The sequence below is a fragment of the Sminthopsis crassicaudata genome, chromosome 4 (assembly GCF_048593235.1).
Source record: "Sminthopsis crassicaudata isolate SCR6 chromosome 4, ASM4859323v1, whole genome shotgun sequence".
Classification (NCBI taxonomy): domain Eukaryota; kingdom Metazoa; phylum Chordata; class Mammalia; order Dasyuromorphia; family Dasyuridae; genus Sminthopsis; species Sminthopsis crassicaudata.
In genome coordinates, this window is record NC_133620.1 from 441,164,122 (window position 1) to 441,230,922 (window position 66,801).

Genomic DNA, 66,801 nt, shown 5'->3' on the forward strand with positions numbered 1-66,801 from the left:
GTCAGTGTGTGAAGACTGAAAGATTTGTGGGAAACATAAGCATTTGTACTTTTGTCACTCCTACTTCTGTGTGGAAGGAAAACAGTCTTAGTCAGTCACCAATGGCTTAAGAAAAGATCTTGGGCCTCATATAGAAAAGTCTGGCATTTCCTAGCAAACCCAAATATAGGAAAAGAAATAGGAGGCATTCTAAGGATGTTATTAAATCTGCAAATCATGGAGCTAAGTATTAAGAATGTCACCCAATCAGAGAATGCCATATTATGTGAGTAAAAGCATGGATTTTTATGAAAATTATTAGTATAATTGCTCTCTTGTTGCTTATTTCTGGGACAATGCAGACCAGAACATGAATGAAAAAAAAAAAAAAAAAAAAAAAAAACTTGATTTATTCTTCCCCTACTGCCAGCAGTACTACTAGAGAGATTTAGTATGAACATCCAAGATATGGGTATGTGAAGCAGCAGTCCTGGATCCAATTACATTAGAATGGTAGTTGTCATGGATTCCTGAAGCCCCTTGGGATAAGGTAGTCACACTTTTCATGCCTTAAATTTGCTTTTCTGCTTAAACTATCATTTCTTATTAACCAACTTCCCTGAGATAAATAAAGCAAGGCACTTGGGTTATACCACAATCTCTTTCACTGTTGTGCCACAGTTCCCTTTTATTGTCCTGCCTCAGTTTCCCAAATTGTTCTACCTCAGTTTCCCTGATTGTTCTGCCTCAATCCCCTTAGTTGTACCCCACCCCCTCCAGTTCATTAAGACTGATATAACTGATATAACTCAGGGCTACTTATAAATTGTCAATGTGTAAATTCAAGATAAGGAGGAGTTCAGACTTTCTGATTCCTAACTCCTCTTAATTCATTAAGAATTTATGTCCTACTTCCCATTCAGTCATTGTTCTTTATCCCAATTTATCAGAATGTCCCCAGCCTCCCCTTACCCTGTCAGAATCTGATTGATAGTCCATTCCTGTTCTCAGTGCTCTGACAATGCCCCTGCCTTGGGCTACTCTTGTAGTTGAGCCACCTACAGTCAGTTAGAACTCACATTGCTGGGTGGATGCTTTGGACATCAGCGCTGGGGGCAGCATGCCTCCAGCACAATCTCTCATTTTCAAATTAAATTATTAAAAATTCTCTAATCTCTATCTTGCCTTAGTTTCTCCAGCATTACACCACCTCTCCCACCCTTCCTCCCCAAAACAAAAAACTGCAGTTTACAAGGCTTCCCCAGTTGATATCAATATCTAAAATAGTGATAAGAAATCCTAGCCAGGGCAAAGGATTTGGCTACATTTTTTCTATTCTTGGGAACATATGATGCAGACCTGTAGTATTTTTCTATCTAGACCGTCTGTAACATGTTCTGACTTTGGTTCCTTGTCTGAAGCGTAGGTCTGTTACATTTTACCCTATTCCAGGGTTTTCCAATACCTTAAGAAGCTTGGAGGAGTCTCTCTTCTCTCCCAAAGACTTGAACCCCTGCCAATTGTTTTCTCATTTTTTAGAGGCCCATGATCTAACATCCTAGTTTATTTAACCATATAACATTGGATTAGATTTTACAAAGGGCAATTTATTTCAAAGATATAGCAAGAACAGATCTAAAAAACAACACCCCATGAGACAGGGGCAGGGTGGTGAAGTGGAAGAGAGCACTGGGCCAATCTGACTTTTTACTAGCTTTGTGATTCTGGGCAAGTCACTTAACTCATGCCTGCATAAAGCTGGAGAAGGAAATGGCAAATCATTCCAGTAGCCTTGCCAAGAAAACCCCACGGACAGTTTGTCCCAGGGGGTCATACAAAGTCAGATGTTACTGAACAACAAGTAGTCCCAAAACATAACTAATATTCTGGTTGGTTTTCTGAAGGTCTTTGAACCAGTCTTAATTTCAGCAGAGTAATCACCATGAGAATACCCAGGTGTTAAGTCCAAAAGTCTTTATAGTCTCCTTCACAATGTGTTCCTTGCCTGGGGTCCTGGCTAGCTTTCTGAAGGCCCTTCTGATGGGCCTTGGTCTCAGTAGAGGAAGGAAGGAGGACAGACCAGACACCAAGTCCAGTTCTTGTTGGTTCTTAGATATTCTATTATAATTACATCATTGTAGGTGTGAATCCGGTGGAACTATATTAAGTACTAATTACATGTACTGCACTAGAGAACTCACATGCTAAACTAGATAACCATTGTCTTACCAATTCCACTGAGTTAACATCTTGTTTAAGACTTTCTCTCATTTTCCTTTGTAATTGGAAGTCTCTCCTGCTCACATTCAGGAGAAATAAAATCTAGAGAACTAATTAGTGCATCAAGGAGCCATACTTACAAGGGATTGGTGAAATTCAGTGCCATGGTAGAGAGAAACAAGCCTGTAAACACTGCTCTTTTTAGTGAGATTGGAGCAAAAGGAAAAAAAAAATGTCTACTGAATGGCAAGCCAGTTACTGTTACTGTGGGGTCATGTAACTACATAAACTATATAAAACTCAAGAGAAGGTGGACCCACCAAAGAGAAAGGTCACTTGGTATTCAATGAAAAGGAGAGATCTTCCATAACAGTTTTGGAATTTAAATAGTTGTCCTGCATTTTTGTCTGGTGGAAATATCTTATTATATTACCCCAATCTAAATAAAGGCAATGCCATAGATGTTCAAATTACTGAACAACTGTGCAAATTTCACATCAGCAATATTATGCTCCAGATTCTACAAACTAGTCATGCTCTTCACAGATAGACCTCCCTTCTCATTGTCCTCCTCCAAAGTGACTCTGGTCACCCCCTAATCCTTCCTACAATTATCTGTATACACCTAAAGCCAGCACAGAATAGTGGGAAGGGCCATTTTCCAAGCATATGCTAATAGAGTATTGTCCAATAGATAATTTTCCTTAAGTGCTCTGTTGTCTGATTCCAGTGCACCTATTCAGAGTTTCAGCCCTTTACAAAGGTCTTCTATCCATTGAACCACATGTGTCCTCTTGAGGAGTTAGAACAATTCTGGAATTACGCTTTTGGAAAATGGGAAGCCAGGCCTTTAAAATGTCTTGCATTCTACTTATCTGATACATTATTTAGCTTGAGGTTTCATGAAAATGATTGAATATTTTATTAGATTTATATATATTGAGATCTAACAGTAGAATGGCCATTATGTAAAGGTTTATAAACTGTGAGACAAAACAGTATCCTGAATCTAGGAATAAAATACAAAAGATGTTGATATATAAATTACAATGTCATCATAATAGTGTTTTTACTTATGTTGCTTATGTAAATGAAAAATACAAAAGGTCCCATAGAGATGAACCAGTTGGGAGAAGACAACCAATCAAAACAAATGTATGCTATCACCTTTGGCTTCTCTGTTAGTTACATTTTAACAAAATTTTTGTTAGATGCACTTGATTTTTGATTAAGCAAATATCATTCTTATATATTGCATTTATTCTCAGGCACTATTTTATTTATTTATTTATTTTTAATTATAACTTTTTATTGACAGAACAAATGCCTGGGTAATTTTTTGCAACATTATCCCTTGCACTCACTTCTGTTCCGACTTTTCCCTTCCCTCCCTCTACCTCCTCCCTAGATGGCAGGCAGTCGTATACATGTTAAATATGTTATAGTATATCATAGATACAATATATGTGTGCAGAACCGTATAGTTCTCTTGTTGCACAAGAAGACTTGGATTCTGAAGGTAAAAATAACCTGGGAAGAAAAAAAATGCAAGCAGTCTACATTTATTTCCTAGTGTTCCTTCTCTGGGTGTAGCTGATTCTGTCCATCATTGATCAATTGGAACTGAATAGATCTTTTCTTTGTCGAAGATATCCACTTCCATCCGAATACATCCTCATACAGTATTGTTGTTGAAGTATATCTCCTGGTTCTGCTCATTTCACTCCGCATCAGTTCATGTAAGTGTCTCCAAGCCTCTCTGTATTCGTCCTGCTGCTCATTCTTACACAGCAATACTATTCCATAACATTCATATACCATAATTTACCCAACAATTCTCCAGTTGATGGGCATCCATTCATTTTCCAGTTTCTAGCCACTACAAAAAGGGCTGCCACAAACATTTTGCCATATAGAGGTCCTTTTCCCTTCTTTACTATTGCCTTGGGATATAAGCCCTGTAAGTAGCACTGCTGGATCAATGGGTATGCACAGTTTGATAAATTTTAGGGCATAATTTCAAATTGTTCTCCAGAATGGTTGGATTCATTCATAAGTCCACCAACAATGCATCAGTGTCCCAGTTTTCCCACATCCCCTCCGACTTTCAACTTTATCTTTTCCTGTCATCTTAGCCAATCTCTTAGGCACTATTTTAACAGGTTATTCTTCTTCCAGGTTTGCCTCCCCCCCCCTTTTTTTTCTTTTCCCTCCAAATTTATTTTATCAGAAGAAACAATAAGCAAAAAAGAAAAATAGAAAATCAATACAAAACAAAATGAAATGAAACAAAAGAGAACATTATCATGTGCCCAGCAGAAAATCCAGGAGGATTCAAAATATATGACAACAAATATCAATTTAAGAAAGTGTGTGTGTGTGTGTATAAAAATAGAAGTTATATTCATGATTTTACATCTTTTCTTTACTTCCTTGTAAATGTTATAAAAAAAATTACTCATGCATATATACTGTCAAAAAAAATGTATAATTATAAAATTAATAAAATGACCCAACCAATTAAAACAAAGTTTGACAAACTTCACATACATAAGGATTTCACTTAACATCTTTGATCCCTTTTCTTTATAGTAAAAATTTATCAACAACAGTCTTAGTGGAGGGCCTGGGCTTGATGTTCCTACATGTTCACCCCAATTATCCTTAGAATTTTTCTGTGAGATATGCTCTTTGATATGCCTTCCTTTCCTACCAAAATAATATTGCTTTAGCGCAAAGTCCATTTTTACAAGTTATAGATTATCCTTAATAGTCTATTTTTGAGTCTATCTCTTCTCAGCCTCTGGACCATGGTCTCTGTCATCAATAACATCTGATAAGGTCCTTTTCACTCTGAGCTGTCCAGGATTTAAAAGGCACGCAGTCTCCTGGAATTACAAACTCCAAAGGTGTTGTCTGGGCCAGCAGTTGTTTCCCAAGGGCTAACAAGGATAAGGACACTGCCACTATATAATTCTTAAAACCTTATTCTTTGTTTCAAAGGAGGATATGTCCCCTTTCCCTCCATCTCATATGGGGGAAACTCCAGATTGTTCTGGGGACAGTTCTAATTATTTAATAAAACAAAACAAACCATTTAGTCCAAAGCAATTTAGTAATCTGTTTCTTAAAAACCTGTTTCATTCGTTTCACTTTCCCTGGCAGATGCTTTCAATTTGCAGTCCCCCTTTCTTCTCTTCCCCCCCCCCCCCCCCCGCTTGTTTTTTTAGAAAACCAACTTAGAAGTAATGTCCCCTTATTAGAATTCAATAGCCTCTAGCAATCCATACTCAGGGAAAATATACTACCAATGTTATTCTACTAAATTCTTAAAGTAGCAGAGCTCAGGGGAAAGCATCTACCCGTCCACTAAAAACAATGTGACCAACACAGATAAGACAATTTTAAGATTCCGTGGCCTGGCTGCGTGGCTGGTAAGAGCTAATAACTTTCTCAGAATAACAAAACTGTAGTAAAGAGTTCGAGGGCTAATCTGTAGTCACAGTCCGGAAAAAAAAAATCCACTAAAAGATAAAAATGCATCTTGGAGACAAAGAGCCCTAAGAAACGGCTTACGCCTTAACTCAACCAGAGGAGTACAAAATGAAGGCCTGGGGAATAACTGGTGTGCAACTGTTGCAAGTTATGGCTACAGCTAGTTTCAGGAGGCCTCCACCCTTTGCATGGCTCCTAATTCGAATTGTGAAAAATCAATCCCATTAGCTAGGCTATGGTATTAACCTCTTTACCCTAATTGCCTATAAACTACACAGACCAAATTATGTTGAGAGCCTGCAAGTTTTTCTAAGTGCCTACTATTTGTAACACTTGTATAATTGTAGCACAGTATATATAATGTAAGCAATATATACTAAGCACTATGTGGATACAAAAAGACAACTATGTTCAAGGTGGAGGGAATGAGGGAAACAAAATAGCCAAAGGCAAACAAGCTATGGAAACAAGATACTTTCAAAGATCTGTACTTGCTCCTCATTCTGCAATGCTTCTCATTTAGCAAGCCCTCCCCTTTGTACGTCTTTCTATTAAGAGAAAAATTGTCGAGCTAGGAAGGAACAGCAAAATTTAGAGCAACTTTTGGTAGCTTAGGACGTATTCAGATTCATGCAGTTCCTTTCTGATTGGGCCATTGGTTCATACATTCTAACTGCCTCTTCCAATCGTTAGCAGCTCCTCAAACCCGCCTGCACAACCTTAAATGGCTCAGACTTCACAGTGCAGAATTGCATTTTTCCCCTTTGTCTGGGAGCCAACAAGAGAAACTACTCACAAACCCGGAAGAAGAAAAGACACCCAATCGAATAACTAAACCCGCAGTAACTACATAAACTTACCCAGACGCTTAGCTTCAAGTAGTTTTTAACACAAGCCAGTTACAGCTCTTTAAGTGAGAAAATGAAGGGCCCTGAAAAGGGCCTTTTGATTTTTGAGAAGTCTAAATAGATAAAGTTTAGCCGCCGAAGCCGTAGAGGGTGCGGCCCTGGCGCTTCAGGGCGTAGACCACGTCCATGGCGGTGACCGTCTTCCTCTTGGCGTGCTCGGTGTAGGTGACGGCGTCCCGGATCACGTTCTCCAGGAACACCTTCAGCACGCCGCGGGTCTCCTCGTAGATGAGCCCCGAGATGCGCTTGACGCCCCCACGGCGGGCCAGACGGCGGATGGCAGGCTTGGTGATGCCCTGGATGTTATCCCGGAGCACCTTCCTGTGCCGCTTGGCACCTCCTTTACCAAGACCCTTGCCTCCCTTTCCACGACCAGACATGTTTGACTTAGTAAGAGCAAATAGGAGTCTAAAAACCCCAAATGCAGAATGAGCGGCATTGAGAAACAGCCTCTTATAAGACCGACAAGCCGACCTGGTTGAAGACCACACGCAGGGGGCGGGAACAAAAATCTATTTTCCCCGCCTCTTTTATTAAGTTAAAAAAAAAAAAAAAAACAACTCACTATCTAAGCTCCTTCCCCTCCCCTCCCAATTGGTGATTTTTTCCCCCCTAGATTTTACTGTTTTCGTCTCTAGAAAGACTTTTCATACACATTTTTGGGAAAAGTCTGGAAGGAGAGTCTATAAATAAACTAATGGACAAACGTGTTCAAAGCAGTCTCACTTTTTTGTGCTTGTAGATTCTGAATGACACAAGGTCATCGAGGGTTGATTCTTTTAATTATTAGATCCCAATGCTTTACTATAATATAGTTTCCCTAAAGGCTTCTTGTGCATGTTTCCCTCTGTATCAGCTTCGATCTGGGGCTTTGCCAAAATGATAGAAATGGCGAGAATATTTTTAGGGTTGAACGTATACCAGAGATATTTAATCCAAACACTAAATGAGGAAACAGGCCTAGAGAATGCAGAAAGACTTGGTCAATTGGTGAGTTCTATAGGAACCCAAATCTGAATCCACTATAGTACCTTTTACTTCTGTTAATTAGCGGTAAATAGAAATAGTAAACCTCTGAATCTGGATATAGGTCTTGAATCCAAACCATATCTGTGCATTTTACTTCGTGTAGAATCGTGAGTGATTCACTTACATTTTTAGGACCTCAGCTTCCTCATCTGTAAAATGAGATTGGAGTAAATCATTAGCTTCTTAAGGGCAAGAACTGACATTTGCCTCTTTTTGTATCCCCAATGTTTATCACAGTAAATGGCATATAGTAGGAACATAATAAATGTTTTTTTGTTTTGTTTTGTTTTGTTTTTGATTGATAGTCTCCAAGGTTTCTTCCCGTTCTAATCTGTGATCCTGGAATCCTATTCTTTCAGAGATATTAGTGGGAGACATGTCTTGTGAAGTTTGGTAGAGATGTATAAGCTGTTTCAATGGTAGATGTCTTCCAGGTTCCTGGCTAACCTAGTATTTGTTGCACGAACATTCACTTAAAAATCTCGTTTTTATTAAAACATACACACGCGCGCACGCACACACACACACACACACACAATCTGTCCCCCAAACAGCACAGAGGAAATGGGTTAAGTTTCTGTGACTCTCGTGCACTATGTCCTTTTTTGTTTTCTCAGCTTTTTTCGTAGAGATGGCTTTATATTTATTTTTAATACATTTTTGTTTTTTCTAAGATGTGTGTTTTTTCCTCCGACTGCAATACGATCTATTACTTGAGAGTAGGGACTGTTAGCTCTTATCTCTGTATACTTCAATCACTGTCCTGGTAGGTAGTAGGCTCGTGAATTCTTAAAGAATTGAACCGAAGATCTTTCCAACTTCCAAAATGTGGCTTCTTTTCCACTTGTGCTTCATTTCTGCTTCCCAGGAAATTTCAAAGTAGTTTAGGGAAAGATCTCAGCTACACAACATTCACTGAGCCCTTTCTTTTGGCCCTAAGGCGTAAGAACAGACCCTCCAAAACACTCAACCCTAGGGCAGTCCACCTGATCTCTCCTTCCTCTTCCCAGAATCTCTCCCCGACTATGCTAGCACACACACTCCTTTAAACCCGAGCTCGCTCTCAAGGTACCCTATATATTAAACCTCACACTTTGTGGAAGACTGGCTTGCCGCAGAGTTAATTTTAAAGCGAATGCGGGCTTCAGGAATGGTGTTTGGGAAGAATTTGTTTTGTAAGAGAATTGAAACACAAATCAATTTTGATTTTCAAAAGGATTTACCAGCTCGACGCTAAACCTATTAGGAGCTAATTAAGACTTCCTCCATTGTAGCAGAGTGGCGCAGCGGAAGCGTGCTGGGCCCATAACCCAGAGGTCGATGGATCGAAACCATCCTCTGCTAAAACGTTTGTTTAAATTTCATGCCCTGACTTTTACTAGCGTCAGGATAAAAAGAAGCATCTGTGACAAAGAGAATCATGTCATGTCACTCATGATTTGGGGAGTGTATATTTGTGATTATATTTTCTGGACTAAGTATTTTTCTGTAAAAGCTTTAAAAAAGCGTAGGTTTCAAAAGTGTAAAAAGTTTAATTTGTATCTACACTCCATGTTAATTCTTTGAAACTACTGTCTCCTCACTCTCCCTGGGCACTTAGCGCTTAATAAAGACTTATTGATTGAAATAAACCTACTTCATGTTTGTGCAGTTTTGTTTTGTTCCTTTTGTAAGGTTTTCATTTTGATTTGTAGCTGAAACTATAATAAATATGTTTAGTTGAAATATTTTCTCTTTCCCAATAGTAAGTTAACTTCACCAGTATTCAGTTGCACCAGTTTTCTAGGGTTTTGCTTATTTTGTCTCTTTTCTCAGGAGATTTTAATGATGATTTTTGTGTAGAGGCCCCCAAATTAGTATTTCTAATCTCCTTTCTGAATTACAAACATATGTCTTGAGCTTCCTGTTGAATGTATTATCTTGAAATCAATAGACTGAAATCAGAACTCATGATCTGTTCGGGTAAAGCAACAGTTCTTCCAATGAAATTCCGATGCTTCCAAATATCCAGCTTCACAACCTCAAACTTGTATTGGCTTGCCAGCTCCTCGCTAAACCTATTAGGAGCTGATTAAGCATTTACTTCCTATAGCAGAGTGGCGCAGCGGAAGCATGCTGGGCCCATAACCCAGAGGTCGATGGATCGAAACCATCCTCTGCTAAGGTATTTGTTTAAATTTCCTATCCCGCCATTTACTAGCGTCAGAGTAAAAAGAAGCTTTAAAATAAGCATCTGTGATAAGGAAAATAATGTCTTGTATATTTGTAATTGTACTCTCCCAATTGAGTATTTTTCTGTAAAAGCTTTAAAAAAGCATGAGATTCAAAAGTGCAAAAAGTTTGATTAATAAAAAAGTTTAATTTGTAACTGCACTCCATGTTAATTCATTGAAAGTTTCACAACCTCAAAGTTGTACTTCACTCTTTTCTCAGCTCTTTACCCACAGCTCTTTTTCCCCATCCCCACATCCATTCTATCATTTACCAAGCCTTGTTGATTTTATTTCCAGTATCTCTGCATCCATCCCCTTCTCTATCTACTCAAGCACCATAGTCTCTCACTTGGACTAGATTAAAAGCCTTTTTAATTGGCCTCCCAGATTCTAGTTTCCCCTTCCTGAATTCATCCTTCAGACAGCTGCCAAATGATTTTCCTATGTTTCTTATAATTTTTACTTCACTTTTTTTCCCCATATGTATCCCTCCATCTTCTGATTACACTAAGAATCAAGTCCTGAAACAAAGAATTAAAAAGAGTGGGGGAAACCTATTCAGAAAAAATAGCTTTCTATAAGGACCAGATTGCCCCAGGGATCCAAGACACATGGGATGAAATATAGAAGCTTGAGCTTGTCCTGTAAGATTTCCCTCTCTCTTCCCCCCACCCCCCAAGCCCTACTTACTTTTGCCACGTTGTTTTTATTAATCCCCCTTTCAGGAGATTTATCAGTGTAAATGGGGACAAAATACCTAGGCCCAAAGAGAATAAGATATTACCTCCTCTAATAATTACAGAAATTAGATGCAGCTGGAATGGAGCATTAGTGGCATAAAGTGGCAGAGATTCTTGGATCAGACAAAGGAGTTTCCAAACCAAGGAAAGGAGAACCTACATAAAGGAGAGGAACTCTTAGATCAAGGGGGACTGAGAACAATGACTCAACAAGAATCTGAAATAGAATTTGGCGGAACAAAGAGAGACTTTATCTTTCATAAATATTGTAAGTTATCTGGACTAGGTAAATCTGGAAAAACAGAAGTCTGCTCTATCTACGTGGAGTGCTTTGCAGGGTATCCTAGAAGATACCAAGAAAATATTCTATGTTTAGAGAATTGTAATCTTCCCTGTAGAGATGAATTTACTAGAGGGGGAAGTGGTTTAAGTCTAGCAACTGAAGGAAGACCTTCCAGTTGGTGGTTTGAAGTAGGAAAGAGTTCATTGTAATTCCTCTAATTTTTCTTACCTTATTTTAGAAGCTTTTAACTTGGAGTCTGTGAAATTTTTAAAAAATCATTTAATAACTATTTTGATATAATCATTTTACTTTGCAATCATATATTATATTGTGCATTATAAAAAAAAAATTCTAAATAGAAGTTTCTTAAATTTTACCAGGCTGGATTATTTATTTTTGCTCCTATGTCTCAAAGCAAGATCATAAAGGTTAATAACCTGGCTTCCAACCTCATCAACCTCATTATGAAACTAGTCTCTAAAAAGTTACCAATGTTTTCTTAATTGAAAAGTCTAATGGCTTTTTTCACTTTTCATTCCTTTTGAAGCCTTTCATGCTGTTGGTCACCTTCTCTTAGGTATTCTCTTCCCTTCAGGTTTTCATGACAGTATTCTTCTGATTCTCCTCCTGTCTCATCATTTTTTCTCAGACTTTACTGGATCTTCATACTTATTTTTTTTGGCCCAGTTTTTTCTACCAATCTTCAGTACCATTTTGCCAATTGCTTTTGAATAAATCCATTTAGATATCCTCTAGGTATGTCTAATTCAAGATGTTCAAAATATATATATATATTTTTTTTTTTTTTTTTACGGCAAAATGGTATTCCGTTGCATTTATATAACACAATTTGTTCAGTGGCTGTCCTTAGGTTCTCTCTGTCTCGGTCTCTATCTGTCTGTCTGTCTGTCTGTCTGTCTCTTTCAGTCTGTCTCTATTTTTCTGTCTCTCTCTTTCTCTGTCTCTACTGTCTCTGTCTCTCTGTCTCTTTCTATCCGTCTGTTTCTCTCTCTCCCCTCTCAGCACAGAAAAGAACTCTTATAAATATTTTTGTACATAAATGTTCTTTTCCACTTTGATTTAATTTACTTATAGGTTTAGCAATACTATAGTTTGAAAGGTGTAAATTATTTTGAAACTTTTAAAAAGTAACTAATAGCTTCTTTTAAAAATAAAGTATTTAAAAATAATTTTTATTTTGCTTAATCTAAAATTTTCCACTGATTCCTCCCTTTTGTTTTCCAAAGAGCCATTTTTAAACAAATAATTTTTTTTAAGAAAAAGAGAAAAATTAGCGAAGCATTTTGAAAAAAAAAAAAAACAAACAAAAAACAACTGACGATTTAGGTGATGCTGCACTCCCATAGATTCCTGTCACTTCTCCGAGTCCACCTACACAGAGGAAGCCAAAGCTTAATTAATTGTTCTCCCTGACTCAGTTTTCTCCCCAAAGCAATCCATCCAGAGTAATTTTCCTAAGGGACAGTTTTGACCTTGTTACCCCACCGCAAATGTTCCAGGGACTCCCTAAAATTTTCAGGGTCAAAGATAAAATCCTCCTCAGCATTTAAAGCTCTTCACAATTAGGCTCTTTCCTATCTTTCCAGTTTTCTTACACTTCCTTTCCCACAACATTAGAGTAATTGCATCCTGGCTTCAATCAAAATACCTCAAATCCCACTTTCTTAAGAGGCCTTCTCTAGTCTTTCGTCCTCCATGCTAGTGCCTAGAGTTAAATCACCCCCAGTCTTTCTGTCTCTGTCTCTCATAGCTATTTTTCACTCCTCCACTAGAATGTGACGTCACAGGATGTTTTTGTCTCTGTCACATAGTAAGCCCAACGAATTCTTGCAGACTGTTTGGCCTCCCGGATGAGAGATAAGAACCTATGATAGAAAAGAAAGAAAGCTAAGCTGGAAGATGGCCCTTGAGAGATGGTCTACATGTGCAAAAAAAAAAAAAAAAAAAAAAAAAAAATCAGAAAAGATGGATCAATGATTATTTATGGGGGGGAACGGATAAGAAAAGGAAATTGTGCTTCAGGTTATGGAAACCTGGTGAAATTGAATGAAGGGATTTCTTTCACATTGAATGCATAATAGTTTCTGTCGATTATAAGATTGAAATGTCTTTTCTCTTTTTTTTTTTTCCCCATCAAATAGTTTTACAGAGATTTTTAAAATTGCACCTCGTAGTCGGCAGGATTCGAACCTGCGCGGGGAGACCCCAATGGATTTCAAGTCCATCGCCTTAACCACTCGGCCACGACTACTCATCACACGGAAGTTCCTTTAGAATTTTGAAATAATGAGTATTGCAACGTTGATTTAGCATCTCCAAAGTAAATCTATTTGTTAAAAACTATTTCGAAAAACAATGCCTTTTACTTTTTCAATTCTCTTTTCTCTTCAATTCACCTTTATTCTTCTGAGTAAAGATAAATTCTCTCATCCATAGGTTTCAAGTTAATTGAAGGCAGGGCACAAAACATTTTGAGATTTATGATTATTTATAAAGAATCTGCCTAAAAATGCTTAGAGAGTTGAACAATCGCCTGGAGGGCAGATCATCCTTTGAGTTTGGAGGACCAGTTCATTAAGTTATTAAGTTAACACTTTTGGGACAGGCAGTGTAGCTGGACAGGCCCAGAGTTGAATAGGACACAGTGAGCTGGGCCACATTTGTCCAATTATAGTCACACAATCATTACTCAAACCACACAATTGTTAAGCAAAATTTTGAATTTAACACAGTGATTAATGATGATGTCAAACTACTTCCTCATGTAAACATACACCTTTTCAATAAAAATCTGCTGCTGTTGAGGGTATGATTGTCCATCCTGAAACATCAAGTCTCTAAGAAATCAAAGTTGTAGCTATGATTCTTTTCCATTTTCTTTCATAGATCCTAAAAAAATAATTCAATGACAAAACTGGTGGGTTCGAGAAAGGGGTCTTTTTCAAAGCCTTTTTGGGAGAGATCGTTTATTTATTTATTGCCTGACTATACTTGTTACTAGAATATCTTTTCTTTCTCTCTTTTTTCCTCCTTCCTTCATTCCCTTCCACCATCACTTCTTCTCTCCCGCTTTCACAACTCTCTTACTTTTTCCCCTCCTCCCCTTTCCTACTTTTTTTTTAAGTTCAAAATTTTAAAAATTCTTCCCCCTCAGAAGACCTAAAAGAAGGCCTCCACATTCTTCTCCCCTCCACCCTCATTTACTGAAGAATATGGAAAAAAATTACATTGGATAAAAAGAAATGATTAAGTTGCCAGCTGCACCAATAAGTAATCCCACTATTAATGAGATGATAGATCCACAAAACATGAAGAATATTCACTGCAAAGTACAGCAGCTTTCACATAGTAGGTGCTTAATAAATATTTATTCAATTGAATAATAAGATGATATTTATATAGTACTTTAGAATTCACAAATAATTTGACATATTATTCAATCCTCCCAACAATTCTATGTGATAAAGGCTATAAGCATCATTATTTTGCATTATTATCCCATTGCATTTATTGCGAATGCACTAGAAGTAATTTTCACAGACTATAAAACATCTACAAATTACCGCATTTTGTCTCGGTCTCCACCAGGAAACCGTCAAATCCAGGATTAATATGAGAACAACTGCACATATATATTGTACCTAGGATAAACTATAACATATTTAATATGTATGGGAATGCCTGCCATCTAGGGGAGGGGGTGGAGGGAAGGAGGGGAAAAATTTGGAACAGAAGGGAGTACAAGGGATAATGTTGTAAAAAATGTTATAATTATAAAATTAATTTAAAAAAAAAGAATAAAAATATGAGAACAAAAGCAAAACAAAAGGAAACACACAAAAAACCCTTGTCTAATATAAAAATAATTCATCTGAGCCATGCTAATTGTTCATTCTTTTCATGGGTCGCCAATGAACACAGCCTTGCAACTCGGGTTTCCGTAGTGTAGTGGTTATCACGTTCGCCTAACACGCGAAAGGTCCCCGGTTCGAAACCGGGCGGAAACAGTTGTAGTTTTAATTCGATTAAAACCGGCTCCCTCCACTATCCACTATGTATACTACATACCCTGTACTGCTTTTTAAAAATATCCTACAGATATATACAGTTAAAGAAAAAGAAATGAAGTTCCACTTTTTCTATTAATTTTTTTTTTTTTACATTTAAAATATTCCCATGTTTTATCTCCTTAAGAGGAGTAATAGTTCCTTTTTATCTTTTTATACTCCCAGTCCCCAGCCCAGTGCCTGGCGCCAAGCAGGAGACAAATAAGGCAAAAATCTTTATTAAGGGTTTACTAGTAGGAGTTTAATCATTGTTTATTAATTGATCTTTTGATTTTCAAAAGGATTTACCAGCTCGTCGCTAAACCTATTTGGAGCTAATTAAGCCTCTCCTCCCCGCAGCAGAGTGGCGCAGCGGAAGCGTGCTGGGCCCATAACCCAGAGGTCGATGGATCGAAACCATCCTCTGCTAAAACGTTTGTTTAAATTTCATCCCCTGGCTTTTACTAGCGTCAGAACAAAAAGAAGCATTTGTGACGAGGAGTCATGTCACTCAGGGTTTGAAGAATGTATATTTGTGATTATACTCGGAGGGTCATATAACTCATGAGTTGGGGGATGTATATTTGTGATTATACTCTCCCAACCAAGTATTTTTTCTGTAAAATCTTTAAAAAACCATGGGATTCAAAGGTGTGAAAAGTTTGATTAGTAAAAAGTTTAATTTGTATCTACACTCCATGTTAATTCCTTGAGAGAAACTACTGTCTTCTCAATCTCCCTGGGCACTTAAGCGCTTAATAAAGACTTATTGATTGAAATAGACCTACTTCATGTTTGTGCAGATTTGTTTTGTTCCTTTGTAAAGTTTTCATTTTGATTTATAGCTGAAACTATAATAAACATGTTTACTTGTTAATTGATAATTAGCTAATCCAGAAAAACAGGTCCAGACGCCTGGTAATGAAACATACTGAAATCTCCAGAGAGGAAGGAGGAGCATGAGGGATTTAAGGAAGCATGTTTTTTCAGTGTTGGCCAATGTGAGGATTTGTTTTGCTTCATTAGGCATATTTGACACAAAGCTTTTCTTTTGCTTCTCCCCCCCCCCCTTTTCGTATTTTTTTCTTTCATTCATTCGTTTGTTTATTTATTTATTTTGGGTGGTGGTGGTGCGGTGGTAGTAAAGGGAGAAGTTGAGGGAGAAAGAGTGCCATTAGTGATAGTTACCAAAATAAAAGAAAAGAGAAAAGGAGAGAAAGAAAGAAGGAAAAAAAGAAAAAGGAGGAGGAAGAAGAAAGATATAGAAAGAAACAAAAAAGGAAGGAAGGAAGGAAGGAAGGAAGGAAGGAAGGAAGGAAGGAAGGAAGGAAGGAAGGAAGGAAGGAAGGAAGGAAGGAAGGAAGAACAAAGGAAAGAAGGAAGGAAAGGAAAATAAGAACAGAAGGGCAATGAATCACTTTGAAATATGCACGGAAGAGAAAAGGAGGTCAGAAAAGAAACAAATAAGAAGGATGGTTTTGATAATTATGCTAAATTTGGAAGAAGAAGTAAATGTATATGAAAATACTTATTTTGTTGGTGTTAACTTCAGAATGAAAAATAAAACTTAAAAAGATTTAAAGATTTTCAAAATTACATATTTTCTATTTCAAGAAACTAACAGTCTACTGGTGGATTCAGGTATGGGTACAAATATAAATATAAAAAAAAAAATATATATATATATATATATATATATATATATATATAAGATCAATCAATAGGATCCATGGGAGTAAAGGACACAAAAGCAATATGTAGACTCTTTATGACATTCAGAGAAGAACATGACAGGTTTTTTTGGCATAATAAGTGTTAGCAGCAGCATAATAATCCATCTTGGTTGAAATCTAGAGTGCCTGAAAAGCAGGGAAAAAATAAAACTGAAAGGTTGAGTAGAACCAGAACTTTTTAATTTTAAAATTTTGTAGAACGTTTTTTTTTTTCATGAGAGACATATTATTAACTGAGAAGTCATCTTAACTAATATATACATATATTTTCCTCCCACAGGTAACCTGCTTTATAGTAGGGAAATGAAGCTGTGACCCATTTTACTTCAAGTACAATATAACAAAATATTTACAAAGAAAATTCTAAAATAAGCAAAAGCAGAACTAAAAATACTGAATGAAATGCATTAGTTTTTGACAAATATCTACTTCAGTGGCTATCCAAATCACTTAAGAAAAAGATCTCAAAAATAAAACCTTAAAAAACAGCGTTTTAATAAAATTTTTTTTTCTATTTCACCTTAGAAATATTAGGGAGTCAATGAAGAGTTTTGAGTAAAGGATTTTTCAGACATAAACGTGATTTTGCCTATTGTGGCTATTGGAAAGATTCTAATATTGAGGACATAAATCGGTGGTCAAGAGGTAGAAAGGCTTATTCCAAAGATATCAAAAGAGTTTATGGTAGAGGTCATAAGAGACTGAATTAGGGTAGTGGTGGTGGCTGTGGTGACAGATGAGAAAATTATATGATTTGGCCTATGTCTCTAAGGGGAGTCACTTCCCTCACTTCCACAAATGATTATAATGTAAAGGTATGTTAAAGTACCTCAGAACCTGATTTTAGTATATTCATCTATTATACATATATAATAATACTTGTATTATAACCTTCACAGGATTTATTTCAGAATGATTTTGAAAAAATTGCTTATAAAGTACAATATAATGTGTTATTTTCTTGTTATTGTTCTCCTCCTCCTGATATATTCTTTTGATATATATGTTTAAATACCTAGTTTCCTTCAAACAGTCCTTATATGACAAAAGCGTGTACTCCTTCACCATCTAGCTGTTCTCATTTTCAAATTCTCTCTCATATTACTACTAAATACTTAATACAGTACTTAATATAGTACTCAAATGTGGTCTGAGCAAGGTACACCACAGAGGACCTATCCCCTCTTTATTCATAGAAACTATGTCCCTCTCAATACAGAACAAAATTGTAATAGCATTTGGAGTTGTTCACATTACACTGTTGGCTCATATTCTCAGATTCCATGAAATCCCCCAAATCTTCTTAAAATGAACTGTTATCTAATACTATAGCAATGTTTTTTTTATCCCAATTATAAGACTTAATAGTTATTTTTGTACTGAGTTTCATTTTAATTCAACCAATGTTGTAAATTTTTAGATCCTGATTCTATCATCCATCTTATTAGCTCTTAGCATCCAGCTATTAGCTTTGTGTCATCTTCAAACTTAATAAAAAAGCCATCTATATCCTTATTTAAAGCAATAATAAAAATTACAAATTATTAACAATTATTAATAATCAACAATAATTAATAATTATGAATAATACAGAGCAAGTACATTAGAGCTGTCTGTTGGAGCCTGCCATGGTAACTTCATTGTAAATCTTTACTATAATTTTTTTATTGTTGCCATCCATCCAGTTCTTAATAGATTAGATTGTACCATCATCTGACTGTTAAAAAGTAGCATCAAGTACATTGTCAAGAGCTTTACTAAATGGAATAATTTTTTTAAACATGAATTATTTTCTAAAGTCTATTTGCTTTTAATCAAAATTGCTCTTGAAGTCACTCATAAAAAAAGCAATATCTTTGAATAGTTGTAGCTAAAAAGGTATAAGGATTTTAAAACAAGGCAGTCTGTATCAGAGAAAAGGTGAATATGAAATGGTTGCTATAAAAAACTGAATGTGACAGATAAGAAAATTCCCCTAAAACAAGCAGGGGTTTAAGAAGTGAAAAATCCTGAAAATCTTGATCTACTTTCAACCAACTTCACCTCAGATTTGAACTCATAGCTATTATGGATGCAGGGAACATAGGTTGAGAAGTGTCATTCCAAACCATGCTACTTATGTACATTTAATTTTTCTTTATACAAATCAATACTTCCACTTGAGTAGAAGAAAACTAAAACAGATTCACTCTAGATCACTCCATCAAATTGCACTCAAACTTACAGCTTGAATCTCCATAAGGTTTCTACTACCTCAAGCTAAATAGTATCATTGTCAGTGTCTATTTTCACTTCTGCAGCTAATAAGTCCCCATTAATGTGCTTCTTTTCAATAATCAGCTATAGATAACAGATGACTCAGTGTAGGCATTTATTAGAATGGCACAGTAAGTACGATAGTTATGAAATGTTTGCCATATAAAATTGGAGAATACTAGCCTATAAATATCTACAACATCTAAGGGAAGAGTAGACTTTACACAATACAAAGGAGTGGGGTACATGTGTTAGATAAATTGTTTCTTATAGGATTTGGAAATCCTATTTTTTATAGAATTCTTATATAGTTCTTGGTTTTTACGTAGGTTACATGAGTTGGTTCACAAGGTTAAGTCCTTTCCACAGCTTTATTTTCAATTACACAATGTTCTGTTGAGTCCACAATTGGCACTTTTCTCTATTGTCAGGTATTCTGTTTTTTTCAAGCTGCTTCTTCCTTCAAGTGACTGCCTTTCTATAGCTGTATCTATCTGAAATATGTGTCTTACTCAATGGTGTCTCAACTTATTCAGTTGTGGCTCAAATTGAGTCAGTGAACTCTGAGTAACCAATTTGCTTCAAACTCTCTTAAACTAATGAATGAGGGTGTTTTCCTTTGGGCAAGGTGCTACTAGACACTATGGTTAATGAAGGCAATGAGAAAATTTTTATTCTTTTCCCCCAATCCTCCAAAAAGTGCTGTAGCACTTGTATTCATTATTGTTGTTTGTCCTTCTTTTTCTAAAGGCTACCAATGATATTAGGTGAGTGTTGTTTTGACTTGCAAGTGAATTGGATTTAAACGGGGCAAAGTTGTGCAATCATTAGATTCAGTCTTTTCTACACTCATTGAAGTTCAATGGCAAAACATAAATCAAGATGATTGGTGATGGCTCTGATGCAGTGGGAGACCTTAGCCTTTTTAAGCTGTTTTTTTTTTTTTTGTTTTTTTTTTTTTTTTTTCCCCTCCACACCTCAGTTCAACTCAGTAATCTCCATTTAGGTAAGAATTAGGACAAAAAAGTCATAATTTTTTGTTGACCTATATTGACTTCATAAATTAATCAATTTGGAGTAAGGTGGGGGTAGGGGGAGACTTTAGAATTTGCAGGCAGAAAGGACTCAGCAATTCAACCTTTAATGATCTTAGTGGATATAGCCAGTTTCAGCAAATTCACATAAAGTTGTGGTCATAATTATGTGTATATGTAATTATGCAATTCTAACCTATAACCGATAACAGAAGTGGACAGCAGGTTTCATCATCAGTCCTCTAGAATCGTTGCTTTGATCCACACATTGATCAGAAGTCTTAAATCTATCAGTTTATTGTTTTTAGAATGCCTAGTAACTTCATAAATTGTAGCCCTGATTCTACTCATTTTATTCTGCACACAAGTCTTCCCAGGATTCATACAATCTATTCCTTTCAGTCTTTTTTTTTTTTTTTAATTTGTTGAAATCCTGAATTTTACAAATACCAACACCAATATTTATATAAATATCAAAAACATTTCCATATACTTAGTAAAAGAAAAGTTATAATTTAAGTGGCAAACATTTAGTGTGTATAGCTTGTTTTCTTTTTTAAGTATATGAGAAATTCAATGGGTAACTTAAAAGGTAGCCTTCTTTGTATTTGTTCCTGTTCCCTTGTATGCATTTAAAAAAAAAATTAATTTCAATATCTCTAGTGGGTTTTTTGTTTGTTTTAGGTTTTTAGCAACCCTAACCCCATGCCTTTTCGATTTATCCCATTTGAAAGAAGGAAACACAAAATTATTGTAACAAGTATGCAATCAGCAAGCCAACTCCCCCTCCTCCAATAAACAAATCTCAAGTTGGCCATGATCATATTCTGCATCTGTCAGGAACTGGGTAGCATTTTTCATTATTAACTGTCTATAAAGATTACTGGAAAGCCTCATAGATTGAAGTAAATGACTTCATAATTTGGTGTCTTCATGACTACTACACATACAGTTGTCCAATAATTGACTATCTATATCACATAAAGGTCTGTAGACAGGAAAACGGTAATCATATGTGATCTCAAGATAGACCAGTCCAATTACAATAGTTATTTCAAAATAGTACCAATTATAAACTATATTTTGAAATATTTACTATAAATAATATCACCTGGAAATATCTGTAAGTTTTATTGTTGTGAAAGTCTAGGTACTATTATTACAATCTATTATAATGAACTTTTTATCTCATTCTTTCAGATTAAGTTAGTCTTCAACTAATCTTAGTCATTGCTTTAATAGCCCTTAATTGGATATAATTTTATTACCTTATGCTTCATAAATTGTGTTTACTATTGCTGCTTTTCTACCTTTGTGAGGATTTTATATTATAATATATAGTCATTTTGTAGCATAAATTGAGAAGATTGTATATTCTTTTATTTTCTAATATAATAATCACTAGATGTTGATCAAGTCAAACTTTTCCAAAGTTCTATTCAAATCTTTAATATTTATTTATTTTCCCCTGAGGCTGGGGTTAAGTGACTTGCCCAGGGTCACACAGCTAGGAAGTGTTAAGTGTCTGAGACCAGATTTGAACTCTGGTTCTCCTGAATTCAAGGCTGGTATTCTATCCACTGCGCCACCTAGCTGCCCCCCATTCAAATCTTTAAAAATTTTGTTTTTTTCTTAATAAAGACTATTCTCCTAGAACTGGGTCCTATTATACAACTTTGCTACACTTAAGATTTGAATGCATGCAGTTCCAGTTAGAACTGCCTGCTAAAATCATTCAGTAAGTTTACTGAGAGTTCATCATTATAATTCTATCTTCCTCATCCTGAGGAGACTATCCTGATTAATTTTTTAAAAGTGCCAGATTTGCTACTGGTTTATATTTTCTGACTCTATTAGACTCCAACAATGTGATAATCATCACAGCATACCCTTTGTCTATAAATATTATATTGTTACAACCATAGCCCCAAACCCCCAGGGAAACTGGGTTTGAAAATTTAAAATGACCCAGCAATCCCAAATTCCTTTTGACCCTTGTTTCCTTTTCTCCTACTAACATTAGTAGGAGAAATTTCATACAAGACTTCTGTCTCCCTGCCCCTGTCTTTTATGTATTTCCTTATCAGTTGCAAATATGTCAGTTAAGGACGTAAGCTAACCTGTCTGCTGGTTTCTGTCAAACTCTATAAAAAGTCCTATGTCTTTTTGTTTGGGGCCAGGCACTTTGGATGGGAAACCCGTGGGCCAGTTGACTTTAATAAATTGTCCAATTAAAAATCACTATTTCTCAACTCGTCTCTATATATCTTGGTACAATATAAACTCAGGCACCCAGTGACTGAACTTTTGAACAAAGAACACATCCCACTACTTCTTAAGACTAACACCCTCAGCATGGTACAAAGGAATCTGTCTCTGTCTGCATCTTCCCCTATCTTCCTATTCTGTGTTTGGTTATGAGTATCAATGAATCATGTAACCAATCCTATTATTGCCATTCACCTGAACTCCACACTAAATTTGCATGACAATAACAATTTTTTTGTTAGATATGTTTAGGGATAAAAGGTATATACTGAGGTTCCCTATTATGCTTTTACCTTTTTCTCCCTTTAATTTATTGGATTTTTCTTTATGAATTTAGATATCCCATTTGGTGAACTTATGTTTAGTACTTATATTAAGTCATTGTCTATTGTAATTTTCAGCACAATGTAATTTCTCTTGTCTGTTTTTACTGTCGTTTTGTCTGAAAACATGATTGCTGCCTCTGCTCTTTTTTAACTGGAACTGAAATATAGTAGGTATTGCTCTGGCAAAAAGACTCCTTTTTAAAATACTGGATGACTCCTAATGAATCAACTGAGTTACAATAAATAACATATTTTGAGATTTTGCTTTCTAATCTATCAAGTCACCTTGTCCATCTGCAAAGAAAGATAGTTTTACCTCCTCATTGCTTATTCTAATTCTTTTATTTTTATTTTCTTATACTAAAAACCAATATTTCCAGTACAATATTGAATAATAGTGATAATAATGAGAATTCTTGTTTCACTCCTGACCTTATTAATGTGTCCAGTTTCCACCATTACAAATAATGTTGGGATGTTGAGTTTAGATAGATACTGTTTATTATTTTAAGGAAAACTCCCTTTATTCCTATATTCTCTAGTGTTTTTTAATAGGAATGGTTGCTGTATTTTGTCAAAAACTTTTTCTGCATCTATTGAAATTATCATATGATTTCTGTTGATTTTGTTATTCATATAGTTGATTATGGCAATAGTTTTCCTAATATTGAACCAGCTTTGCATTCCTGGTACAAATCCCACTTGGTCATAGAGTATTATCCTCCTGATAAGTTGCTGCAATCTCTTTGTTAATATTTTATTTAATTTTTTGCATCAATATTCATTAGGAAAATTGGTTTGTAATTTTCTTTCTCTGTTTTGGCTCTTCCTAATTTAGGTATCAGTACCATATTCACTTCATAGATGGAATTTGGCAAGACTCTTTTCTCCAAATAGTTTACATAGTATTGGAATTAATTGTTCTTTAAATGTTTGATATAATTTACTTGTAAATCCATCTGACTGGAGATTACTTTGTCTTCTTTATGGGTAAGTTCATGTTATTCATATTTATAGTTATAACTTATTGTACATTTATCTCTATTCTCTTACATAATTCCCTCTCTTTGTTTCTCATCTCTTCCTTATAAAGAAGAGAATGGTTAACACCATGGGCAGCCCCATGACTGTAGTTTATGCATACTGGAAGATGATGTCACAAGTTTGGGAGTGTTGGGATGAAGTAGAACTAAAGTTGATCAGGTAGTCATATAAAGTGGCCCAGGTTATAAAGGGAGCAGATCAGAAGCAGGGTCAGGCTCATGAATGATTTCTGCACTTCCTGCTGGGTAAGGTAGGGAGATCTAGTCTCACCAAAAAAAAAAAAAAAAAAAAGGAGTAAGAATTAGAAGAGCAAGGAGAACAGAAAAGGGTGGAAGGAAAATAGGAAAGAAGAGGAGAAAGAAGAGAAGTATATATATGTATATATATATATATATATTTGTGTATGTGTGTGTATTTTTTTATATGCTTATTTATATTTATATACATACACATATATTTTTATATGAGTAGCCTTAGAGAAAACTGGGACACTAAGATGCATTGTTGTAGAGTTGATGAAACTGATCCAACCATTCTGGAGAACAATTTAGAACTACGACCCAAAAGCTATAAAACTGTGTATATCTTTTGATCTTGCAATACCACTGCAAGGACTATATCCTTAAGAAATCAGAAAAAAAAGAGAAAGGACTTATTTTTACAAAAACTATTTATAGCAGCTTTTTTTTTTGGTGGTGGGAATGTCCATCAATTGGGGAATGGCTAAACAAGCTGCAGTATATGATTGTGATAGAATATTAGTATTCTATAAGAAAATAACAGGATGATTTCAGAAAAACCTGGAAAGATTTATAAGAACTGATGCAAAGTGAAATGACCAGCCAGAACCAGGAAAACAGTACAAAATAACAGCAATGTTTTTACATGAAGAAATGTGAAGACTTAATTATTCTCAGCAAAATGATTCTAGATAATCCCAAAGAACCAATGATGAAGGTACTATCTCCAGAGAAAAGAACTGATATTGTGTGAATATAGGCTGCAGCATGTTTTCTTTTCTTTCTTTTTTTCTTTCTCTCTCTCTTTCTATCTCCCTCCCTCCTTCCCTTGTCTCTTTGTTTCTCTCTCCCTCCTTCCTTCTTTTCTTTCTTTCTCTTTCTTTCTTTCTTTCTTTCTTTCTTTCTTTCTTTCTTTCTTTCTTTCTTTCTTTCTTTCTTTCTTTCTTTCTTTCTTTCTTTCTTTCTTTCTTTCTTTCTTTCTTTCTTTCTTTCTTTCTTTCTTTCTTTCTTTCTTTCTTTCTTTCTTTCTTTCTTTCTTTCCTCTCTCTCCTTTCCTTCCTTCCTTCCTTCCTTCCTTCCTTCCTTCCTTCCTTCCTTCCTTCCTTCCTTCCTTCCTTCCTTCCTTCCTTCCTTCCTTCCTTCCTTCCTTCCTTCCTTCCTTCCTTCCTTCCTTCCTTCCCTCCCTCCCTTCCTCTTCTTGTACAAAATAACTAATATGGAAATATTTCACATAATTGCACATGCATCACCTTTATGGAATTGCTTACCTTCTCAGGGAAGGGAAAAAACAGGGAAGGATAGAATTTGAAATTCAAAACTTTAAAAAATATACATTTTAAATTGTTTTAATATGTCATTGGGGAGGGGGCAAATATAGTTTTAAAAATAGCCTTAAAGTGGAAGTCAGTAGGAGTTGGGGCTGAGACTTGGGAAAAACCAGGAGACATCTCCTGCAGCAGATAGTTCTCGAATCTGAAAGGAACTGAGAGATTAGGAGGAGGATTCCAGACATGAGACAAAGCCAGATCAAAAGCAAAGAATTTCGATGGACCATTTTATGTACAGAACTCAAATAAGGCAGTGTGCAGAGGTGGTCAAGGTGTAAAAAGAATTGGAAAAGTTGGAAGGGCATGTTTATAATGAGCTTTAAATGCTAAACAGAGGACTTTCTATTTTATTTTGAAGGTAATAAGATTCACTGGAGTTCAGTGAACAGGAATCAGACTTAGAATTTGGAAAAATCAACTTGGTGGTAAGTGGAAAACATTTTAGAGCAGGTAGAGACTTAAGGCAGGGAAGGTTTATAGCAGTAGTTCAAGTCAGAAATTATGTGTATGTAATCTAAAGTTGCAGTTGTATGATTGTACAGAAGGAAAGGATGTTAGAAAAATAGAGAAGGCAAAATCCGACTAGACTATAAGCTCCCCGAGGGCAGAAATTGGTTTTTGGGGTTTTTTTGCCCCCCAAGTGGGTGCTAAATTCTGTATTCTTTTTTTTTTTTTTTTTTTTTTTTTTTTTTGGTCACTGTGCTACCCACTTCTGTTTTAAGAGAGAATAATCTCGTTTTCATTCACAGGTATGATTGCTAACTCCACCCTCCTCTTGACCACCGTCCCTTCTCTCTAGTGATTTGCTTCTGAGGGTCACCTGTCCCGCCTTTTATCAACTCACCCTTTCCTTTTGTCCTTTCCCTCCTCATTCTGCCTTCCCTTTTCCCCTCCTGCTTTCTACGGGGTTGCTTGAGTGTGCATATTATTTCCTCTATGAGTGAAATCCTTTGAGAATAAATTCAAACAACGCTCTTCTCCTCCATTTACCCCCCTCTAGAGTAATAGGTTTCTTGAATCTCTTTTGGGGATGTAATTTGTCTTATTCTGCCTCCCTCTTTCCTTTTTTTCAGTGCAATCCTTACTAGATGGCCAAGTGATTGTGCGCTTTCCCTCCGTCGGATTATAAACCCCTGGAGGAGAAGGGCCGAGGCACTTCCGGTTGGGACGTCGTCTGCATTCAACTCCAAGCCTGGCGCAGAATAAGCTCGTATTAGATGCTTAGGAATGGCACAAAAGATGAATGAATACTTTGAGACGGGAAGGCGGGGAATGAACTGCGGGGAAAGGTATTTTGTCGTCGAAATCCTTAAGATGAAAAGAGCGGGCGGCTGCACAGGACCTCGTGGCGCAACGGTAGCGCGTCTGACTCCAGATCAGAAGGTTGCGTGTTCAAATCACGTCGGGGTCATTTCTCTTTTCTACATTTTCTCTTTTCTACAGCCAATGGGGAAGGGGAAACCTGCGCTCAGTGACAGCTTCGGCACCGCTGGGAAGCCTCCTTAGCCACAAAGGAGTTCTCTCACTCTCTTCTTCTCTCTGTCCCTCTAAAAAGTGTAAAGTCACAGGCCGGGCCCGCGTACCGTTTTACCTATTTTCTGGACTAAGGTATCCTAAAGTAGGCCTCCTAAGTACACAGCTTCGCCAGGCATACCTTGAAGTGTCTCAGGAACCACAGGCCTTGCACAATAACTCACAATTCTGCTCACGTAGGTGGGTGCCACAAGATTGTCCCTGTCTTTACGCACAGAAACTAGCACCCAAAAGAACAGCACGCCCACTTTTTATGGGATTGTCGCGATACCGACTTCACTACGGATTCTCTGTAGTCAGGAAGACGCGCTGCAAATAAGATGCAGAAAGGGATGGCACAGCGGCTAGACCTTGCCTGACAAGAAGTGTGCGGATTTATTTTTCTCATCCTCTGGTAAAAGTGGTTTCGCTTCTGATAATTGCACTTTGCTGTAAGAGGTAAGGGTCAGACATTAGAGAGTGTAAGGCTAGGGAAAGTTAGGGATACCGAATAAGCGCCTGCATAAGAGAGCCTTTTCCTTCCAGGAGCCAACATTTGCAAGTGGGAAGCTCCAAATTCCTTTCTAAGTTAGTAATTGAGTAAGATCTTTAGATGCTCCACAGTGAAAAGGCAACACAAAGACGTAGTCGGTAGGATTCGAACCTACGCGGGGAAACCCCAATGGATTTCTAGTCCATCGCCTTAACCACTCGGCCACGACTACCTACATACGGAAAGTATCCGGACCTCTTCCTAGAGAGCTGGTAAATACTATGCCCGAGCCAGCCTCTCCTTTGGTTACCCAGGTGCTACTTCTCTCTCCCGAAACGCGACAACGCCCACTCACGTACGCGCTCCCGACGTCGACCCTACCCACTGCCCGCTCATCTGCAGGGGAGGCGAAAATAATCCCAAGCACCTGAGCAACTCCCTTCGCCTCTCCGGGTCTCAGCTTATTTGTCCATCCTAAAGCGGGGACGGCAGAGACGAGATCGAAATGATAGAATCCCGGAGGTCCCTTGAACCGACTACCATTTCTCACAAGGCCGATTACGGGGCTCTGGGAGTTGAGTCAGAAGGGAAGCCAGGGTAGCCGGAATATGGAGGGAAGGAGCAGCGGAGGATAAGGGTGAGGTAGAAGGTTTGGGCTAATTTCGAACAGGAGAATAGATTTGGAACCAAAGCGAGGCGGGGCGCGCGCGGCTCCACTCCGCTCCGCTCCGCAGTTTCGGGAGGAACAAACTGCTCGGACCCCGGCTTGTAGTCAAGGGGACCTCCACGGCGAATTACGGAGACGGTGAAAAGGAGGGTCTGGCTGGAGCTCAGGGGAATCGAGGTGCGGAGGCAGTGCCAGGGCAGGGAACGCACCTTATCCAAACTTTGGACTTCCCGAAGCACCTTACACGCGCGCGGCCTCTGAGTCTGTGAATGTGCCCACGATTTGTGTGGCACGTGGCAAGGATGAGAATGAGAGGTACCCAGGACTAGGGGCTGCCCCCGGGTCTCTAGATTCCTGCGGTGTCCAGAATCGTCCTAGGTCGCATGACCAAGGGGGAGGCAGAGCTAGGTTTTTTCCAGTGACCTCTCTCGGGCTGGAGATTTTGCGCTCAAAACGAGCGGGGGGCGGGGCAGGTGGTGAAGGGATGTTAGCCTGAAAATTTGCATCAATACTCAAAACACCAATAAGCAAAAACGAAACAAAATGCAGGCTCCATTCAAACTGGAGCGCATTCTGCTAAACACCTGTAACCCTAATTTAGTTCTAGAGGCAAAGTAGGATCAGCCTTGGCCGGGGAAATAGCGGTTGGAGAGGTTAGAGCAGATGACTGATAGGGAGAAGCTTTAAAAGCCGGGATCCTCAGAAGTAAGAGGACACGACGAGGATGGGATTCGAACCCACGCGTGCAGAGCACAATGGATTAGCAGTCCATCGCCTTAACCACTCGGCCACCTCGTCCCACCGTTTTCTCTTCCTCAACACGCACTCACATAGATAAGAGCCACAATCCCGTCCCACTGGCTGGCAAATCTTTGCAAAGTTCTATTTGCAATCTTCCACAACTGCTGTGTCCAAACACATTGCCCTGCTCTGCACTACCAGCTCTCCTCCTTACCTGGAACTGCAAAGGAAAATGGTCCGAAGGAACAGCCTCATCAAAACCCAGATTCACGATTATTAGGTAGATCGCTGCTGATGAGGGGCTGAGCTCCCCATCTTGAGACCCTGGAGGCGGAGGGGGTGGGGACACAAGGAACAAGAGACAAAAGAGAATCGAGGTGAAGTAGGGGTTTGGGGAGGCCCGGAATATATAGGGGGCAAAAACGAAAGGGAGAAGGCTCCAGTAGGGAGACCTGGCAGGAGATACTCATAATACAAAAAGAGGGAGGAAGGGAAAGGAGGGAGGGAGGAAGGGAGGAGGGAGGAGAGAGTGACAGGTGAAATGAAAAAGGAAGGAAGGGAGGGTGGGAGGAAGGGAGGAACTGGAAAGAGGGAGAGAAGAAAAGAATTACTTCTAGTTCCTGCTGGCTCACCTTTCTTATCACTTGTCAAATTCCATGCACGAAGTCTCAGTCACAGAAGACAAAAGATTTTACTTGTTGCAACAAGGGTAAGCACTTCAATTTGTTCCGACCGCTGCTCCGAATCTATACGGCACAGCTTTAGAATTTAGAATTTTATGGGGACAAAATGCCAAGGATGTCATTCAACCCATTTTGGGGTCTGTTTGTTTCACTCTCATATTGCTCCGCGTCTCTGCTTTTCTTCCTAAAACGATTTGCCTCATCACAAGCTTCCTTGTTATTTCACCAGGCTGTCGCTGACTCGTTATGAGACCCCCGTGGTTAAGCTTGCTGCAAGACGCAGTTAGTCTTGTTCTTTCCTTTGGTTCTCTGTACTTTCTCCCTTTCTGCAGAGACAGCTGAAGTCGTACCCTTTATTGAAAGATGCTTATTTGAACTTTTTCTCCTGTTAATTATAGGACTCGCCAACTACTATTCTTCTACCTATGTTCCTCCAGCTGTTGCTCTTTGGCAATCAGGTGATATATATAGAAGTAGAATTTTCTACTCTACTTTAAAAAAATTAATTTCTTTTTTTTTTTTAATTTTTTATTTTATTTTATAATTATAACATTTTTTGACAGTACATATGCATGGGTAATTTTTTACAACATTATCCCTTGCACTTACTTCTATTCAGATTTTTTCCCTTCCTCCCCCAACCCCCTCCCCCAGATGGCAAGCAGTCTTATATATGTTAAATATATTACAGTATAATTTAGATACAATATATGTGTGTAGAACCTAATTTTTTGTTGCACAGGAAGAATTGGATTCAGAAGGTAAAAATAACAGTTTACATTCATTTCCCAGTGTTCCTTTTCTGGATGTAGCTGGTTCTGTCCATCATTAATCAATTGGAATTGGATTAGCTCTTCTCTATGTTGAAGAAATCCACTTCCATCAGCATACATCCTCGTACAGTATCATTGTTGAAGTGTATAATGATCTTCTGGTTCTGCTCGTTTCACTCAGCATCAGTTGATGTAAGTCTCTCCAAGCCTCTCTGTATTTCTCCTGTTGGTCATTTCTTATAGAACAATAATATTCCATAACATTCATATACCATAGTTTACCCAACCATTCTCCAATTGATGGACATCCATTCATCTTCCAGCTTCTAGCCACTATGAAAAGGGCTGCCACAAACATTTTGGCACATACAGGACCCTTTCCCTTCTCTAGTAGTTCCTTGGGGTATAAGCCCAGTAGTAGTATGGCTGGGTCAAAGGGTATGCACATTTTGATAACTTTTTGGGCATAATTCCAGATTGCTCTCCAGAATGGTTGGATTCTTTCACAACTCCACCAACAATGCATCAGTGTCCCAGTTTTCCCACAGCCCCTCCAACATTCATCGTTATGTGTTCCTGTCATCTTAGCCAATCTGACAGGTGTGTAATGATACCTCAGAGTTGTCTTAATTTGCATTTCTCTGATCAATAGTGATTTGGAACACTCTTTCATATGAGTGGAAATAGTTTTAATTTCATCATCTGAAAATTGTCTGTTCATATCCTTTGACCATTTATCAATTGGAGAATGGCTTGATTTCTTATAAATTAAAGTCAATTCTCTGTATATTTTGGAGATGAGGCCTTTATCAGAACCTTTAACTGTAAAAATTTTTTCCCAATTTGTTACTTCCCTTCTAATCTTGTTTGCATTAGTTTTGTTTGTGCAGAAACTTTTTAATTTGGTGTAATCAAAATGTTCTATTTTGTGATCAATAATGGTCTCTAGTTCTCTAAAAAAATTAATTTCAACTCTAATGATCAAGACCAAGGCAAACATATCTATAGCTATAGTACACACACACACACACACACACACACACACACACACACACACGTTTGCCAACCTTTGTCACCCTCTCCCCTTAGCCAGGAATCTCTTGTTACTACGTTTTGACCACGGTCAGATTTTAAGCAGCACAAGTCAGATGCATTCCTCTTCCATGAGATGGCCTCTACCTGCCAACTTTGAAGACCATTAATCGATGTCGACTCTGGGTCTTCTCTAAGATAACCCTTCCCCCATTCCTTCTATTGACCCAACCTTGGATGGCTGCCTGCCCTCTCACTACCCTGATTGCCTCCCTGCACACACTTTCTTCTAAAGTATGGCACTGAGACACAATGCTTCAGACGGGAGCGAACTAAGACAAGAGAGGAGTATCTCCTGAGATACTGAGTAGGCTAATGTATACAGGGATGACAGGACAGGGGGCTGACATAGAACATAGAACATTTGAATCGGGCTTCTAATGGTTTGTAATTGTGTGAACTCATGAGACTTAATACAAGGTATAACGAAAAATCTGCTTTTTGAAAAAGGAACTGAAGTGCAGGGATGGTGGAGGAAAAAAAAAAGGAGAGAGGGAGAAGGAGGTGAGAGAGAAGGAGAAGGAGGTGAGAGAGAGGAAGAGCCGAAGGAACGGATGTTGAGTTTCTCTCAGGTTTATAATTGAAGGAGGTGATGACTCTGGGGATTGGTTCAAAATTAGTAAGGGTTTCCTAACAAAAATAAGGATGCACCACAAGGTCCCACCGAGATTTGAACTCGGATCGCTGGATTCAGAGTCCAGAGTGCTAACCATTACACCATGGAACCGGAACGAGTGTTCTCCCCTTCTGAGTTTTATCGGACATTACGATAACCCAACATTTCCATTGCCTTCATTTCTAGTCTTTCCAAGTTTTCCAAGGCTAAAGTCAGGCAGGCACTGCACCGCTCGCCTGAACAATTAGCCTCTCTTCTCTTAGCACTCCTCCTTCCTAGAGTCGCCCCACAACTTTCCACTCTAAAGGAAACCCCCTGAGAATAGCATCGGTCACCTGGTCCTTTGGGAAGATGGATCAATACTCGAACCGAACCTGTATCCCCCTCCGCCTGCCTTTTTGCATTCTCCCTTCCTTCAATCTGTACTCCTGCACCCCCTTTCCTTCCTTCACTTCCCCTCCCCTATTTGTCTCCTCCAAGTTTTCCTAGTGAACTAAAAAGCAGCAGGACACAGATCTTTTGAGGAAAAATGCCCTCACCTTGCCCGCTCCGGGCCCTCGGCATAAATGCTACTGTGTTGATTTTTGTCGGCCGACCGGACGGATCTGTTCATAAATGAGAGGCCGGCCGGACAGATGGACAGGCCGGTAAGCTGGCAGGAGAATGATTGAGGGATACATGTAGTCAGTATTTATTATAAAATAGTTTCTTAAAACTTGCAAAATACTTTTATGCAATGCCTTTTGATCCTCATTACAATTTTGTACTATGCTCTAAGAGACTGGAGAGTCTTGGAGAAATCTGGAAGCTGTTTCGGCAAGGAAAGTGACTTCCCTTTAGTCCCGAATTTCTCATAGGCTTTACGTCGGTTGTATTTTGCGGCAAAGGGGATCTACCAAAAGAAGGTCCTACCGAGATTTGAACTCAGATCGCTGGATTCAAAGTCCAGAGTGCTAACCATTACACCATAGGACCTTGCACGATTTTTCTCCTCCTAATATCCCTCTTAACGCATCACCTATCAATATGGTTAGCTTCATTTATGATCTAGGAGTGTTCACTGTGGACTGGATATTCCCAGTATTGTAACTTTATGAAGGCTGATCCACACCAGGGAGCTAGCATAACTCCTTCGCCACAGTGCAGCAGGAACGAGAGACTAATCTACCATCTACTCAGTCAACAAACGCCTGCTATGTGCTAGGCATTTTGCTAAAAGCTGAAGAAACAAAAATGCTAAAAAAAAAAAAAAAAAAAAAAAAAAAGTTTCAGCTTTCAAAGAGCTCAAGCGGCCAGATTGTGAAGAACTTTGTAACGCCAAACAGATAGTTCTATTGGATTCTGAAGGCCATAGAGAACCCCTGGCGTGGATCGAATGGGACGTGGTAGGTACATGGTTAGATCTACACTGTAGAAAGAATTATTTGCTAAGTGGAAGATGGACTGAAGCAGGTTGAGACTTGTGGCAGGAAGATCAAGCAACAAGTTTAAATTGTCCATGTGTTCAGTGATGGGAACCTGCAGCAGGCTGAGGATAAGTAGAGTTAGATAAGAGAGGAGGGGGAGTATATGGGAGAGATATAACAGGAAGATCAAATGGATGGATCTTGGCAACACTGAATACAGGTGTGGGAGCAGAGAGACGAGTCGAACCTGATACTTCGTTTGAGAGACTCAAGAAACTGAGAGGATCCGTGATTCGCTAAGCAGTTCAAGGGGGTGAGGGAAAGGATTTTTAAGTCATGTTAATAAGTTCGGTTTTAGACATGTTGACTCTAAGATATCTAAGGCACGTCCAGCAAGTTGGCAAAAGGAAATCTTATAAAAGAGAAAAAGAAAATAAAATCAACTCCTTCACTCTTCAGCAGAGTTGGACACCCCACCCCCAATACACTCGCCATTCCTCCCTCCCTTTATGGCTGTGACTTGTGAAATCTGAATTTTATTCAGTGAGCTTGAAGATTCTGTACAGGAATCCTAGCAGGGTAGGATGCTTCCTAAGTGAAGGATAGTAACAGAAACGTTCAATGAATGGTTGATTTAAGAAAATGATGAATTGGGAACGAGCAAAACTTTCCACTCGAAGGAACATCGCCGCTAAGACAGCCCACCTGACTAGATCGCCTTCGGGAAATCCGAAAAGTTCCTTATCGGACTGGACATTTCACGTGAAATTGAAAAGGCTACCTCTGAATAACGTCGTTTGTTGGCTGCATTTTGGAAGACAGTAATTCAACAAGATCCATTTCTATGAGTCAGGTGATACTTTTGCATCTTAGTTTTTCCACAAAAGTGGTTCTTTGCTTCTCACTATATTGAACATTATTGTACCAATTCTAAGGCATGGAAGAAGTCATCAGTGAAATAAAGAGTGTCATCATGAAATATTTGTCGAGGTCCTATGGTGTAATGGTTAGCACTCTGGACTTTGAATCCAGCGATCTGAGTTCAAATCTCGGTAGGACCTGTTATTTTGGCTTTCTCTCACAAAATGTAGTCAAAGTATCTTTTGAGTATCTTTGTGGAACTAAAGGGAAAAAGTGACGAAAATTAGCTTTCCCCACTTAACAGGTCCCAGATGATTCCATTGATCCTCCCAGTCTGCCAGAGACCGTAGTGTAATCGGATTCCAATGAGGATCAAAAGAGATAACACGCAGGTAATGTACTTTGGAAATCTTAAGGATCTATTCATTATAGAAATAGTGACTGTCCCTAAGTCAGTCATTTGCCCGCCAGCTTCCGGGTCTGTCTAGCTGACCGCCCGCCCTCTCCTTTGTAGTCGGGTCTGTTTAGTCCACCAACAACAATCAACTCAGAGTGGCATTTATGCGGAAGGGTTGTAGCGGGTAGGGTATGTGGATTTTTTCTTCAAAAGAAGTGTGCAATGATGCTTTTCATTGTCTCTCCAGGAAAATTTCCTTTACCTTCAGGCGAACGAGGCGAATGGGGGAAGGAGAGTGGAGGAAGGGAAAGGGGTATAGAAGAGTGGTAAGGAAGGGCGAATGCAAAAAAGGAGGGATACTGGATCGGTTTGTGTACTGATTCATCTTTCAGAAAGGAACAGGTGACCCACTGTCTGTGAATTTCCTTGAAAGCAGAAAGAACGACTCTAGGAAGGAGGCTAATTATTCCGGCGTTCAGTGCAGTAGCTGCCTAACTTGTTAAGAAGGAAAAACTAAGAATGAAAGAGTAATGGAAATACTGAATTGTCTAAGTCTCAGATAAAACTGAAAAGAGATAAGCAGTTGCGCCGGTTCCATGGTGTAATGGTTAGCACTCTGGACTCTGAATCCAGCGATCCGAGTTCAAATCTCGGTGGGACCTGATAGTGCAGAATGACTTTTTTCCTTCTGAGTCTTACTATTTTGAATCAATCTTTAGGGTCACCACCTCCTAGAACTATAAACCTAATGAAAGCTTGAATCTTCTTCCCCCTCTTTCCTTCTCTCCCTCCTCTCCCTCCTCCTCTTGTTCTCCCTTTCCCTCTTCCTTTCCCTGATATCTTAGTGTTTGTTGTTGTTGTTTTTTTCCCCAAAAAGCAAATTTTCCGGGACACCTTGTTGTAACTCGCACGAGTTCACACGATTACAAAACAACAGAAGCCTGATTCAAATATTCCTCATTCGGTGTTCCTTTCAGCATTATTCATCAGTTCCTTTCACCCTATATACATTAACTGAAGTCTAGAGAGTATTCTGATCTAGATACTCCTCCCTGTCCTGATTCTTTCCCGTCTGAAGCATTGTATCTCATCTCAGTGACATATTTTAGACTATCCAAGAGAGAATATGTGCAGAGGAGGCAATCAGGGCAGAGAGGGGGGCAGAGAGGGGGGCAGACAGCCATGCTACGGTTGGGTCAGTTGAAGGAATGGGGGAAGATTTATCTATTCAGAGTAGATGGCGATTCAAAGTTGGCAAGTAGAGGTCATCACATGGAAGAGGCATTCTGCTAACTTGTCCTGCTTAAATCTGACCGTGGCCTAAAAGGAGAGATTAGTAAGGGGGGTGTGTGCCAAAGAAGGGGTGGCAAACGTGTGTGTACGAGGTGTACAATATTTATAGATTTTTTTTTTTTTTTTACTTGCCCAGAGTCACACAGCTAGTGCTAAGTTTTAAGCGTCTGAGGCCAAATTTGAATCCGCCTGACTTCAGGGCTGGTTCTCTATCCACTGAGCCACCAAGCTGCCCCAATTATTTTATTTTATTTTATTTTATTTTATTTTATTTTAAGTGGAGAGAGTAGTAAATTCTACTTCAATATGTATCATCTGGATGTCCAGCAGCTGGAGGAACATGGGTAGAAGAATAGTAGTTGGCGAGTCCTATAATTAATAGGAGAAAAAATTCAAATAAGCATCTTTCAATAAAGGGCATGACCTCAGCTGTCTCTGCAGAAATGGAGAAAGTACTAAGAACCAAGGGAAAGAACAAGACTGACTGCGTCTTGCAGCAAGCTTAACCACGGGGTCTCACGACGAGACAGAGACATACTGGTGAAATAACAAGGAAGCTTGTGATGAGGCAAATCGTTTTAGGAAGAAAAGCAGAGACGAGGAGCAATATGAGAGCGAAACAGACAGACCCCAAAATGGGTTGAATGACATCCTTGGCATTTTGCCCCCATAAAATTCTAAATTCTAAAGCAGCGGTCGGAGCAAATTGAAGTGCTTACCCTTGTTGCAACAAGTAAAATATTTTGTCTTCTGTGACTTCGTGCATGGAATTGGACAAGTGATAAGAAAGGTGAGCCAGCAGGAACTAGAAGTAATTCTTTTCCTCTCTCCCTCCTTTCCGTCCTTTCCTCCCTTCCTCCCTCATTTTGTATTATGAGTATCTCCTGCCAGGTCTCCCTACTGGAGCCTTCTCCCTTTCGTTTTTGCTTCCTAATTTTGCCGGGCCTCCCCAACCCCTACATCACCTCGGCCGAGTTGACGATTGTCTTTTGTCCCTTGTTCCCTGTGTCCCCCTCCGTCCCCCTCCAGGGTCCCAAGATGGGGAGCTCAGCCCCTCGTGGCAGCCCCCCATCAGCAGCGATCTACCTAATAATCGTGAATCTGGGTTTTGATGAGCCTGTCCCTTCGGACCATTTTCCTTTGCAGTTCCAGGTAAGGAGGAGAGCTGGTAATGGAGAGCAGGGCAATGTATTCAGACATACCAATTGTGGAAGATTGCAAATAAAATTTGCCAGCCAATGGGACGGGATTGTGGCTCTTATCTGTGTGAGTGCGTGTTGAGGACGAGAAAACAGTGGGACGAGGTGGCCGAGTGGTTAAGGCGATGGACTGCTAATCCATTGTGCTCTGCACGCGTGGGTTCGAATCCCATCCTCGTCGTATCCTCTTACTTCTGAGGATTCCGGCTTTTAAAGGTTCTCCCTATCAGTCATCTGCTCTAACCTCTCCAACCGCCATTTCCCCGGCCAAGGCTGATCCTACTTTGCCTCTAGAACTAAATTAGGGTTACAGGTGTTTAGCAGAATGCGCCCCAGTTTGAATGGAGCTTGCATTTTGTTTCGTTTTTGCTTATTGGTGTTTTGAGTATTGATGCAAATTTTCTGGCTAGCATCCCTCCACCATAACGGCCTCCCGCCCGTTCTGAGCGCAAAATCTTCAACCTGAGAGCCAAACCTGGCTCTGCTTGGTCTCCTTGGTCAGGAGACCTAGGATGATTCTGGACACCGCAGGAATCCAGAAACCCGGGGACAGCCCCCAGTCCTGGGTACCTCTCATTCTCATCCTTGCCACGTGCCACACAAATCGTGGGCGCAAATATTCACAGACTTCAGAGGCCGCGCGCGTGTAAGGTGCTTCGGTCCAAAGTTTGGATAAGGTGCGTTCCCTGCCCTGGCACTGCCTCCGCACCTCGATTCCCCTGAGCTCCAGCCAGACCCTCCTCTTCACCGTCTCCGTAATTCGCCGTGGAGGTCCCCTTGACTACAAGCCGGGGTCCGAGCAGTTTGTTCCTCCCGAAACTGTGGAGCGGAGCGGAGTGGAGCCGCGCGCGCCCCGCCTCGCTTTGGTTCCAAATCTATTCTCCTGTTCGAAATTAGCCCAAACCTTCTACCTCACCCTTATCCTCCGCTGCTCCTTCCCTCCATATTCCGGCTACCCTGGCTTCCCTTCTGACTCAACTCCCAGAGCCCCGTAATCGGCCTTGTGAGAAATGGTAGTCGGTTCAAGGGACCTCCGGGATTCTATCATTTCGATCTCGTCTCTGCCGTCCCCGCTTTAGGATGGACAAATAAGCTGAGACCCGGAGAGGCGAAGGGAGTTGCTCGGGTGCTTGGGGTTTTCTTCGTTCCCTTTAGTGGTGGGGAGAGATTAACCCAACGCAGGGAAGGATGAATTTCGGGACGAAAGGGCAAGTGAAGGAACGGCTGGGCGCTCGGTGCCAGCTAATCCCAGAGGCGAAAGTGTGATTGTTGGAAAGCCTTTGCTGTGGTGCCCTCGCCTCACCTGCAGGTGCAGGCAGAGTGGGCAGGGTTGGCGGCAGGGTGTGGGTTGCGAGTGGGCGTCGTCGCTTTCTGGAGACTAAGGTCGCACCAGGTTGTTAATGGTGAGAGAATCTAGGCGAGAGGCTGGATGAATTGCCTCCGGGATAGCATTTGGCAACTCTCTAGAGGAGGTCTGGATGATATGTAGAGAAAACACAAGATCAGGTAGTCGTGGCCGAGTGGTTAAGGCGATGGACTAGAAATCCATTGGGGTTTCCCCGCGTAGGTTCGAATCCTACCGACTACGGTATTGCTTTGCCTTTTCCATAGGCAAAAAAAAAAAAAAATATTCCTACCTATAGGGTTTCCACTCAGCCCACTCACAGAAGTTGTCCCTAGTTGAGCACACTCAGCCACTCACAGAAGTTGTCCCTAGTTGAGCACCTTCAAAAACCTAGGGAGGTGGAGACCTTTTCTCCTATCCTACCTTTACTTTGATCAGCGCTGCAATTACAGACACAACCAATAAGCTCCCTTGGAAGATTGGGACAGTATGACCTGTTGGATCTTCCAACATCTTTCCCCTTAGCTTAGTTTGTTGAATGAACTGAATTTCCCCGATCTTGCGGAGGGGAGTCACTAGCACTGGGAAAACAAAGAGGAGCGAGCACCCGGGAGGGAGGGAGGTCATTGGATGGGCTACCTGTTAGTTTGCAGAACTCGTGCCAGACCACAAGTCTGCGGCTCCCTTGGCTAGTGGGTGCCTTTCCGGACCTTATTTCATCATTTTCCTGCGTCTCAGCGTTTTGGGGGTTCAGCACTATTCCGCATCGGAGCGGGAAGGAGGTAGTGATTCAGAGAACAGAAAAGGGAAGGCTGTGCCAGGAACTTTCCCGTCCCTTCGGGATGGAAACCTCCGTTCTTTCTGCTCCAGGACCCAGACGAATTTCAAGGCTCCGTTATTCCTACGGAGTCTGGCAGGAACTATCCGGATATCCCCAACTTTCCGAGGCCTTTCTCTCTCCTTTTTTAATGAGCCTTACCCTTATCTCTTACAGCCAGGTGATACTTCTTACTCTCGTAGGTGTTTCACAGGGAATCCCTCTGGCTTGTGGTGTGAAGAAGCGTGCAATATCAGGAGTTAAAAACTGAAATCAGAGAGTGAGAAAAATAAGAGCCGCACACTCGTCGGCAGGCAAGCTCTAGGTGTGGGCTTTCTGATAAAAGGGATCCAGCATCTTCTTTGCAGCGCGTGTTTCTGACTGCTGGAGAATCAGTACTGAGATGGGTATAGCGGCAACCCCATAAAATGTGGGCGTGCTGTTCTGAGTGCTAGTCGTTTCTGTGCGTAAGGAAAAGGACAATCTTGTGGCACCCACGAGACTTTGCGTGAGCAGAATTGTACGTTATTGTGCAAGGTCTGTGCATCCTAGATTGTAGTTCCTGAGTGGTAGGAGGTGTACTTTAGGATACCGTAGTCCAGAAAAAAAGGTAAAACGGGGACGTGGGCCCGGTCTTGTACTGGGCCGTGGCTCTAGATTTTCTAGTGACTATAGGACAGTAAAGAGGAGAGAATAAGAGTACTCCTTTGTGGCCAAAGAATGTGAAGTTCAGTATTTTTTTTGTTTGTTTTTTTTTTTTCTCCTTCCTTCGGTTTCCCCATTGGCTGGATAAAAGAGTATGACCCCGACGTGATTTGAACACGCAACCTTCTGATCTGGAGTCAGACGCGCTACCGTTGCGCCACGAGGTCCTGCGGGGGGAGTTTGCTCTTTTCCTCTTAAGGATATCGTAGGCAAAAGGCATTTTCCTCGCAGCCCACTTCCCGCCTTCTCATTTCAACGTATTCATTCATCTTTTTTTTTTTTTTTTTTCCATTCCTGAGAATTTAATACGAACCTATTCTGCGCCAGACTTGGGAGTTGAATGCAGACGATGTCCCAACCGGAAGTGCCTCGGCTCTTCTCTTCTAGGGTGTATAATCTGACGGGAGGAAAACCTATAATCACTCGACCATCTCGTTGTCTACGGGCTCTTTATTCATTTCATCCATAAAATGCTCTTGCCAGGGCCTGGCCAAGGAGACGAGGAGTCAAGCTAGGTGGTGACGTCAGGAACACTACAGACCTTTCATGGCTAGGTCTTCTTTGTACCCAAAGACAGCTACATCACCCTCTCCTAGGCTTGCCTACCACCTGAACTACACCTGCCCCTAGGATGAGGTGAAAATCCCTCAGTCTGCCATCTGGAGCTTACTTCTCCAACGTCATTTCCCCTTCATGATATTCTGCCCAGCAGCCAAACTCATCAGTCTTAAAGTTCTCCCATCCACCGGACATCTACCAATCTCTTTCTCATTTCGCTTTTTTCCTAACCTTCCTCTAGCTCCGATGCTACGCTCAGGTAGCATCTCTTTATCCCGTAGAAAGAACGCCGGTAACTTGCTCAAGGGACCGTTCCTTCCAAATACTCTCTGATTCCCTCATATCCCAACAAGACGCCTTTACAATACAAAAGGCGGTCAAGTAAAGTTGGAGGGATTGACTGTATTTTGTCAATTTGTATTAATATTAAGGCATTTGTAATGATTTAAAGCATTTCGTTTATATACCTTTGAATCGAACTCATTCAAGTTCTATTCCTTGTGATGTAGATGAGCCCAAAGAAAACGTTGGGGTCAGGGAGCGGGGAAGGGAGGGGAAATTTGAAAGGTGAAGGCAGATTTGAAAAATTTTCCCAAATGAAGTACTTAATAAAGAAAATGACCCGAGAAAAGAAACAAAACTCTTTTCCCCCTGGATAGGAACAAACTTTCTCCCCATCTCATCACAAAATTTTTTTAGACCGAAGTTTAGCTTGTGTGTGGGTGTGGGCGTGTGTTGGAGTCAAACTCCAGTGAAAACCGAGAGTTGTGGGTACCCGAGGTCGGGCAGAAGATGTGCTTTGCGGTCTTCATTTTATTAATCTGAGTGCCAATTTAAAATGTCTTATTATATAGTGTAACAACGTTACTAGCTAGCTAAAGTTGACATCTTTTCCCCTTAGGATTAATGTAGATTTCATAACTTTTCCTTTTTGAGTATCTACCCCAAAATCAACACTGAGCTGCTAGCCTAGTTGTGAAGTCCATCAACATCAGCAGAATTGTAAATAGCTGCAATGTTTTATCAATAGCAAGATACTTGTCGAAACAGAAATGATCATACTAATGAATTTATCTCAAATATGTCCTTAATTCTTTGTTAAGGGGGTAAATAGTATACTTAAAACACCTAGTTTCTATTGCATTCATCCTCCTTCAACATTATCCTGATTTTTACCCAATGTCTTTATTAGGGAGATGGTAAGCCAATTTGGGCATGGATTTACTGGCCCTCTGCATCTGTTAGAGATGGTGGCCTTCTACTGGCGTAGGCACGTATATCTGTCTGTGTGTACCGCCCGCGTGCCTTTAGATACTTTTGACAGTCTGGTGAAACTCAACTAAGGAGAGCAATTTGACCAAAAGTAGAGACATTTTGAGCATAGATGATGCTATGGTACCTTTTCTTCTCTCCTCCTTCTATACTTTTCTTTTGACTTTACATTGCTTAGGTTTTCCCCAGTATTTCTTCCCCTTCCAATTCCTTATAACAAAGGAATTGTGTGTTTTTGGTTTTGTTTTGTTTTGTTTTGTTTTTTAAAGAAAGGAAAGAAGGAAGGAAGAGAGAGGGAGGGGAAGAAGGAAAGCATATTGAAACAAAGAATAAAAAGGAAGACAGGAAGTAAAAAAAAAAAAAGAGAAAATTCTGTACATCCGATGGTCAAATTAAAAAACAAAAATCTGAATTTATATTCAATGTTCCATATCTGTAAAGAAGCTGTGAGAAAGTGTACTTTTTTACAGTGTTATCTGATCCTCTGGACTTTCATCCGTGGTGCTGAAACAGATTGAGTAGGGCATGTGAAGCAGAATGACCTTTATTTTATTTGCAAAGTCTTCAGTTTCTCCAGAAAGGTACCAGAGTTTTATTGGAACTGACTGGGGGAGGTGATGAGAGTAGTGGTATAAACCACACTTTGAGTGAATTGATTTGAGGGTCCTAGTTTCAAAGACTAGGATGTACTCAATGTAGAGTTCCGAGTTCTGTTCAATCTTAATTAAAAACCAGTGATGAATCAAAACCGGAAAAATTCCAGACTAGGAAATATGCATAATGAAAGTTACTTGAGGTCAATTGTCAACAAGTGGAAGTCGTTAAAGCAGAGTGGCGCAGCGGAAGCGTGCTGGGCCCATAACCCAGAGGTCGATGGATCGAAACCATCCTCTGCTAGTTGTTTTTGAATTTTTTTTTTTTTTTTTTCAAATGCACATTTAAAAAAAAATTAACCTAGCTATCGCAGTAGATAAAATGCTGAACTTAAGAAGAAAACTCTTAAAATTTTCACTTTTTATTGGAGAAATTACTACTTTTCATAGCTTCGCCCCGGTCCTAGAGGCGTCTAGTCACTTAGTAGGGTATGATCTGCTCCATAAATTACAATCCACTATTTCATTTCACTAAAAGAAACTCGTTTTCCAACATCCTACATCTCTCAAAGTGTCCCACTCCTTTAGTTCTTTTTTCCTTAACTCCGTCCTTAACTCTATTAACCCTCTCACCCCGGATCAGATTTCCAAATGGTGCTGAAAAAAATTGTAGTAAAAATGTAGGGAAACGACTTTCTTTCATCTTCTCCAGCTGTGCATTTCACGTCCAGCTCACTTTGTAGAATGAGGTCAGCAACCGCAGTGCCCCGCACCACGGAGAGTTGCCCTAACGGCTCTGAATCGCCGGGCATTTAAAAACCCGTCCGTGTGAGCAATCCTGGGGGCATCACCTAGATACTGTACATTCTGCTCACCTTGCCCCCCCGGCTGCAAGTTGATCTAAATCCAGCAGCGCTTGGCTCCAAAACTACAGTTTAGGAGGCAGGGCGGTCAGATCCACTGCCAGCACTCGCTTTGTCCTGACACCATGAAACGGCCACAGTGGGATAATTCTGACGTCAGCTCAGCCCCTGGGATGCAGTAAATGCCCTTTTACGCGCTCTAGAAAGCCTTGTAGGTATCCCCAGTGCAGGCTTGGTTCTCAGTTGGCCCCGCCCAGCCGATGCCTGGGAAGGTCCCAGTGCTCCTAGCAACGCCAAGCTTGGTAGAACGAAGTAGGGGCGGAAGTAGCCTAGCCATCCTCTGCCCTTGATGTGCCCACCCTTCGAAGTTTTGGTTGCAGAAATTTATTACCTGTATAATCTTGGGCAAATTATTTCTGTTTGCCCCAGTCTCCTCATCTGGAAAGAGAAAAATAATAATGGCACCCACCTCCCAGGGTTGTTTTGAGATTGTTTTTACAATCAAAATATGACTGTAAAGTATGCTTAATTGTAAAGTAACTAGCATATGCTGAGCATATTATTTATTTTTTTTTCCCCTGAGCCTGGGGTTAAGTGACTTGCCCAGGGTCACACAGATAGGAAGTGTTAAGTGTCTGAGATCAGATTTGAATTCGGGTCCTCCGGAATTCAAGGCTAGTGCTCTATCCACTGCGCCACCTAGCTGCCCCAGTATATTATTTCTTTAATTGAATTAAAGTTAAAATAACTTTAACTGAGTTAATCTTTAACTGAATTAGGTAATTACCATACCTAATTACACTAAGATGATATTAAAGGTAATAAGATTAATGATTTTTGTAGGGGATAACTTGGAAATGCAATATAATGTGAAGTTTTGTTTCATAGTGTTATCTGTGTTATAATTGTATTTCTAAATTCTTATATTGTGAAAATTGAGGAAACCATTGTAATAGAAATACAAAGCAATTTTTAATTTGGTTGCTGTTATACATGAATCTGTTTTTTTAAAACTGATAGGATAAAAATTAGATATTTCAAAACAAACATTTAATGAGAAATATTTTATAATAAGGCAGATAATAATATAGATCATTTTACAGATAAGAATTTGAGGCAAACAGGGTTAAATAACTTGACCAGAATTACATAGCTAGTAAGTACTTGAGGCTGCATTTAAACTGTGGATTTCAACTCAAGAAGATGAATCTTTCTAATTCCAAATTTAGTGGTCTTTCCATTTTGCCACCTAGCTACCTATCTTGGATCAAACTAATGTTTACTTGAAGAACATTAGTGGGAAGGGTTAATGTTTTTCCATGATTACTAAAGATTCATGTGAAAGGAATATTCATATTGTGTCTTTAAGTTTTCTATAACCTGGCTTCTTATGTTGACATTCAACTAAAAATGCTTTCTTCAAAATTAACTTTGAATTCATGAATATAATGTTCTTTACTCATTTCTCATCTTTAGCATTTGACACTGTAGATTAACCCAGAGAAGAATGAGAATCTGAGAAAAGTTAGTCAGCAATTTCGGAACAAGTCCTATAGAGGGCCAGGAGATAATAATCCATTCCAGGTCTGGAACCTTACAGTAACTTAGCTCACCAAAACTCCCTTTTCTTATTGAAATAGCAGAACTGCTTGTCAGTATAATAAATCTATAATCTACCGACTAAAACAAAATACAAACACTATTTTTTGGATTAAAGGAAAACCTTCAATAGGACAGGAAAAACAGCCCACAAGGGACTCTAAAGGCATTTGGGAGAAAGATACTTTAGACAATGGTTTCATAAATTTTACCTTGATGTGTACCTCAAATATTTGCAACTCTGTCTAAGTAACCAAGATCTGGAGCTTAATCATTTACATCTCAGTAGATCTTGTTTGTTAGAGAAAACTATAGGAACTTCAAAGGGCATACTTTATATCAAGTCTATGAGCATTTGAGGTATATATATATATATATATATATATATATATATATATATATATATATATTTGTCTCTAATCAATAAACTTTGAAGAGTTCATAATTCAAAACTTTTCTGCCTGGCCCCAGTAAATTTACACCTTTAATTCACTACAGGATCTAAACTCTAACAAAGTCCTTTTCTGGGACTTCAAATATACTAGGTCCACTCATTAGGTGTATAAGCCCCAAAGCTCTTTTGTTAATCTTCTAATTTTTTCTCTTCATATACTTTCTCAGGTGAGGTCATCAATTTCCATGGTTTCAATTCCTTTTCTATTGTAGATCATTCCCAGATCTACTTATTTAGGCCTATTCTCTGCTAAGCTAAAGTCATGTGTTTCAACTTCATCTTAGACATTTTGAACTTGGGCAATTTGAATATGATGAAGTTTGAATGCGCTCAATTCCTGTTGGCCATGAGGTAAGTAGCAATAAGAATGTTGTCTAAAAATCCCTTTTAATCGTCCACAGGTTTAAAAGTGAAAGAATTCCAGGAGCATATATTTAAGACTGTCTGTAAGCATAATATGTAATGGAGATAAACTGGAACCTTTCCCAGTAAGATCAGGAGTGAAACAAGGTTGCCCATTACTATTCAATATTGTACTAGAAACGCCCACTATCACCATTACTATTCAATATTGTATTAGAAATGCTAGCCTCAGCAATAAGAGTCCAGAAAGAGATTAAAGGAATAAGAATAGGCAATGAGGAAATCAAACTGTCACTCTTTGCAGTTGATATGATGGTATACTTAGAAAACTTTAGCAAAGTTGCTGGATACAAAATAAATCCACATAAATCCTCAGCATTTTTATACATTACCAACACAATCCAACAGCAAGAGATACAAAGAGAAATTCCATTCCAAAAAAATGTTGAGAGTATAAAATATTTGGGAATCCATCTACCAAAGAAAAGTCAGGAATTATATGAGCAAAATTACAAAACACTTGCCACAAAAATAAAGTCAGAATTAAATAATTGGAAAGACATTCAGTGCTCATGGATAGGCCAAATGAATATAATAAAGATGACAATACTCTCCAAACTAATCTATTTATTTAGTGCTATACCAATCAGACTCCCAAGAAACTATTTTAATGACCTAGAAAAAATAACAACAAAATTCATATGGAAGAATAAAAGGTCGAGAATTTCAAGGGAATTAAAGAAAAAAAAAGTCAGATGAAGGTGGTTTAGGTGTATCTGATCTAAAGCTATATTATATAGCAGCAGTACCAAAATCATTTGGTATTGGATAAGAAATAGACCAGTCAATCATTGGAACAGATTAGGCACAAAGGACAAAAAAGGGTACATCTATAGCAATCTAGTGTTTGACAAAGCCAAAGATATCAACATTTAGGATAAAAATTCATTATTTGGAAAAAACTGTTGGGAAAACTGGAAATTAGTATGGCAGAAATTAGATGTGGATCCACATTTAACACCATATACCAAGATAAGATCAAAATGGGTCCATGATTTAGGCATAAAGAATGAGATCATAAATAGATTAGAGGAACAGAGGATAGTCTACCTCTCAGACCTGTGGAAGAGGAAGGAATTTATGACCAGAGGATAACTAGAGATCATTATTGATCACAAAATTGAAGATTTTGATTACATCAAACTAAAAAGTTTCTGTACAAACAATACTAATGCAAACAAGATTAGAAGGGAAGTAACACATTGGGAAAATATTTTTACAGTTAAAGGTTCTAATAAAGATCTCGTTTCCATAATATATAGAGAACTGACCTTAATTTATAAGAAATCAAACCATTCTCCAATTAATAAATGGTCAAAGGATATGAACAGACAATTCTCAGATGATGAAATTGAAACTATATCCACTCATATGAAAGAGTGTTCCAAATCACTACTGATCAGAGAAATGCAAATTAAGACAACCCTGAGATACCACTACACACCTGTCAGATTGGCTAAGATGACAGGAACAAATAATGATGAATGTTGGAGGGGATGTGGGAAAACTGGGACACTAATACATTATTGGTGGAGTTGTGAAAGAATCCAGCCATTCTGGAGAGCAATCTGGAACTATGCCCCAAAAGTTATCAAACTGTGCATACCCTTTGATCCAGCCGTGCTACTATTGGGCTTATATCCCAAAGAAATACTAAAGAGGGGAAAGGGACCTGTATGTGCCAAAATGTTTGTGGCAGCCCTTTTTGTAGTGGCTAGAAACTGGAAGATGAATGGATGTCCATCAATTAAAGAATGGTTGGGTAAATTATGGTATATGAAGGTTATGGAATATTATTGCTCCGTAAGAAATGATCAGCAGGATGAATTCAGAAAGGTTTGGAGAGACTTACATGAACTGATGCTGAGTGAAATGAGCAGAACCAGAAGATCACTGTACACTTCAACAACAATACCGTTTGAAGATATATTCTGATGGAAGTGGATATCTTCAACATAAAGAAGATCCAACTCACTTCCAGTTGATCAATGATGGACAGAAACAACTACACCCAGAGAAGGAACATTGGGAATTGAATGTAAACTGTTAGCACTACTGTCTATCTACCCAGGTTACTTATACCTTCAGAATCCAATACTTAACATGCAACAAGAAAATTGGATTTACACACATATATTGTATCTAGGTTATACTGTAACACATGCAAAATGTATGGGATTGCCTGTCATCTAGGGGAGGGAGTAGAGGGAAGGAGGGGAAAATTTGGAAAAATGAATACAAGGGATAATGTTATTAAAAAAAAATTACTCATGCATACCGTGTTTCCCCGATAATAAGACACTGTCTTATTATTTTTTTGGGACTAAAAAACACCAGAGGGCTTATTTTCAGGGGAGGGCTTATTTTAATGAACATTGACAGCAATTTTAATAAACAGGTAAATGTGAACAAAAATTTTTTTACCTTTATTCAATAATGATCATGTCATCTTCTTCAACAACATCGTCATAAGTATCCATACCCTGAATTCCAGCCTGGATGTCTTGCGCCAGCAAGCAAATCACCAGGGAAGAAGAGGATGACGCGCTCACTGCTGCAGCTCTGATTGGATGCAGCTCGGAGTGCGTTTCACCCGGGAGGGGAGGGCGGCGCTGCTTACTGAAGGTACCGCTACGCAGCATATAGCGCAGGGGATCACCATGATGACCGTTTTCATAGTAAGTTCAATAGGGCTTATTTTCGGGGGAGGGCTTATTTTAGCGGAATATTAAAGAGTATGTGGGTGTCTTATTTTCAGGATAGGTCTTATTATCGGGGAAACACGGTATATACTGTCAAAAAATTTTTATGATTATAAAATTAATTTTAAAAAATATTTAAAAAAAATACAAGTGAAAGAATTCACTTATTCCTCTAAGTTCCAGTTAGCTCCTTGGAGGCCTCAGAATCGGCCAAGTCAGGATAAGCAAAGTCCTTGGTCTTTAGGGGGAGAAGTAAAGGGGACAGACAAAACTGCCACACACTCTCCACTAACCTCCCTTCTCGTGGTCTCCCTCCAAAGTGACTCTGGCTTGTCTCACACATGTTACTCATATAACATATTCCTGAATTATTAATTGCAAAATGAAAGTTTCTAAGGGACTGACTTCTATTGTGGCAAAGACCTATTAGGGAAATGGAATTTTACAGTGAGCGAATCAGCGAACAGATTCCTAGCAGCTGCGAAAGCTACTTTAGGCCTTCTGCAAAAAGCTTAGTTGAGGGAAGCTGTTAATTTTGGTATATTGATGGAGGCTGAGACAGCCCAAGTTGATCAGACAAGGATTTCTCAATTGAATGAGAATTTAGAATTTCTATGGGAGTTGATTTTCCCCTGAATAGTATTGCTTCTCTTATCCTGGGAGGATGGGCTCTGTCTCCAGACTCCTTGAAGCTTGAGAGATTCTGATCTCTGAGATCAGAAAAGGGGACACAATCTCAGAATGATAATATTAAAGGGAACACAGCTTCAGTAAAAGGAACAGTTTCCCTCGCACTTCAATATCTTAAACAAAACTCATCATTCCCCCAAACCTAAGCCAACTTTTCTATTAGAGATAGTCATATATATATATATATATATATATATACATAATATACATAATAAGAATTCCAGAAAGCTCAGTCTTCAAATCAGCACTGTTGTAATGCCAGAGAAACTGAGGCAAGATAGAGATTGGTTTTTAATCTTTTAGGCTCGCCAACCAAATTGAACTCATGTTCAAAAATCATTAGGTCCAGAGTGACTGGGGAACAGCATATATATAGCAAAGCAAGCAGGTGATACAGAAGCAAAATGAATGTAGTTAGGTCATGAGGCAGCTGTTATACAAAAAAGTATATTTCTCACAGACTAAAGTAATAACCGGATGCACACAATGATGGGAATGGGTTTGGGATGTATACAATAGTGGGAGTAACAATGATGGGAATGGGCTAAGGAGAATTTTCCAGGGTCAGTATTTTTGGAAAACAATAACTGATCTTATTTGTAGAAGCACCTCACAAATATGATAACCAAGTACAGAAGAACAGAAATAGGTAAGGCCACTCTATGGTCATGCTTGTCACTTTGATCTAGTGTATGAGGTTAAGTTCAGGTTCTAATGAGAAATTCCTTTTTGTTTCAGTACTGTTCCCTCACATTTCCCATCTATTTTCTAATCTTGCACCTCTACCTTCATAATACTTCTGTGTCCCTTTCCCTCCATTCATACAGACTTATGTCCAAAGCCAAAGTCTTCTAATTGGCCTCTCATCTCATTTCTCCAAGGCATAATCCATCCTTTACTTGGCTGCAAAAGTGGTTTTTCTGAAGTATAAAAATCCCTGAGTTCCAGTGAATATTGTAGCAGGTGTAGCCCCTTTAAGATTCCTTGTCTGATCTACCTTTGGGACAAGATATTCCTAGGGGAAAAGATCCGTAACTGAGCCAATTTGGGCTGTATCCAGCCCCCAGCTGGCCTGGGTTTTCAGCCCCCTTTGATACAAGATCTGGTCAAACTAGTTTGGGCTTGCACCCAGCCCCCACACTGGATCTGAGCTGGCTTAGATAACCCAATGCCCAACTATCTGAAAAGCCCACCGAAAATCTGGCTTTCCAGGAATTAACCTGAGCTCTGCCCATATGGCTTCTTCAAGCAGATAAAAACAGCAAAGCTAGAATCATCTTGGGTCAGAGATTTGAAAGATGCCAGCCAAGATGCTTGCATCTGTGATTCTCTGTCCCAGCCTCTTTCTGCATATATCTTCCTCTATCTAATGCCTTTTACTAACCAGACCTTAACCTTGCTTCCAAACCTGGCAATGAACATCTTTTTACCCATCTAGGTTTTCAGCCTGTAAATTCATTTACAGGGGTCTCTAGCCGCCACTAGACCTGATTTGACTTTGTATCCTTGCACTGAATCCTAAGGGGTTGCAGGGGAGTACCATGTGACTCCTGCCACTAGACCTCACTTAATCTTATTGAGGTATATACCTCATTATTAGGTATTTACCTCATTATTTGGGTATCATGTTACCTCATCATTTGGTTCATATTACCTCATCAAATATTATCTCTAAAATGAAATATCCTCTATTTTGCATTTAAAGCTCATAGTCTCATAACTTGGTCCCTTCTTTCCTTTTTTTACTGCCTTCCATATACTCTAGGATCTAGTGAGTCACAGCTATGTATTTGTAGTTACGGAAATAACATCTGCCATTTCTGAATCTTTGCATTGCTTATCCCTTATGAATGAAATGCCCTTTTCCTATACCCTCCATTTTTTTCCTGATTTCCTTTTTAAGTCTTAACTTAAAGCGTATCTTCAATTGGCAGCCTTTCCTTGTCCCCACCAGTTGCTAATGTTTTCCTGTTTCAAATAATTTTGTGTCTACTTTGTATTGTTATGCCACAGTTCTCAGTTTCCATAATTATCTTGAGTCAGTCCTGACAGTTTCCCTGCTTTTCAGTCCTGCAAAACCTCCACTCCACATACATACATACATACATACATACATATATATATGGATATATGGTGTCTCTACCATTACAATGTATGATCCTTGATGGTACAGAAAAATTTTGTTTTTCCTTTCTTCGTATTCCCAAAGTCAGTCTCATAATATGTTTACAAAATGCTTTTTTGGGGGTAGCTAGATGGCCCTGTGGATAGAGCCCTTAAGTCAGGAGAACCTGAATTCAAATCTGCCCCCAAACACTTAATACTTCCTAGCTTTAAGTCCTTGGGCAAGTCACTTAACCCCAATTGCCTCAGCAAAACAAAACAAACATTTTTGACTGATTGTGTATATGATTCTGAGGTTTAAATCCACCCCTAGCCTCTCCAGTAAGATGCAGTACTTCATCATCAACTGCCTATTCCAAAATGGATGCCACTTAAACATTTCAAACTCAATATACTCCAAAGAGAATTCATTATCTTTTCTCCTGTTAACCAATCCCTGTCCTGAACTTTCCTATTACTGTTAAAAATACCTCCATCCTTCTTAAAAACATCTAGGTTCACAACCTTAGTATCATTGTCCACTCCTTAGCCAAACATCAATTAATTGCCAAATATTGCAACTTTCTATCTCCACAAAGTCTTTTCCTGTCCGTTCTCTGTTTTTCACTCAGAGCTTTTATTTGAATTCAAACCAAAGTCATTTCTTTCCTGTGAAGTACTCTGAATCCTGTGACCCACTGTGCTTCTGGGAGAAGGAGCACTTGAAAGTGCTGGGGCCCCTTGAAACTTCTCAAGGTCACTATTCTGTAATTTAGCAGTAATACCTGCAAGCTGGGGCCTCTTTATCTCAAGGTTATGAAAGTGTAGCCAAAAGGCTATCTCCTAAAATAATCGATAACTAGTTTCAGGTCAGCTCCTTACCCTTGAGGACACAGCCTTTTCAGCAAGTCTCAACAGGATTAGCCAAAATTCCTTTATCTCCACCTAGCCCTAAGCAATGTAACCTTCACTCGGCTTCTTGCTTTTGTCATTCCCCTAATGCTATAAATTCCTTCCTCTTAGTGGTTTAACCTTTCTAAACTCTCACCTTCTGCTGCTCAAGGCTCTCTGATTTGTTTATTTTCCTCCCAGCACTTGAGGGCTTTCAATAAACTCTCAATTTAAATTATATGGTTCTCTAATCCCATCTATATCTCCGGATAATACCTGAATTGTTCCAATAGCCTTCTAATTGATTTTTGTAATCCATCTCTTCTTATCTCAAGGTTGGATACAGAACTTTTTAAGTGATTTTCCTAAAGTTTAAGTCTGACCTCTACTTAAGAACTCTTACCTTGAAAATAAAATATAAAGTCCTCTGTAAGTATTTAAGATTCTGCTCAGCCTGGTTCCACACTTGTCTTTCTAGAATTCTGTCATATTATTCTCCTCAATGATATCTCTACTCTATACTTATCTACTGCTATTTACTGGCACAACCCGCCCTATCTCCTAGCTCTGTGTCTTTGTCCTAGCTATCCCCCTTTGCTTAGAACGATCTTCCTTCTAATCTTGTAATGCCAGAGAAACTGAGGCAAGATAGAGGTTAGAGAGTTATAATAATTTGATTTATTGGAGAATAAATCAGTAGACTGGATCGGCCTCTTGTCTCCAAGTCTCCAATCTTGAAAGTGGGGTATATATAATCTCATTTATAGGGTGACAGAAACAATGGGGAGCGGATAGGGATAGGGATGACATAATGGGGAGGCACTGGAGATGGGAATGTTATCTGATATTCTAATGGAGTAAAGTATCTGATATTCTAATAGATTGGGATGGGGAACAGCATCTGATATTCTGAAATATAAGTTCTTTTATCCTTATCAATTATTCTGATGATCAAGAGGGAAGGATGGTATGATAGCCTGAGTTTGGGGGCAGAATAACTTGAGTTAGGGCAGTTCAAGGAGTCTGGCATTACAATCTGGACCCCTCACAATTCTTGACTTTTTTCAAGCCTCAGGCCAAACATTGTTTTCTGCAGATCCCTTTCTTGTTCTCCCCCCACCCCCACCCCAACACCAATTGCTATTGTCTTCTGGTATCTGGAAATATTTGATTCCAAGACTGAGATTCTGGAACACTGGAACATCTTCACCTCAAGTAGCTGATGGGCTCAAAGAGATTCATTCTCTTAATCTTTCTATTCTTAACCTATTCTCACAAGATGGTAATTTTCAGTATTTTCACCTAAAAACAAAAGAGAAAAAACAGAAGTATAGCATGAAGGCACCATGAAAGGTGCCACATGTTGGGTTCAATGGACAAAGCCTCTTACCCTTACAATATTATCTCTCGCTGTAGGAAACATTCAAAGAGATAATGATCAAGAAGCCATAGAAAAATGAAAATGGTCAAATAAGAGCCTTTCTAAAGGTTAACCATATGTCCAAGGTTACAGACTATGGATGTTTCAGTGCTATTCCAAGTAATGGAGGAAAGAAAAGAGAGAACCCCATTTCTCGGCACATAGATAATCCCATGAAGCACAGTGTCCCCTTTAAAATGAATTTACAGGCCCGAAAACCTAGATTGATAAATAAAAGGTTTATTGTTGAAATTAGGAAATAAAGTTCAATTAAAAAGATTACAGGGCCAGAGGTGGCCGCTGGGAGGGCAGGAACCCTTACATGGCTGGAAGGATACCATGTGTTGGCTGGGAGGGCTCCTGCAACGGGAGTACTCTGGCTAGTTTCTTTTATACCTAGAAAATGATGGGAAGTACCCCTAAGTTTTGGGGGGGAGGCTTTTCAGTTAGCTCAGATCAGGTGAGGGCTGGGCCCAGATATTCAAAGGGTGCCTTTGACCGGGATTTGTGAATCAAGGTCAGCCATGGGTTGGGCAAGTAGAAAAGAATCTTAAAGGGACCTCAACCCCCATCACAAGTACTTCAATAATACATTCTTGTACTTTCTCTTATTTTCTCTCCCATCCCTTCTGGTTTTCTCTTTGATATATATATATTTTTTTACCTTACTGAACTTAGGATGCTTATCTTTAAAAATAAAGACTGGGGGGGGACTTTTTTGTTTTTATATCAATTAAATTTTCCCCTGCATCCCTCCATCTTTCCTGTCCCAGAAATTCATCCCCATAAAAATAATGTTCTTAAAGTAAATAAAAGAAGGAAAAGACAATCAGGAAAAGTGATTAATTGAAAAAAAATCTGAAAATAAATATAATGTTCCACACTTGAGGACTCCTTCCATCTATAAGAGTTGGGAAAGGTATCTTCTCATATCTCTTTGAATGAGATAAGGTGAGATCTCTCAAGACAGTTGCGAAAATCGAGTAAGGCTTCATCTACTTCAGAATTCTAGTAGGCCTGAAGGACTTTGAAGTTCAAGTAAAGGACATTGCCTTCCCCTCCTATGATATCTCCCTATTTCATCCAAATATGGGCAACTATGTACTTATTGGTCAAGTTCAATTTCATGGGTAGATCTCGCGTTTAGAATGTAAGACTCTCAGCCAATGAGGATGAGGGTCAGTGGTGGGAGGGGGCGTTTTGCGTTAGGGATTAAAGGTGCTGTCCTGCCCACAGGAGGCGCTTCCTCTCTTCGATAGTCTACTAGAAGAGTGGGACGCCCTTCTCGCCAGAATGTACAATAAACTTTGCTTTTCTCTAGAGCTCTCTCCAGCTTTTTTATTAAATGGTGACCCTTCACCATTTCCGTACCACACATCTTCTTTTGCAATGCCAGAGAAACTGAGGCAAAGTAGAGATTAGAGAGTTTTTAATATTTTATTTGAAAAGGAGACATTTACTGGAGGCAGAGCACAATCCATTCTGTCTCCAGGGCTGAATGAGACTATCATCTCCAAGAATCCAGCAGTTAATGTGTTTCCCATGAAGTATATAGACACACTTGTGGCTCCAAGTCACTAGGGTAGACTGAGGCAGTGTCAAGGGAAACTGAGGCTGGAGACGCTAAAGAATCACTTTCCGAGTTATCGTGACCTAGAAGTTAGCCCAACCCCAACTCTGTTAAGTACCATTAATTTACCTTTCTATAGAGTTCAGCTGACACTACCCAAGTTTTCTATAGAGCTGAACTAAAGCTAAGTACCTTTATTTAACTTTCAATAGAACTGAATTCACATTAAATACCTCCACTTAAGTTCTATATAATTTGAACTATCACTAATCAAACTTTTGATAACCTTACAGAAGCCTATTCAAACCCAAAAGCTCTGTATTGTATCAAATCGCATATACCAGAGGGTGCGAAGAATGGGCAGGTGGGCAGAATGGACAGAACTCTAATTCCAAGAGTTTTGCTCCACTGAGATCTCTTGATGATTTATAATAAACTTAAACTTCTAATTTTACTTATAATTTAGTAAATTCTTTTACTTCACCCGTGCCTTGTCTCATCAAAAGCCTGCACATTCCCAACATATAGACACACATGTGGCTCCAAGCCACTGGAGTAGACTGAGGCAGGGGAGGAGTCAGAGAACTGAGAGCAGAAGGGACTATCATTCCATCTCTGACAGGGTGGGGGTAGGCACCAGATATTCTGATAAGTAGGGAAGGGCTGAGGTCAAAATGTCTAAGATAGAAGGTCTTTCTCCTTATCTGGATCAAACACTTACAGTTTATAATTTTAGGATAGCCAGCCCTAAATTATGTCAATTCTAATGATCATGAAGAAAGGGTGGTGATTGAGGCAGAACAATAAGGAAATGAGGCAGAACAATTTAAGGGAAACTGAAGCAGGAAAATGATGGAAATTGAGGCAGAACAAAGGAAACTGTGGCACAACACTTTGGAGACACATTTGTTCTTCACAGTTTGTTTATATTTTTAAAAATTTGTCTTGTGGTTTCTCTTTATTGTTGCAATCATTGTGTATATTTTATTGTTTTCACTTCCTTCTCTCAATATCAGTTTATCATAGAAATCTTACCATATGTTTATCAGTAGTCATCATATACTCATTTGTTAGAAACAGTAATGTTGGGGATCTATGATATGTGAGACAAGGTGCGGGTTATGTATAATCATTTACTCAATTTTCTAAAATAAAAAAGTAAAAGTTTATTTTAAATCACGGAGAAATCTCAGTCCCTCAGTGGACAAAATCTCTTAGATGAGATTAGAGTTTTTAGAGTAGGTACAGCCAGATTACTTAGTTATAGGATCAAAGTTAGGTTTTAGGGGCTTTTGAAACAATACAGAAGTTTTGGGGCTTGAATAGGTTTCAGTAAAGTTATAGAAAGTTTGATTGGTGGTAGTCAAATCTATAGAAAGCTTAAGTGGTGGTACTTCATATTAATTCAGTTCTTTTGAACGTTAAGTAGTGGTACTTAGCTTTAGTTCAGCTCTGTAGAAAACTTGGTTAGTGTCAGCTGAACTCTATAGAAAGATTAATTAGTGGTACTTAACAGAGGTGGGTTTGGCTTCTAGGTCGAGATGAGATTAAGGAATCTGAATTCAAGGTCAATGACTTCTGATTTCCCTATCAGTAATATACTTCTACTTTTAAGTACCACAATTATTTCCAATTCTTTGTTATGACAAATAATTCTGGCATAAATACTTCAGTATATTTAAGGATTTTCTTTTTACCTACTACTTACTTGGGGTAAGTCCTTATGTACACACATGTAGTTTAGAATACAATGAAAGGAGGAAGAGGCTTCCTATATTATCCAATGTTTGGTTAACCATTCCCTCATGCCACTTTCTCTCAAGTCTCTTTGAGACCAGTGAAGTTATTTGCTTGTTTGTTGTGCTTAGCTATTAAAATTACATATTTTTCCATATATAAGCAAGAACAAGAATCTAGGTCCCTCACGAAGAGGCTTCATGCATTAAGGAGGAGTCTTTACTGTCAAAGCATATTGTCTTCCCAATTTCAGAAGAAAGAAGTTTCAAGAGAAAAGTTAGAAAAGCACTGGCCATTCATGTAATTAGTATATTTTCCTTAGGATAAAAAGTATCAGAGAACCAGAGCAAAAGTCACATGGTTAAACATTTAGTATATTGTTAGATACCAAAGAAGAAATCAGAGGAAAGAGCTCTACCCCAGAAACCAGCAGACCAAGGATTGAAGATCTTTACTAGGCCACTGATCTCCTCCTTAAACTTCTAACTTCCTTTGTAAAATTCTAGAATTGGAATATGTGACTCATAAGATTCTACTTCTAATGAATCACTGAATATGACAAATCTTAAATAACAATTTAGAAATCACTTACTTTACATTGACACCCCCTTGTGACAAAATCTGAAAACAGCAGTTTGGTGAAGATCCACTATTAATTTTTTTTTTAATTTTTATTTTATTTTATAATTATAACATTTTTTTGACAGTACATATGCATGGGTAATTTTTTACAACATTATCCCTTGCACTTACTTCTATTCAGATTTTTTCCCTTCCTCCCCCAACCCCCTCCCCCAGATGGCAAGCAGTCTTATGTATGTTAAATATATTACAGTATATTCTAGATACAATATATGTGTGTAGAGCCGAATTTTTTGTTGCACAGGAAGAATTGGATTCAGAAGGTAAAAATAATAGTTTACATTCATTTCCCATTTTTCCTTTTCTGGATGTAGCTGGTTCTGTCCATCATTAATCAATTGGAATTGGATTAGCTCTTCTCTATGTTGAAGAAATCCACTTCCATCAGCATACATCCTCGTACAGTATCATTGTTGAAGTGTATAATGATCTTCTGGTTCTGCTCCTTTCACTCAGCATCAGTTGATGTAAGTCTCTCCAAGCCTCTCTGTATTCCTCCTGTTGGTCATTTCTTAAGGAACAATAATATTCCATAACCTTCATATACCATAATTTACCCAACCATTCTCCAATTGATGGACATCCATTCATCTTCCAGCTTCTAGCCACTATGAAAAGGGCTGCCACAAACATTTTGGCACATACAGGTCCCTTTCCCTTCTTTAGTAGTTCCTTGGGGTATAAGCCCAGTAGTAGTATGGCTGGGTCAAAGGGTATGCACATTTTGATAACTTTTTGGGCATAGTTCCAGATTGCTCTCAATAATAGTTGGATTCTTTCACAACTCCACCAACAATGTATCAGTGTCCCAGTTTTCCCACATCCCCTCCAACATTCATCGTTATTTGTTCCTGTCATCTTAGCCAATCTGACAGGTGTGTAGTGGTATCTCAGAGTTGTCTTAATTTGCATTTCTCTGATCAGTAGTGATTTGGAACACTCTTTCATATGAGTGGAAATGGTTTTAATTTCATCATCTGAAAATTGTCTGTTCATATCCTTTGAAAAGATCCACTATTAATATTAAATGTAATGAAATCAATTAAGCACCATCTCTTAACGCTATTAAATTAAGTTTTATTCCTATAACTTCCAAGTTACAAACGCTGTCTTCTCAATTGTCTATGTCCATTTACCCCTTGATCTGTGTTTATGTTATCTTCATGTACTCATAATCAGTGTGTAGGGAGAAGTGAATATTGAGTCTCAGAGGCAGAAAATCTAGGTTTCAAACACTGCCTCCACCATCCATATACTAAGACAAATCATGTAAATTCTCAGTGGTATGGGAAATTCTCTATATCACAGGGGTTCTTAACTTTTTTTTTTAATATCTTGGACTCCAATGTCAATCCAGAGAACTCTTGGGAACCTTGTTAGGATAAAGCTTTAAAATGCACAACATAAAATATATAGGATTATATTTATTTATATTTTCTATTTATATAAAGCCACAGGTAGCCCTAGGGAACTTCTAAAAGGGGGAGCCACGCGTAGCCCTAGGGAACTTCTAAATTTAGTTCTCTATACCATTAATTTTCTAATTTTTGACAAAGATGCACTGGCAGGATCAACCAGGGGAAGAACCACTTCAGCCAATGAGCTTGCTCCTTCTATCAAGTCAACTTGAGTTCTCACCTTGTAATTGTCCAGACAACCTGAATTCTCACCTTGTCACTATCCAGACAACCTGAGTTCTCACCTAGTAATCCTAACAATGAAAACCAATTATATTGAAATATTTTATCAACAGGTTTTTTTTTTTTTAATCCAAGTTCACAGATTCTGTTTCTATTTTAACTAAGCACAAAGAACTTCTGACTCATCTTTTACCACTTGCCATTATTTAGAGCAATTTTCCACATTACACAAATCTCCAAATGTTGGAATATTTTCTTTTTGATAATGATTCTCATAATAGGGATCAGTAGGCAATATCATACATCGTATATATCATCATGTCATAATTAATATTAATGTAAATACAACTCACAGCGTGTGGACAATTTATACCACAGACTGCATCAGTTTTCCATTTTAGTTGTAATATGAGAGCATACTTATACACCACTTGTAATGTTTTGTCGGTATTGTTTATTTTTATTCCTGTGCCTTAAGAAAATTAGGATTTAGATTTAGTCATAATGTACTTTAGTTGCTCCAACTTGTTTATCATTTATTTAAATTGCAGCAAATGTTTTCTCCAGGGGCTCAACTCCATGCCATGTGCAAAAAAGTAAGGGCACAGCAAGCCGGTAGGTCTAGCCAAAACAGCACTTCTGAGAAGTCGGAGGGCGTGGCTTCTTGCGTAGTACTAGGAAGCATCTGAGCATCCCCCAGCAGCTACAGAAGCACGTGCGCATTTCCCTCCCACACGTACGTTACGTCAACAAGGACAGCCTTCCCCTGCTTAACTATCCCCTCGAGTCTCTACCGCCTTTTACTTCTGCTAAGGTCTGGGCTCATTCGGATACCGAAGCCCTCACGGAACAGATCCGGACCAGTGGCACGTGTAACCGGGACCTGAAACAGCCGCCTGGCGACCAGCGCGAGTTTGGGGGAAGAATCCCGGTACCCAGGAGCAGGGTAAGCGTGATAGGGAGAGGGAAGATTCGGCAGAGTCTAATTTAGTTACCTGCGTTCTTCCCGCGACATGGGGCAAATACTAGCAAAGGAGCCTGCCTCTGGAGGGGAGTTTGAAAAATGCTTAGTAAGGTTGATAGAAAAGCTGGGCTTGTTAGTGCCCCAGGAGCAGATCACGGAATTCATAGACACGGTGGAGCGCGTGTCTCCGGGGCTCCTTAACGAGGGGACTTTGGAGCCTGAGAAATGGAAGGTAGTGGGAAAACAATTAACTGCATACTATCTCATCGCAGGCCCTCACTCGGTCCCCGAGGAGGTGTTTTATCTCCATAGTATAATAACATTGGCTTTGAGGGGTCCTACTTATGAGGAAGAGGGAGCTTTTAGTGTGGGATGTCAGACCGAAGAAGTCGAAGCCAAAGGCAGGAAGTTAGGCAAGTACAAAGAAGGCGCGGGGCATCGTGAAGAACCGGGCTCTTCGCCTTTTCTAAGCCCGCAGCCTGTCCGCCCTGTGCCTTCGCCGTCAGCGTGTCCACCTACGTCTGACCCGGTGCTATCGCATCCCCCGCCTCCTCCTCCCCCTCCTGTTGATCCCGGCTGTCGGGAAAAGAGAGAGGAAAAGGGGTCGCGGCAGGCGGCGCCCACCGGACACCCTGGACTTTCCCGGCTACAGATGGCGATGATCAAAGCAATAGAGCAAGGTCAGGATGTTTCCTGGGCAAGAAGAGCATTCCCTTTACTGTTCCCTAATGGGCTAGGTCAGATTAGAAAGAGAGACCTTCCCCTTGACCTAGATGTCATCGGAGACCTGAAGAAGGGGTGTCGTCTTTACGGGCCTAAGTCACCCTATGTCAGGATGTTGTTAGAGAGTTTGGCTGATGAAGTCCTGACTCCTAAAGATTGGAAGGCTATAGCCTACGCGTGTTTGGAGCCGTTTCAGAACCTGTTGTGGCTTGAAGAGTATAGGGAGCTCTGCCTAATACAGGCCCAAACAAACGGGCTCCTTGGGGCTAATGTACAAGCCTCGTTTGAGCAACTGACGGGTTCGGGCCCTTATGAAGATGGAGCGGCACAGATGAACTTGCCCATGGCAGCATATGGCCAGATAGCTAATGCTGCCACTAAAGCTTGGGGCTCTCTCCCGGAAAACAAGGACCAAAGGGGCTCCTTCACCAAAATAGTACAGGGCCCTACAGAACCCTATGCAGACTTCGTAGAGCGTTTGCGGACGGCTATTACAAGGACTGTTGGAGAAGTTGTAGGTAATGAGTACTTGGTGAGAATCTTTGCTAAAGAAAATGCCAATGAGGATTGTAGGAGAATTATACAAGGACTGAAAAGGGATACGCCATTGGATGAGATCATAAGACAATGTGCTGTAGTGGGCACAGTTACCTTCTCTGCCCAGACCATGATGCAAGCCTTTCAGGGCTTGCATTTAGGCAAACCGGGAAGTACCCAGAAGGAGACTCGGTCCTGCTTTCATTGTGGTAAAAGAGGACATCTGAAGGCACAATGCTGGCTGAAGCCTAGGGGAAAAGATGGTGGAATAAGACCTGAAACTATGTGCCCAAAGTGTAACCAGGGCTTTCACTGGGCATCAGAGTGTAGTTCTGTATGGAGAAATGGGTATCGGTATTTGACTCCAGGGCCCCGGGCACAAAACAATTGGATCAAGATAGCCGCTGTAGCCCCAGCCCTGCCCCACCCTGGAAATCATTAAAAGTCCAGTAATCTTTTATTCAGTCAGGTGAAAGACTGGCTGAGAGCTAAGGGATAAATACAATGACTTGAATCTGCAGCCAAGGTAATACCCCCTCAGGGAACTGGAACATTGTGTCCCACTTCAAGTTGCTCTATCAATTTTTCCTGGAACTTTTACAAAACCATGCTGCTCTAGCTGCTTTCATGAGCTCATAAACTACAAGTTCATAATTTATTTGATCTCTTAATTTACTGAATGCTCCTATTGGAGCCATAGAGCTTCCTGAAGCAGCCTGATGTAATTCCTTTGACAGTTTAAAGTGTATAAATTGATATTTTCTTATAATTTGAGTTGGATTATTAGGAACTTCAATAACAAGAAAAACTAATTGCATTTCTAAAGTGACATCTTCTCTTTATTGATCCTCTTAATTGTCTCCTGAACTACCTCTGGGGGTATATAAGAATTTGGCTTCCCTTCAGATCTGTGTTAATGAGAGATATCTGGTCTGGGAACTGGGAAGAGGGGAAGAGAGGAGGGAGGAAGTGTAAATTGTGTTGATTTTTCCTTTTTATTAACATTTACATATACTATTGTTCAGGCCATTTCTTTGGCCATTTGGTAAAAGAATCTGTAGTTAATGGAGTTATCTCTGGAGGTTTGTAACGTTTTCAAAACAATCTCGAATAGAAAATACATTAATTGGACCTCATCCCCTTTTTCCTTAAAGGATTCATCCCTTTTCCCACTTTATCCCATTTTTCCAAATCAATCATTCTTTTTTTTTTTTTTTCTGGAGCTGGGATTAAGTGACTTTCCCAGGTTCACACAGCTAGGAAGTGTTAAGTGTCGGAGATCACATTTGAACTCCAGTTGTCCTGAATTCATGGCTGGTGCTCTATCCACTGCGCCACCTAGCTGCCCCCATCAATCATTCTCTCTTGAGGAAACCAGGAGACTCCAAAAATTGTAGTAACTGTCTTGTGCTAATTACCTTTTTATTTAACTACTTAAAGAAATACTAATAGATAATATCTGTTCCCTGCTATCTGAATTTGCCTCATTCTATTTTAATATATGTCTCAAGTAATAACCTGGACCTGTCTTATGGTTTGTAAAAGATTTAGGGTTCTAAATTTATCCCCAGTATGTCTTTCAAAAATTGTTAAGATTTTTGTTTGCTTTAAATAGACCTGAAGCCCCTGATTGGTGAAACTTGCTATTGAGATGAAATCTCATAAGATTTCTAACTACAATTGTTTTGAATTTCAAGTTGAGGTACGATTGCCTGATGGATAAACAAATCAATAAGTTATTCAAGGGATGCTTTCCTGACTCTGGGCTTGGAGGACAACTTTACCTTTTGCTAGGGTGGGATCCTTCTGACTCAGTTTCCCAGTTCTATTTTTTTTTTTTTTTTTGCTTCCCACCTTATTCCTGAGTCTGGCTATGACATGAAATTGTTACTGCATGATTGGTTGTCTGAAATTCTCTAGTCCTGTTACCCCATTCTTTAATATTTCAGTATCCTCGATTGATATTGCAGTCTGGTACTAGGCTCCTGAAGGTTCATGGTTGTCAGTTGTCAGAGGCAAGGATGTTTTCTCCTGTCATGTATACTCTCAAGCCTAAAGGACCAGTTTTGGTAGTATGATCATGCCCATGTTTTTCCTCTTATAGTGGGTTTCTATAATCAGGGAAATTGATAGAGGCCATGAGCCAATTATGTAATGTCTTGATATTTCCAATCTGACTATATATAGTCATTATATCCTAAATAATTAGGTAAATGAGTATTTGACCTAATCATCTATCAGTATTAGATGTTTGTGTCTGTAGATAATAGGGTCCTTAAAGATTTCTAAAAAATAAAATGTTATGGTTTGAGATTACAGCTGGTACATCTTTTTAACTTTTATCTGTATTATGTGTCCTGTGTTGTAAACATTTCCTTCCATGAAAAGCTACTGGCCAATCTATATTGGCCTCTACATCTTATAGCAGTCCTTGTGGACCAGTCTTTCTATCTAGGCCTACTTTAACATCTTTTGTTAGATTTATTTTTATTCTAGATTCAATTATAGCTGCATTGGCCAGCTCCAGGGATCTGAATCAACCCATTGGATGAACCAATCAACGGTGCCAGCATACCAGCCCCTAAAATGGGAACCTGTAAAATGGATTCAGTTCTACGCCCATTCTCAGCAGGAAGTAGTTTCAAAAGATGAGATCATCGCCCCTGACCCCTAAAGGACTTTGGGCCCCATTGAATTGGAGGAAAATTGGAACTGTTTGTGAATGAACACCAAATTTTGAGTGAGAACCCTGTTACAAATGTATTTGGGACTGAGGATGGGAAACATGAGATTTGGGTGTTACTCAGAAAGGGTTCGCTATTAACAACTAAACAATAACAGTTAAAGAAGTTAACTACTGACAAAATTATAGAATGTTATTTAATTGAACACAATGTTCCCTTCAGATCATGTGATTATTTGTGAGATCATTGGATAAGTGCCAGAGTAGAAAACTGCTGTTGTAAACTCACTCAAAATTTGGTGAGTCCCTTGTACAATGTATTTGGGACTGAGGATGGGAAACATTGGGTTAATATTCTGGTGTTACTCAAAGGGTTCACAAAGCCAACTACTAACAAAATTAGAATGTATCTGCATTATTTAATTGAACACAATGTTCCCTTCAGAACATGTGATTATTTGTGAGATCATTGGATAAGTACCAGAATAGAAAACCCCTATTGTACTAGTGTGTCATGTATAAGAACTTTAATTCACTTTCAGAATTTACATGTGGAGTGGCTACTTGATAATTGATTTCCTGTCTACTCCCCCTTGGATGATTCTTTCTACAAAAGCAGGGATAACAGACCAGGGACCAGGAAAGTTGGTGGATTTTCCACAAACACTTGAAAGAGTGAGGAAACCACCTTCACCAGACAACTCAATTAGGATTAGATTAAGGGGACAGCAGCTGAGGGAGAGGTGGTTGATGGAACTTTGACAGAAGTTAAACCTCTGGCATCAGATTGCAGGTATCTCTCAGGCCACCATAACCTTGTTCCCACCTAACCCCGTTCAGCCAGTTACAACCTCAGTGTCACCAGCTCCTGTTCAAATTTCCCTCATACAGCAGTTCCAGCTAAAAGCCTTTCCCATGATTCCTTTCAGCTTTATTTTTTACTTAGTCTGTTGCCAGCAGTGCATTAATTTTTTCCCCCTGAGGCTGGGCTTAATTGACTTGCCCAGGGTTACACAGCTAGGAAGTGTTAAGTGTCTGAGACCAGATTTGAACTTGTCCCCCTGAATTTCTATCCACTGCACCACCTAGAGGCCCCCCAGTGCATTCATTTTTAATCTCCACAAGTCTTTCTGAAATGCTCCTCTAGTCCTGTTACCCCAGTTCTTTAATATTTCAGTATCCTCCATTGATATTGCAGTCTGGTAGTAGGCCCCTGAAGGTTCATGGTTTGCTTGCCTTGACAGTCTGACAAAATGTGCATCCTTCGGACCCTTTCTGTATCCTGGTAGCAGTGTTCCCTCAGCTGTCTATTCTTCCAAGTGGAGCAGGTGGAACTATTTCAGGTCTCACCTTTCCCTCCTGGGCTATCACAGACAGCATGGTGCATGCAGTGTCACTCCTTCCTCTCATAGCAGGGTTAGGATTGGCCGGTTGTGCCCTGTAAGGGCCGCTGTACTCTTTACAAGTGGTTCTGGTTATGTGCACAGATGACCTCAGACCTGACTCCATTGAATCGGCCATCTCAAAACCAGAAAACCAGTCTGATTCCCTGGCTGAGGCAGTACTCCAGAACTGTAGGGGGCTTGACCTGCTATTGCAATGGGCCTGCCTCTGTGCAGCCCTAATGGAGGAATGCTGATTTATGCTAACAATTCTGGGGTTATCAGGGAAAGTCTGGATGAATGGAGCAGGGTCGGGGGATGAACTGGTACCAGTTTAATTCCCATAATCCCTACATCTTTTCTTGACTTATCTGGTCTCACGTAGTCAAAGTTATGGTGCTACAACTATGATTCAAAGGAGTATCCTCCTAAAAGCAGTAGGGAATATTTAATCTTGGATTAATAGGCCACAGCTCCTATTCTTGGAAAAACTGGATTGGATTCAAAGGCCCAAACCTCCCCTTCATATTCTGAATCCTGTGACCCGCTGTGCTTTTGGGAGAGGGAGCACTTGAAACTTTTATTGGTATTTCCTGGAACATGCAACTCCCTGAAGCATCCCTGTTATATAGCAGTAACACCTGCAGCTGGGGCCCCTTTTGTCTCAAGGTTATGCTCATTAAACTTTGAGAGCATCCGGATGTTTCAAAAATTTCTTAGATTAGCAAAAACTTGTCATGTGTGCCTTTCCTTTGTTTCTGCCTAGCATTAAGCAATGTAACCTTTAGTCTTTGCTTTTGTAATTCCCACCTATGCTATAGAATCCCTTCCCCTTACTGGTTTTGGCTTTTGTAAACCCCCCTCCTATTGTTAAGGCCATTTGATTTGAGTAAATTGAGCCTGCAATAAACTCCACTTTAAAACTTCCAAGGTCTGCCTCCAGTCTTTTTATTCCTAGCATAAGTTTCATTCTGGGCCTTCCCTTTTCCTTTGGTCTTATACTGATTAGAAGGAATAGAGCAAATACGGCCATTTATCTATTCATGTATAAATGAGAATGTTACTGGCTCAGGGTGAAACCGTATCCCCTGTAATCTGTAAAGCAATCACTCTGAAATTGTGTCCCCTTTGATTCCCGGTCTCCCAGACTCCAGAGAGTCTAGGTGAAGGCACATTTTCTAGACTGGGCCTTTTCTAAGGCAAGCCACCCCTCCTCCCCACTCCCATTGAGCTTTTGGTTAGCCTGCTCTCCATTCAGGAAGCCTTCAAAGTGATTTTCATTCAATTGGAGATCTGGGTGACTTGAAACTCCAAGATAAGTATTTAGGTCTGAGAGCATTGGCTCTCTTTTCAAGTGGGAACCTTAGCTTCAGACTTCTATAAAGGACAATTCTGAACTCCGGATCTTTGCCGAAGTCCGAAGTAGGAAATATTCTGGAAGGGACTCTCTCCTCTTGGCACAGCTGCCCACTGATTTTCCTCTCAGTGCTAACATCTATTTTCCTAATAGGACTTTGTCATTCAGAAGTCTCCCTTCCTAGCAAAGCTGACTTCTCAGCACCAATAAACATCCTTTTTTGCCTCTGAAATTTA

The 66,801-nt window shown here is 39.4% G+C and overlaps 1 protein-coding gene and 12 non-coding genes across 13 annotated transcripts; 6 read left to right on the plus strand and 7 right to left on the minus strand.

The window, feature by feature from the left end:
* Window positions 1-6,616: 6,616 nt before the first annotated feature.
* Window positions 6,617-7,040, minus strand: LOC141539911 (histone H4). Its single transcript, XM_074263319.1, has one exon. The coding sequence runs from the start codon at window positions 6,980-6,982 to the stop codon at window positions 6,671-6,673; it is 312 nt and encodes a 103-aa protein (XP_074119420.1). The 5' UTR covers window positions 6,983-7,040; the 3' UTR covers window positions 6,617-6,670.
* Window positions 7,041-13,057: 6,017 nt separating this feature from the next.
* TRNAS-UGA (transfer RNA serine (anticodon UGA)) lies at window positions 13,058-13,139 on the minus strand. The gene has a single exon. It is a non-coding gene; the product is annotated as a tRNA-Ser (tRNA).
* Window positions 13,140-14,822: 1,683 nt separating this feature from the next.
* On the plus strand, window positions 14,823-14,895 carry TRNAV-AAC (transfer RNA valine (anticodon AAC)). Its single transcript has one exon. It is a non-coding gene; the product is annotated as a tRNA-Val (tRNA).
* An 11,606-nt stretch (window positions 14,896-26,501) lies between these two features.
* Window positions 26,502-26,573, plus strand: TRNAW-CCA (transfer RNA tryptophan (anticodon CCA)). Its single transcript has one exon. It is a non-coding gene; the product is annotated as a tRNA-Trp (tRNA).
* A 744-nt stretch (window positions 26,574-27,317) lies between these two features.
* Window positions 27,318-27,399, minus strand: TRNAS-AGA (transfer RNA serine (anticodon AGA)). Its single transcript has one exon. It is a non-coding gene; the product is annotated as a tRNA-Ser (tRNA).
* Window positions 27,400-28,550: 1,151 nt separating this feature from the next.
* On the minus strand, window positions 28,551-28,632 carry TRNAS-GCU (transfer RNA serine (anticodon GCU)). The gene has a single exon. It is a non-coding gene; the product is annotated as a tRNA-Ser (tRNA).
* A 3,146-nt stretch (window positions 28,633-31,778) lies between these two features.
* TRNAQ-CUG (transfer RNA glutamine (anticodon CUG)) lies at window positions 31,779-31,850 on the minus strand. The gene has a single exon. It is a non-coding gene; the product is annotated as a tRNA-Gln (tRNA).
* A 792-nt stretch (window positions 31,851-32,642) lies between these two features.
* TRNAQ-UUG (transfer RNA glutamine (anticodon UUG)) lies at window positions 32,643-32,714 on the minus strand. Its single transcript has one exon. It is a non-coding gene; the product is annotated as a tRNA-Gln (tRNA).
* A 1,420-nt stretch (window positions 32,715-34,134) lies between these two features.
* TRNAQ-UUG (transfer RNA glutamine (anticodon UUG)) lies at window positions 34,135-34,206 on the plus strand. The gene has a single exon. It is a non-coding gene; the product is annotated as a tRNA-Gln (tRNA).
* Window positions 34,207-34,993: 787 nt separating this feature from the next.
* TRNAQ-CUG (transfer RNA glutamine (anticodon CUG)) lies at window positions 34,994-35,065 on the plus strand. The gene has a single exon. It is a non-coding gene; the product is annotated as a tRNA-Gln (tRNA).
* A 1,929-nt stretch (window positions 35,066-36,994) lies between these two features.
* Window positions 36,995-37,076, plus strand: TRNAS-GCU (transfer RNA serine (anticodon GCU)). The gene has a single exon. It is a non-coding gene; the product is annotated as a tRNA-Ser (tRNA).
* A 1,325-nt stretch (window positions 37,077-38,401) lies between these two features.
* Window positions 38,402-38,483, plus strand: TRNAS-AGA (transfer RNA serine (anticodon AGA)). The gene has a single exon. It is a non-coding gene; the product is annotated as a tRNA-Ser (tRNA).
* A 1,374-nt stretch (window positions 38,484-39,857) lies between these two features.
* On the minus strand, window positions 39,858-39,929 carry TRNAW-CCA (transfer RNA tryptophan (anticodon CCA)). Its single transcript has one exon. It is a non-coding gene; the product is annotated as a tRNA-Trp (tRNA).
* Window positions 39,930-66,801: the final 26,872 nt, after the last annotated feature.

What these genes read in the sequence shown, in the direction of transcription:
- LOC141539911 (XM_074263319.1), bottom strand. Translation starts at nt 6,982, where the DNA reads ATGTCTGGTCGTGGAAAGGGAGGCAAGGGTCTTGGTAAAGGAGGTGCC.